A 64888-nucleotide genomic window follows, 5' to 3' on the forward strand; every position below is an offset into this window, starting at 1 on the left:
GAGCGTCTTAAGCGTTCTCGTCACATGGCCAATCCATCCCGAACAGAAGTAATTTATATTTAATCTAAATTACCAGACATTTTTCACACAAATCTGTTGTATTTACGCGGTAAAAACATGTCATGTGATCGACGTAGACGCACAATCTTGACATCAAATGAAAGCATACATCTTCAGCTATCCTTAGATGCAAAACTTTGCAATAAAATTTAAAACATTCTATGTACAACTAGCAACTTTCCAAAAGGTATTTTTTCTAATTTCTAAAAAAATTAAAAATTGGCAGAAAAGTGTACTTCATTATAATTTTTACTACCCAAGCATGATACAATAATATGAAAATATATGTAGTTTAATCGAATGCCAAAACAATTCTGCACATTAGAAAACATTTACTTCGTTTCTGCGCGCAATGCTTTAGGAGGTACAGCAGAATGATTATGGAGAAATTTGGAAAATTTTAAGCAAAAAGTTTACGTAATTTAGCCTACAGTCTTTTTGATCGAGAAACTCCAAAGTAAGGGGTTGCCTAGCCAGTTTTGACTGCCAATTCCAATGAGTAAAAGAAAAAAAATCCACTGCAGGCCTCGAAACAACTTTTTTTTTCCGGCGGCCAAACGTGTCCGACTGAAGCAAGCTGTTCGGCGGCCAATCACAAGCACATGGCGGTCATCGGAACGTCGACACGCATCAACATACAGTCTTCAAAATTAGCACATTTTTACTTCGAACGGCAGAAACGTTGCCGAGGCCAAACGACAAAAGTTGAAATTGCCTCGGCAATTGCTGTGAACGTTTATTACGAAACATTTGTACCAAAACATGTAAAACGAGAAGCGAAAAACATACTAGAGTAGTCTACCACGACCGCATTGTTTGATTTGTTGTGATGTAATAATCCCAAAAGTAGCGATAAAGCGAGCAACAAGATACTCACGTCGCACGCTGTTACAGTAATTCACGTTAAATAACTCACGGGCGGAAAAGTAAGTTAATTTTGGGTTGATTCAACGTTCGAGTCAGCACAGATCGATTTAATTTCCGGCGGGTTATACTGCGTAACGACAATGCCCAATAAGAAATTTACATTTGTTTTACATTAATTCGACATCTAGCAACGTTGAATTATCATAAAATAACGTTAATTGCACAACCAGGCAGATCGGTAACAAATTAATAGCTCCCTGCGAGAAGATTGCCTCGATTTATGTACACTAACATAATTTCGGCACAATTGGGATACTGCGAACAACACAAAGTCTGTTTGATAAAGAACTAGCTGTCAGAATCAGAATCATCAGATGCTGTATCGGAGCACGAGGTTGTCACGTCATCACTGGAATCAGACACATCAAGAGGCTCATCGGCCGCTTGGCTGTAAATCTACGGACGTCTTAGCCGTTCGCAATGAAGCGTCCACGACCACGTTTTGCGGCTTTCGGGCTTTGATACCAATTCACACGCTTCTTTCTTTTTCGTAGAGCTCCATCAGGGTGTTGACTAAGGAACAAATCCATGGCTGTGCCATAACGACTGGGAGGAATGTCTAACCCTAACCTTACAAGCGCTCGTGTGGCCTCGGCATTTTTATTGCCGACGCTAATTTCGAAGACTGAATATACCGCATCAATAAAGAGTATTGTGATGCCACTTGCATCCTGCTTATCGTCTGACATCAGCTGCTTGGTCAATCAATAATGTTAACAATTTAAGCATAGACAGTGTGTACCGTATTGTGATTTATCGGGTGCTTTGACTGCTTTCTAATCCTTTGTGATTATAAGTGGCAAAGTACTTTATTCACAAGGCCGCTTGCGTAAAATTTTCTCTGAACTTCATGGCGGACAAATGCGGCCGACGGAAGGGCGAGACCCGGCGGACAAAACGTCGGTTTTTGTAGGTTAATGGCGGCCATGGCCGCGATGGCCGCCTTCAGTTTCGAGGCCTGCACTGTGTCCCCATCTTTAAGAAGTCCTCATCTGATAACTGCATCGCCAAAATATTTTTTTTTAATTAGCCAAAAAAGGACAGGCAAAGACTATGGATCTGCCATCATTTACATTATTTTTTTGCTTGAAATAGGCTACCTTTTAACCTTGGACGTAGGGATACTTCCTTGGTCATCATGGCAAAAATCCCAAGACGTGTGTATACGTCCGTGGTCGCGAAAGAGTTAACTAAAAATGAACTCAATAATGTTCGGAAGCTTCAATAATTTATTGATAAAGTTTTCACCAAAGCAAACCTGGACTAACAACAAATAAAACAATAATAAATCAATAAAACAACAATATATTTTTCTGTTCAATGTAACATTTTGTGTGAAAAGCATTGCCGGTTTTAGCAGTTCACTCACTGAAGCCATGATATAATTTTCTGGCAAGCTGCCAAGCTGATACAATCTACAGACTTTACTAGGAATAGCACCTAAATGACCGGGCGCCACAGTGCTCCGCACCTAAATATCCAGACGCCACAGTGTGCGCGCCTATTAGACCAGCGCCTAACTGTCAGCACCTAAAAGACTTGCTCCCTTTAATTGTTTGTGGAATTTCCATGTTGGTTTGTATTCTGGATAGTACATCTTTGTTTGTGATTTTATCCTTCCATGAAATTTTAAGCATTTTTCTATAAATCCACATTTCGAATGCCTCAAGTCGTTTAACCATTTGTGATGATGACAGTGTCCATGTTTCTGCATTGTAAAGTAACGTAGTCCAGATATAACATTTCATAATTCGTTTTCGAGTGTTGATGTTAATTTTGCGTGTTGTTAATGTCTTTTTCATTTTTACGAAGTTGTTTCTTGCTATTTCTATTCGTCTCAATATTTCCGTGTCGCATCTGCCATTTTCAGTTATTGTGTGTCCCAGGTAGATAAAGCTTTTGACTTGATCGGCCAGCATTCCATCAATAGTAATATTTACACTTGGTACATTTTCTTTTCTTGTAATAATCATTGTTTTCGTCTTGTTTGTGTTGATTTTCATGTTATATTCCTTTCCAATATTATTTACTTTTTCTATTATTGTTTGGAGAGCTTCTGCTGATTCCGCCAATAAAACAGTATCATCTGCATACCGTAGGTTGGATGTATTCATACCTCCTATGTCGTTTGAGACAATGCTGCAGTTTTTACACCGATTTAACATCTGGCGATGATAAGACGATGTAAAAGCAGTGGAAATTGCGGTCAGACTTTTGAAGCGAATGAAGTTCCTCACAGGTTTACGCAATTTACTTGATTTATAGCACTGGGCAACTAGTGGCAGAATGGAGACAAACGGTGCGGCTGGACACTTTTGCTTGATTAACGGCGAATCAACGTTGTTTAACGTTGCATGAATGTAACAATGGCAATAATTGACAAAAACTAATCGCTTAATCGAATAATTTACCACCAACAGTCATAAGTGCCAGGGGCGCAACTAGGGGGGCTGTCTAGTCGGCATGACAGCCCCCTTTAAGATTTGCAACTTCAAGAAGAGGGACGACTAACTAGACTGAGACTTACATACTACTTAACGTGTGTCCGTTCAAGCTACATCCTATGCATACCAAACTTGTTTCACGCTCAAACTTGTTTCACGCAACTAAACCGCAATACAAAATATTAAGAGACCGTCATTTATTCACGCAATATGATGTCATAAAAACAAAATGGCTTGGGAAACCGGCTCAGCTTTACGCTTACAACGGCATGAAAAAGAAGCTTTGCAAAGCCATCATTTTAACAAGTTCTCATTCTCAGGTTCAATCGTTTTCTTCTTCTTGCCTTTGTTCTCTCAAAACAACACACGCGCGCACACACGCGTAAGGGACCTCTGTTAATCACATGCAGAAACGGATTGGCATGCACGACGCACGTGACTTGCAGGCGTTTTGCGGACGGCGGAGCATTTTTTCAATTTTTTTTTTAATTTTTTTCCTTTCTCCGTATTATTTCCGAATCCAATTACCCAATAAAAAGCGGTTTTTAGATTCGATTCTGGATGGATTCGAATCTTAAGGATTTGAAATTCTACTTTGGGCATCCCTACTTAGGATGCAACCTTATTAACCCACAAAACGAAACTGCAGCTGGCTTTAGGCTAGTCTGATTTGTAATCTTCGTATGGTGCCAACTTCACACATTCTTAAACCAATTTTATAATTTTGGTATCAAAAAGACGGCAATTAAATTTTCTTTACAATCTTGACGTGTATCCAGGCCCTAAGCTTGCGTGGACTACTTTTTAAAATGTGGGCTTGGAGAGCAAACAATTTGCTGCCTACTTTCGAAAGCGCAGGAAACTTTTTTGAGAGAGTAGCAAGCGCGGACAGAGCGAAAACGGTCGCTTCGCACGTCACAGAATTGGATCATTGCGCTGTCAAATTACACTAGGCTAATATTCTAACAATCCAACTGATATATCCACTTCTACAAACAATTGTTAGTTTTCTCTCTCGTTGCCGACCCCCTTTGATTTTTTCTAGTTGCGCCGCTGATAAGTGCACTTAACTTGAATGCATTCAAGGCAAGGCTTGACAAGCACTGGAGCAGCAATCCATTGAAATTTACCTTGAAATCATCTTATGATGTTATGTATTAAGTGACAGTACTATTGTGTATGTATTTTTCATGTATATATCACCGTATTATTTTCTGGTCCCACTAATATGTCTTCTAAAAGTTTATATATGTTATCAGATGTTAATGTTATTGACGGTTAGAGTTTTTAGTTATTAAACTAGCTGTTAACCTAATTAACAGCAAATGCGTTAAGTATATCAGAATGATAAAAAAGCACCTTGGTGCTTACAACATCACATATTTATTATTATTATTATTAATTAGTACGGTAGGTCTAGTAGGGCCTATCATATGGCGACAAAACCCTGCGAATAAGGTAAGTAGGCTAGTATCAGAAGGTGGCAGATGGTTACAGAAATTTTAGGACTTAAAAGTGCGTTAAATTTTTTTTTAATTCCTGAAATGTCCGGCGGGCGCGGAGGGACTCGGCGCCGGAGCTTTCAAGTAGCTGATACAAACCAAAATTTGCACTTCCTGACTAGCTATAACATTAAGTTTCGCTGAGAAACGTTGTGTTTTTCGAACATTTTGACCGAATTGACTATTTTTTTTCCGGACATTTTGCTAAAAAATCGGTCAATGACCGATTAATGACCGGAAAAAAAAAAACAGATCCTCGGACTAGGAAAGCTTCTTGCAGAGCTTAATCCTGGCAGTTTCGCATACTTGTAGAGGCTTTAAATCACTGACGCAGGCCCAGTCACCGAGATTGACAGAGTGAAGTTTCCGATTGTTGAAGTCATGTTGCCGGGGAATTATTCCATCCATTAGATGCCGCTGAATGGAGAGCAGTCCTTAACGTGCGTTGCTCAAGCGCACACCCCGAGAATTAAACCAGCGCAGCTTGATCTTGAAGCTTCTTCGTTCCAGAAGTGTCGCGCTAACCAACTGTGCTATCGGGGCGGACAATATTGTAATAATAGCCTCAATAGTGTTGCCAGATGAGGAATTCTCTCCTAATTTAAGAAAAGTTTAACGCTGTTGAAAACAAAAACTTGTATTTTGGAAATTTTTTTTAGTCCTGTCTTATTCCTAACTGTAATCCTTACCTTAACCCTTCTTAACTTTAATCCTAACTCTGGCAACACCTGATTGTAACCATGGCATTAAGTGTGGAAAAGTAGCCACTTCCATGAAAAATCTGGATTGTGGTTTATGTTTTGCATTTGGAGTCGGATTGGAGTTTGGAGTTAATATTCCCAAAACGTTTGGAGCAAGAGTGGATTTGAAGTCGCTGACGTGGGAGTGGAGTAAGAGTACAGGAAACCTAACTTTGTGCACCTCTAAAGCTACGCTGAACACCACTGGTGGTGGGCTCATAGGCAGGGCTTCTTCCACTTCTCAGGAAATTTTCTCGTTTAAAAAATCTGACGTCAATTTTGATGTACCTGTAAGAAGATACTAGAAAACATGAGGAAATCAGGAGGAAATGACCAAAATTGAAGAATTAAAGAAAACAAAGAGAATATGCAACTAAAAACAAAGTTCTTGCTAGAAATACAGGCATTGTATGATATAATCTTTTTTATCTATTTTTAAACGAAAAACTTTATATTTTGCATTCTTGCTTAATCTAAAAGAATTTTATGGATATGTCTGTCAATATTCAATATCAATGTCAATATAATAAAAATGTCAAATATTATATACCGGTAAATGTCAATATTCAGTATCAATGTCAAGCAAGACCACCCATCGTCATCAAGGTAGCTTTTGGACTAAGATAGTTTGTTGCATGGATGGCTAAAGCTTGAAAGTTGAAATGTTGGCTTGTAGGCTACAAGTCGTATATTATAGTATGAAGAAACAAAAAAAAAAACAACCAAAAAGCAATTGGTATCAACTAGACAACTACCTTAGCTAGTATAGCTAGGCAAGTTAAGAAACTTCACATTAACCATAAGCTCATCATTTTTGGCTGTTAAGTGCAGAACTCTTTAAAAATCTGACTGTTACACCCTAAAATCAAGTTATTTTGCCTAAGTTATTTAAACAAATTGTTTTCTTCAATTCAATTTTATTTCTTGTTGCTGGTGCAAACCTGTAGAGAACGATAAGTAAACACACGCTTGTAATGAATTGATTTTGCATTTCTGTGCTTTGTAGTCTCATAAGTTTGGGCAACCTAGTATAATAATTGGCAAGTTACACTAAAAACTTGTTTTTTGCTAGTTTGAAATGTAGGTATATAACATTCCAAATTTTGCATTGAAACAAACTGTTTCAAAACATTTTTGTGCTGAACTGAATTCTAAGCAGCTGCATAAGGCTAGCTTAATGTAGACTTGTTAATCTATTATACTATGTGATAATAACTGGACTAGTCGAGCAAAAACAAAACAGACTAGTGAAGTAGATATGTAATGCTCAGTCTTCGAAATTAGCATACTTTTACTTCGACAAAAACGTTGCCGAGGCCAAACGGCAAAAGTTGAAATTGCCTCGGCAGTTGCTGTGAACGTTTATTACGAACAAAATTGTACCAAAACATGTGAAACTAGAAGCGAAAAATAGAGTAGTGTATTACAACCGCGCTGTTTGATTTGTTGTGATGTAGGCTAATCAGGCCTCGAAACAACTTTTTTTTTCCGGCGGCCAAACGTGTCCGACTGAAGCAAGCTGTTCGGCGGCCAATCACAAGCACATGGCGGCCATCGCAACTTCGACACGCATCAACACACAGTCTTCGAAATTAGCACATTTTTTCTTCGGCGAAAAATATACTAGAGTAGTCTATCATGACCGCACTGTTTGATTTGTTGTGATGTAATAATGCCAAAAGTAGCGATAAAGCGAGCTACAAGATACGCATGTCGCACGCTGTTACAGTAATTCACGTTAAATAACTCACGGAATGAAAGTAAGTTAATTTTGGGTTGATTCAACGTTCGAGTCAGCACAAATCGATTTAATTTTCCCGGCGGGTTATATTGCGTAACAACAATGCCCAATAAGAAAGTTACGTTTGTTTTACAATAATTCGACATCTAGCAACGTTGAATTATCATAAAATAACGTCAATTGCTCAACTAGGTAACGATAACAAATTAATAGCTCCCTGCGAGAAGATTGCCTCGATTTACGTATACACTATTATTACACTAACATAACTTCGGCACAACTGGGATACTGCGAACAACACAAAGTCTGTTTGATAAAGAACTAGTTGTCAGAATTGGAATCATCAGATGCTGCATCGGAGCACGAGGTTGTCGCGTCATCACTGGAATCAGACACTTCAAGAAGCTCATCGCTTGGCTGTAAATCTACACTGTCTTTGCCGTTCGCAATGAAGCGTCCACGTTTTGCGGCTTTCGGGCTTTGATACCAATCCGCACGCCTCTTTCTTTTTCATAGAGATCCATCAGGGTGTTGACTGAGGAACAAATCTATGGCTGTGCCATAACGACTGGGAGGAATGTCTAACCCTAACCTTACAAGCGCTCGTGTGGCCTCTGCATTTTTATTGCCGACGCTAATGCGCCATTTGCCGACGCTAATTTCAAAGACTGAATATACCGCATCAATAAAGTGTATTGTGATGTCACTTGCATCCTGCTTATCGTCAGACATCAGCTGCTTGGTCAATCAATAATGTTAACAATTCAAGCATAGACATTAGATAGGGTGTATTTTGATTTAGGGAACGTTCAAATATTACGTAACGCTTTTTTTCCGAATTTTTGACCCCCCCCCTCCCCCATGTAACGCTTTTTCACTACAAATTCAGAACAAAAAACTACCATTCCGTACTCCAAAGCGTTACGTAACGTTTTGCTTGAACCCCCTCCCCCCCGATGTGACGCTAACGTAACGCTTTGCATAAACCCCTTCTCCCCCTCGAACGTAATATTTGAACGTTCCCTTATCGGATACTTTGACTGCTTTCTAATCCTTTGTGATTATAAGTGGCAAAGTACTTTATTCACAAGACCGTTTGCATAAAAAAATTTCGGAACTTCATGGCGGACAAATGCGGCCGACGGAAGAGCGAGACCCGGCGGACAAAATGTCGGTTTTTGTAGGTTCATCGCGGCCATGGCCGCGATGGCCGCCTTCAGTTTCGAGGCCTGCTAATAATACCAAAAGTAGCGATAAAGCGAGCAACGCGATAGGCATGCTGTTACGGTAATTCACATTATTATATAACTCACGGGGGAAAGTAAGTTAATTTTGGGTTGATTCAACGTTCGAGTCCGCACAAATCGATTTCAATTTTCCGGCGGGTTATATTGTGTAACAATGCCCAATAAGAAATTTACGTTTGTTTTACATTAATTCGACATCTAGCGACGTTGAATTATCACAAAATAACATTAATAGCTCAACCAAGTACTGGTAACAAATTAATAGCTCCCTGCCAGAAGATTGCTCGATTGACGTAGGCTATTATACGCCTACACTAACATAATTTCGGCACAATTAGGATACTGCGAGCAGCACAAAGTCTGTTTGATAAAGAACTAGCTGTCAAAATCGGAATCATCAGATGCAGTGTTCCCTCTAAGAAAATTTTACGCTGAGCAAATATTTGATTTAGTGAGCATGAGCATTTTAATGCTGAGTTAAAATGAATTACCAACTTTGTGAAAATAGGCTATCTTTTGCAAGCTAAGTAATAAAGTTAGTTGCATCTACGAGTGTAGAGTGTTTGTGAAGCAAAGACAAAGGATTGTGATCTAACAAAAGGGTACTGTATGCTCATGTGCATCAGCACACGGTATAAGTGCGATAAGCGCAGAAGCGTTCTGTCCAAAAATCAAAAATAATGTTGAAGATCATTTTACTTTTAAATTTGGAAATTGCAAGTGCGCAAGAATGAGATTTTACTGCGCAAATAGTCTGGTGGTACTGCGCATTTGCTCAGTTGCGCACCTTAGAGGGAACACTGATCAGATGCTATATCGGAGGATGAGATTGTCACATTATCACTGGAATCAAACACATCAAGAGGCTTATCGCTTGGCTGTAAATCTACATTGTCTTCGCTGTTCGCAATAAAGCGTCCACGTTTTGCGGCTTTCTTGCTTTGATACCCATCCACACGTCTCTTTCGCAGAGCTCCATCAGGGTGTTGACTAAGGAACAAATCTATGGCTGTGGCATAACGTCTGGGGGAATGTCTAACCCTAACCTTACAAGTGCTCGTGTGGCCTCGGCATTTTTATTGCCGATGCTAATGCGCCATTCATGCATCTGCGTCGGCAATCACCTCGGCAATTGTCGATTGCCGACGCTAATTTTGAAGACTGAATGCTGGATCTGTAGTAGTGTAGTATACCAGCCAGTAGGCATACCACCATTCTAATGACCATTCTTTCTTTTTTTTGTGCAGTTCATCAGTTTTTTGTACAAACTACAAAGTAATTTTTTCTTTTTAATTTTTATAGCAGCATTTTATCAGCACGTTTATTGATTAATTTTAGAACTTGGAATATAATATACAGCCTACATTTGTGTGTTCAGTATTTTAAAAGTTTTTCAAAAAATATCCTATTTCTTTAGTCAATAGCTACCGGTCTATATTGTTTGAGGGGAAATTTGAAAGGAAATTAGTTATCAAAATGATGAAATAGTTACTTAATGATAAGGAAATAAAAGATAAAATTGTGGAAGCATTGCTTGTAGTCGTAGGGTGTCTGGAAAATGATGATGGCCTGTGTTGTGATTTATTATTCATTCACTACTCAAGAATTTGAGTATATATATTTGATAATGTAGTATTATTTATTATTTTTAGGTTTGTTTTTTTTTCTTAACTTTATTTTTAGATTTATATGTTTGTTGTTTGATAATACTATCTTTGAAAAAATCATCAACAAGTTTGCGCTTACGCTACTGCTAACAGAAAGTCGTTTTGTCACTAAGTAGTAACTCTATAATCTTGTCGAAAATGTCAGTAGTTGAAGTTGATGATAAGCTTCATGATGAATGTGGAGTGCTTGGCTGTGTTGCTAGTGGTTCTTGGCCGAGTGAGCTTGATTTAGCTAACATGATGTCATTAGGACTGTTTGGGTTACAACATCGTGGGCAGGAGAGTGCAGGAATTGTTACCAGTACTGGAAATGTGGAAGATAGATTACGAATTCATAAAGGAATGGGTCTTGTGAACTCCATATTCACTTCTAATATATTATCTCAATTGGATGGAAATCTTGGAATTGGTCACACAAGATATTCAACACATGGGTCTTCAGAATTGTCAAACTGCCAACCCTTTGTTGTAGACACAAAATTTGGTCGGATAGCCGTAGCTCATAATGGAGAACTTGTTAACAAAAAGTCTATTCGAAAAGAAATGTTGAATCGAGGTGTCGGTTTATCTACAGGATCTGATAGTGAGTTGATTACTCAGCTGTTGTGCATGCCTTTGTCTTCAGGAGAAGAAGATTTTGCAGATTGGCCTGGAAGATTAAAGAATTTGATGAAATATACATCTTCTGCCTTTTCATTAGTTCTTCTACACGGAGACACTGTTTATGCGGCAAGAGATCCGTATGGAACTAGGCCCCTCAGCGTTGGTCGGCTATTCACTCACACTGTTGTTGAACACAGTTCAGGTCATCATGATGTTAGCTGTGTTACCGAAGCTTTTGTTGTTACTTCTGAATCTTGTGTCTTTGAATCTATGGGAGGTGAGTTTACGAGAGAGGTTTCTCCTGGAGAGATTGTTAAAGTGACCAAAGACGGAATTGCTTCTGTGACAATTGTACCAAGGCCGAAAAGGGGTTCAGCGTATCCTGCATTTTGTGTATTTGAGTATGTGTATTTTGCAAGACCTGACTCAATATTTGAAGGTCAGATGGTTTATAATGTACGACAACGTTGTGGAATTCAGTTAGCCAAAGAAGCACCCATTGAAGCAGATGTAATTAGCACTGTTCCAGAAAGTGCCACTCCTGCAGCTTATGGTTATTCCAAAGAGACAGGCATTCCATACAATGATGTGCTTGCAAAAAATAGATATATCGGTCGTACCTTTATACAACCCACCACTAAGCTTCGTAAGCTTGCAGTTTCCAAAAAATTTGGTGTCTTGAAAGAAAATGTGACAGGAAAAAGAATCGTTGTTGTTGACGACTCAATTGTGAGAGGAAACACAATGGCTGCTATAATAACGATGCTAAAAGAAGGTGGTGCTGCTGAAGTTCATATTAGAATTGCCTCTCCTCCAGTGCGTAGTCCATGTTTTATGGGCATCAACATTCCAACTAGCAAAGAATTGCTGGCTAATAAAATGACTGTAGAAGAGATGGCAACTTTTCTTAAAGCTGATTCTGTCGCATATTTGTCCATTGACGGCCTTTTGAAATCCATTCGGCAAGGAATTCCTTCAAATAACTGTGATGTAGAAATAAAAAATAGCTGTGATTGCGATATGAAAAATGGGTATGCTGATTCAGTAGTCAAATGTTCGTCTAAAATCAAACCAAGTTTAACTAAAGAAAAAGTAGAAAATCGTATCACTCATCCAGGGGAATACAACGATAAAATAGGACACTGTGTGGCTTGTTTAACTGGTGCCTATCCCATGGAATTAGACTGGTGACGTGCAGAGCTGTTTATTGTATGAACTGATACACCTTCCACAAAAATGAAAATTTATGGTTTTCATGAAAGTTGTATTCAGGCATGTGTTCCAAACTATTCAAACTATGTTTGTAAAGAGTTAAACACGATTAACGTTAACTAGTTTTGGAGAAAAGCTAGACTGTCATATGGTTTCCAAATTAACACACATTAGGCTACCTCTTTCCTCACTCACTGAAAGAGCACTGTTTAGATAGGATGTAGAGCATAAAGGTTAAACATGTGCCAAAATTGTACCATTTCTGTTCTTCTATCTGTGTCTTTGATAATTATGTTCAAACCTATTATTAAGGTACGGTAGTGTTCTGTTGTATATAATTTCTTGTCTTGAAACTGTTTTGCCATGCACAGCCCTTTGATTTGCTTAGTTTTTTTTAATCTGTTGTAAAACATGTACCTCAGTTAGAAACTGTGATGTGTGTTGCAAATTTTTTTACTACGGTTTATTGTTTGTCAGTAGTTTGGATTGTATTTGTAATAAATTTACTGGCATAATTCATAAGAAGAACAATAAATTTTATATTAAAATCATCCCATTACTTTGTCTTTGCATTATGTAATTTTTTTGTACAGTTTTGCTACAGTATTTCGAGTTTCTCCTGAACACTGCTTTGTGCCTTAGTTTGATGATTTTTTCATTGTTTAGACTGTGCATTTGAGTGACCAAGTCATGTTATGGAATGGCCAAAATATTTTGGTGCATTTAGTTGACGGAATGGCCCGTTTCGGCTAGTCCGATTCGGCTATTACCCTTTTCAGCTACAGCCCGATTCGGCTAGTCCGATTTGGCTAGTCCGATTGGGCTAGTTCCCTATTTAACTGCAGTCTATATCGGTTAGTTCGTATTCAGCAATTTTTTGAAAATCAAACGATAATCCTTCTGTAATCCAACAAAATCCTTCTGTAAATCCAATGACGTCTTCTGTTTATTTAGAGAATTTTGTATTTACAAGAAAAACAAATTGAAATAAAATTTAGCAAAAAATGGTTGAACTATTAAATTGAACTGTTTGCTCAATTTATTTTTGAACTGTTAATGTTTGCTCAGATAAAATTGACATGCATCCTGCGTCGCCGTCTGCATGTAAACTTTGAACAGTGGTTCTCAACCGGAGGTCCGCGGACCCCAAGGGGTCCGTGAAGCGATTTCCGGGGGTCCGCGAAAGTTTCCGAGTTTTCAACATGACGGATAAATTAAGAAATTTAAAAATTGTTTGTGCTTTGTTTATGTATTAGCCTACAGTGATTCTTAAACTGTAAGTCGCAACGCATTGGTGCGTCGTTTGAAATTGCAAAGGACATTGCACAAAGGTTTGGTTTCTTAACTAAAATATCATATAAATTACTTAAACCTTTTAATAAGGCTATGTTGGCTATGTTCAACTAAATTCTTTTAAGACAACAGGTTGTTGATCAATGATTAATTTAGAAATACAAACGTTAGTCAGCAGTCTATCACCACTCACGGTTTTGCAATGACTGTGATTATAACGAATTAATATTGATTTCAAATGAAAAAAGGGAGAAATTCTTTGTAACAGTCGCAAGTATTCTATTAACTTTTGATAAAAGTTATAGAAAAACATCAAATGAACATATAGCTTACCGATGTTTGATCCTGTGTGCCAACATATAGCTCATAAGTCATAACATAATTTCGTCAATCTCATCAATCGTCAAGTGCGTTGCGAATTCAGCAAATTCTTTTAAGTGTGTTGCTTTGAAACTTATGTAACATATGATTCCATAAGGAAACGCGATATACCAAAATTTCAAATTGAAATTTTTAGGGGTCCGCGACTGCTTCGAAGACACCAAAAGGGGTCCACCAAGACAAAAAGGTTGAGAACCACTGACTTAGAATATATTAGAATCCTCAACTATTACAAAATTCTAAACCCAACGACGCCTTTTGTTTATTTAGAGATTTTCAGTCTTCGAAATTAGCCTCGGCAATCGGCAACTGCCGAGGTGATTGCCGAGGCAGATGCATGAATGGCACATTAGCCTCGGCAATAAAAATGCCGAGGCCACACGAGCGCTTGTAAGGACCACAAGATTACAAAAATGACCATAATTTTCTTAGACCACACCAGACTAGGAGGTTGATTCAATCTTACTATTGCTTGATGTTTTTATTTGGGTTACTTTCTACTTCGCCGGCGCTTAGACACGTGCCCAGCTGGGAGAATTGAATATTTTATAGAAATACCACCCTAATTGCATTGATTCAACGCCAGTAGACGTCAAATTATTGTAAGCATTTACTCCTTATCGCGCTTCGCTTTCCGTTATTTCGTCCAGCTGTATCAGAAACGATAGCGCCGCTTTCACAACGAACCACACAACATCAACAGACGTCGAATACATGTAAGTAATAGGTTAACGCGTTAACCTTTAGAGTGAGCTTTGTTAATTGCGGTTTGTGATAGATGTCTGGTTGCGTAACAACAACAAGTGCAATTTTATGCGCTGACAATGCTCACGTGAACTATAAAAAAAGTTTGCAACCTTATAAATACTGGCTTACTTGTTACGCAAAAGTTATTCTTTCATCGAATGCTTGTTCTTTACCAGTGTCATTGCCAATATAAATCATGGTAAAGGAAGATACAGTTAAACAGTGGAATTTACCTGCTATAGGTTATGAAACAGAGGGGACAGAAGGAAAAGTTAGTGTAGTATTTCGCTAAATTTGTAAAGAATTTTATGACGGAAACAAATCGGAATTAGAAAAGCTACGGGGCCCAGTTAAAAAAGTAGTACAAAATTGCATAAATGGTACTTCGGCAGTAAAGAAAAGTAATGGTTCCGATCATATGACATCGCGCGTTCATGAACGGGCAGTTTTGCGTCTTAAGAAATGACGTCGTCGTCGTCATTTCTTATTGGGCATTGTTGTTACGCAATACAACCGGTCGGGAAAATTAAATCGATTTGTGCTGACTCGAACGTTGAATCAACCCAAAATTAACATACTTCCCCCCCCCCGTGAGTTATTTAACATGAATTATCGTAACAGCGTGCGTGTCGTGTTGCTCGCTTTATCGCTACTTTTGATATTATTACATCACAACAAATCAAACAATGCGGTCTTGATAGACTACTCGAGTATATATATTTTTCGCTTCTCGTTTTACATGTTGTGGTAGCCTACAATTTTTTCGTAATAAACATTCACAGCAATTGCCGAGGCAATTTCAACTTTTGCCGTTTGGCCTCAGCAACGTTTTTGCCGAAGTAAAAATATGCTAATTTCGAAGACTGGATTTTGTATTTTATTCCACAATTTATCGTTTCTTTTGCCTTTGAGTGCCTTCCCAGACGGCAAAATTCGTCATTTATACAACGATTCAACGTCTGCAGACGTTAAATCAATGTAAAAATGGCGGATCTTACTGTCTGGGTGAGCTGTGCGATAAATTAAAGCCTTTGGTTGCGTCATAATGAATTGCGCAATTACCACTCCTAATTACGCGCGCCGGTATTTAAAAGAGAATAGCGGAGAAAAAAGTGGAAAGTTGTTTACCACAGAAATGCATGTCACCGCACAATAACGAAATTCTGGAAAACCTTTTCGAATGCGTTGATTAATGATTTTAATTGGGAAAGAAAGCCAGAAAGTAGAAATTTTTTATTCAGGTTAAATTGAAACCACTCTACGACCTACGTTGGACTAAAGCGCAAAGTAACTATCAAGTTGCCTTGCAAAGCGGAAGATCAAAGTTCGCAATACCGGTCGTAAAGGTGATTTTTTCCCAAAAATTAGGTCGTTGAAAATGAAATCAATGCTTAATTACTCGTAACTTTCACGTGATATAGGCCTAATTTTTTTTTGTAGTCAGAGTGTAAAGATGGAGGTTTGATATTATCGAATTGAATCGCCGGTTAATACTTACCGCCGGTTAGTACTCTAAATTGATGGACCGCGTATTATCATAAAAAACTGTCGTCCGCTCATTTGCCAGTTTGACTATTCTATGACTTTGTTTTAGAGCATCAAATTTATGCTATTTCCGTAATTAATAACTCGTATGTAAGTTTTTACATGTATTTTGAACAATAACACATTCGAACAACTAACAAAACACTTCAATTTATATATCTCATTAACCTCTATTGTTAATAATGAAAAATGTTGTTTTGATGTAAAAAACATATTTTGAACTAACCCAGACAACAAAATTCGTCATTTTTAATTTTTAAATATGACGGATTTTGCCGTCTGGGAAGGCACTCAAAGGTAAACACTGGATAAAATGCAAGAATGCATAAGAAACGATATTGTAGAATAAAATACAAAATTCTCTAAATACACAGAAGAATCGGACATACTCTGTTATCATTTTTAATGTAAAAATTCCTTTTGTGGTCCCTTTGTTTTGAACAATTCCAAACTGTGCTGTTAAAATTTCCGATTTTAGTTTTGGTCTCAATCTCATCATCATGATTCGGAATAAGATCTTTGTTAAATGATTCACAAGGCTAATTGTTCTGTGGAGTGAGCATTCTGTTGCTCCGGTTTTCTTTGGTAAAGTTATGAATATGGAACGTACCATATCACTAGAGATGTTTCCGGTGTCATAAAAAAGATCTCAGTGGTTAGGTGTAAACCCCACTCATTTAAAGCTTCGATTATTTCAAATATAAAAGAAAATATATTGTGGAATAAAATACAACATTCTCTAAATAAACAGAAAGCATCGTTGTCGATTTTATGTGAGCAAACAGTTCAATTTAATAGTTCAAACATTTTTCGCTAAATTTCATTTCAATTTGTTTTTCTTTGTCGGAATGCAAAAGAAACCATATTGTGGAATAAAATACAAAATTCTCTAAATAAACAGAAGGCGTCGTTGGATTTAGAGAAGGATTTTGTTGGATTACAGAAGGATTATCTTTTGATTTTCAAAAAATTGCCGAATAGGGAACTAACTGATAAAGACTGTAGCCAAATAGGGAACTAGCCCAATCGGACTAGCCGAATCGGACTAGCCAAATCGGACTAGCCGAATCGGGCTGTAGCCGAAAAGGGAAATAGCCGAATCGGACTAGCCCAATCGCACTAGCCCAATTGGACTAGCCCAATCGGACTAGCCGAATCGGACTAGCCCAATCGGACTAGCCGAATAGTAGCAGACCCTTTAGTTGAAGTGTAGATAATCTTTTCAAACCAATTGCTGCTAAAATATGAATCATCAGCATTCCTTTTTATGTGCTTTTTACCTTTTTTCTATTTTTTTTTCTTTGTTTGATTGACTTCGCTGTAAGCAAATATGAACATCATCATTGCAATTATTTAAATTGCTTTTTTTTGCAATATTGTAACGTTCCGTTTCACAATTTTTTTACAAAACAGACATCAAACAATTCAAATCAGAAACTTGCCCTTGGTCATTAGTGTCTCTTTTAATTGTGTTTTGTGATGCTTTGTATAGTTTCCTTGATAGGTTCCTGATATTAACATCTCCTATATAGTGTTGCAATATAAGCTACAGTGCACCTTGCTGCTCATACTACTTGATGAAGTAAAGCTATCTATTTCCACTGATGGCTGCCGGAGTTCTACCATTTGTTCGAGGGATAGACCTCACTAAATATGATTTTAAGGTTGGCATGTTATGATTTTAGTTTGCATTTTAAGGTTAATGGTAGACTGTCATTAACTGTGTTCAATAATTAAGAGGTGATGAACTACCTAATGAATAAATATTGTTAACATTCCAGTTATTTACCCGTGCTCTCAGATTAGTATGATATCAAAACATAGAAACAAGAAAATACTATCAAAATATACCTTTCCACAACAGCTAGCGTAAATATGCATCTTTCCTTTTTAATTGCATTTTCCACTGCTGCATTGTTTATTGCTGTATTTCAGGGTGGCCTTTTTCCTGACAAGACTCGTAACATGACTGGTTTGCGCTGGTTAAATCTAGATGGAACCAGACTGTGCTACTTGCCAGAGGAACTGGCGACTTTGAAGAAACTTGAAGAACTGTCGGTTTCAAGAAACGAGTTGACTGCACTGCATGGTGACCTTGGCTCACTTCCTGGATTGAAAGCGATCAAGGCCGGCCACAACCGACTAAAGGATGCTTCCATTCCATCTGATATTTTTTCTTTGGAGGACTTATCTACTTTGGTAGGCAACAAAAGGGTTTTAATGTTTGATGGACGTAGATTCGTTTTGTAATAGATTTTATTTAACAATAATCTTCTCATGAAAATTCTTATTCCTGCGCGTGATTTTTGTATCAATAAATTTACAGGTGTTTACTAAACCTAAAAATCATTACAAAAAGAAAACAATCAAACTATAGCAATGTAATTTATAATATACCATAATCACCATTTTGTTTGAAACCACTTACATAGGTGTCATCTTCCTTGGTAGAAACAATCTTGATTTGTTGAAATTTTTGTACTAACAATATTTCGAAAGTTTTTATGTGCTTGATGAATGTTTGTTGAAATGTTTCTTCTTGAAATGATTATTGTTAAAATGTCTACCTTAAACGTGAAAAAAGTCTTCTCAATCATCTTGGCACAAACAAATCCATTTTAACTTTATTATGAATAAGGTTTAAGGGCATCTAATCATGAGATATGCATTAAGTTGTGTTTTCTCAATGCTCACATGAATGGGTTTTACAACAATGCTAATAGAATACAGTGGTAATGTTAGCTTTTCCAAATTGATTTAGACTTTTGTTTAGGACTTGAGTCACAACTTGTTAACAACGATTCCATCTGATTTGGAAAACTCGAGAAATGTACTTGTCTTGAACCTTGGCTACAATCAGTAAGTTATGAAAGTTTATAATTTGTATTTCTTGCATTAAATCGCTTCTAAGACAGCAAAAGCTTGGCTAAAATAAAGGCTTATCATTAAAATCTGTGTATAACTTCCACGTTCTTTCTGTGTTCAGAATCGAATCTATTCCACCCCAGCTGTTCATCAATCTAACCGATCTCATGCACTTGGATCTGAGCAACAACAAACTTGAGTCGCTGCCACCACAAATGAGGAGATTGGTTCATTTAAAAACTCTTATTTTAAACGACAATCCTTTGCTCCATGCACAGCTGAGGTATTGTAGTGTTATTTGTGGCCACACATAGTGCTTATAACCCATGTTGATGCGCAATCTGATGCAAGGGGAGATGGCGACTGGTGACGATGCTGCATTGTTGTTTGGAAATAACGTTTTTAATGACTCACTTCTTTTATTTTTTAATGTATATTAGGATCGGTGATATATCTTTCACAAAGGCTCGTTGTTTGGGTGGTGACCATAATAAGCATTTGCTTGTATATTAGAATTCTTTCCCATAAGAACGTTTTCGTTTTCCGCATCTCTTGCGGGCTAGATTCCCAGCATTCGCATGTTTTTTAACATTTATTGACACAGTTGTATATCACTTTCAGGCAGCTTCCTTCGATGCAATCGGTGACTACCTTGCATCTTCGGAATACCCAGCGTACCATCAACAATTTCCCAACCAATCTGAACATGCTCTCAAATTTGGTTGACGTTGACTTGTCATACAACGAGTTGACTCAAGTACCCAACGCACTGTACACGTTATCAATGTTGGAACGACTCAACCTGTCAAATAATGAAATAGAGGAATTGTCACTCATCATAGGTAGATGGTTTAATTTTTTATTTTTCGAGCTATACAAATAATGTTTCTCATTTTTTAGCTTTAAATTGTCATCCCCCTTTTCAAGCATTAAATTGTTGTTTTAGTCATTTTAAGCGGCCAAAGATTTAGATTAAGTGGCGGGAAAGAAACCGATCCTTGTGTCAAACTTGATGCATGTTATTTAATGCGTTGCCAAGTGCCGAGACGCAGCTGCATGCTCTCAATGGATGTTGAACTCACTTTGAACATTGCTTGGATGCTTTCATCACTCAACCACGCATCCTATTTAGTCATTGGCAATATTAGTTGACTAGGTGGTCATGGAAGATTTTAATTAGCTTTTATTTTCAATTTTATTTTCTCTGTCAGCTGGCACAATTGACTTTTGCATATTTACTCCACTGCAGACTTATTTGTATTTCTAACGCACTCCTTTTGAAACAGGTATATTTCAAAAATATACCTGTTTCAAAAGGAGTGCGTTAGAAATATGTTTGCTGCCTGGTTATTTTATTGTAAATATTTTTCAATGCATTTTCGCGATCTGTCACTGCTGTTACAGATACATGGACCAAGATGCAGACGCTAAACCTGTCCAACAATCAGCTGACCTCGCTGCCTGTAAGTAAACAATCAGTTTTTCGTGCCACAATCACAAATTCTGAGCCTAATTTCAATTTTTTGTTGTTTGACCACTCGGGGAAGCTGGCTTTTCTTAAAATGCACCGAGTGGCGTAACGGTTCATTGAAGGGCTGCAACTTCAATGCCCAATCTTCAAAACTCTTTGGCACTGAGAAGCGTCTCTTAAATGTGCAGTTGGGACTGGGCCTATGTTCAAAAGCTGGAGGTTTATTAACATAGAGTATGCAATTTCACATTTGCATTTAAAAAAATCTCAAGAATAATTTTGATAATATTTTGTTTTTGTGCAGCCAAAGCTAAAGTGCACACGCAGTTTTGATCACTACGAAGCTGATTCGTGCGAATCAAGGACTGCGGTACTTGATTGAGTGGGTATATTCCCCTTATGGCTGCTTTGGTCATGACGATTTTACCTACTTGTGTTTTTCATCCAATCACTATCTTGAGAAACGAACCACCGACAATGGACATGCTTCTGCATACAGAGCACGACTTTACTTTACAATTTTTGTACCACAGACGTCTCTGTGCAAGATGCAGTGTCTCCGCCGCCTCTTCATTAACGACAACAAGCTTGATTTCGAAGGTATTCCTGCCAGCATTGGGAAGCTGGTCTCGCTTGAGTGCTTTTGCGCGGCAAACAACAACCTCGAGTTGGTGCCAGAGAGTTTATGCAGGTGACTGACTGAATTTGTTATTGTGTAAAGTTGATTAAAGTTTCCTGCTATTCTATGGAGTTGTTTGCTTTGAAGAACTTTATCTGAAGCATAACGGGGTTAATTTCATAATGCAGCAATTCTGTCTTTATTTTATTAAAACAATTACTTTTGATGAATAGACAGTAACTAACTGGTGGATGAAACACTTTTCAATCTCGTTAAAGTAAAATCGTTTGATTTGTGTTTTGGGTGTATGATGTTTTCAAATAGATTCTGTGCTATTTTTTCTTCATTCTGAAAATGTGAATCAAGATACGCCAAATCAAAAGAAACGAAAATTTTGCCATTAATTTTTGAATTCTCACAAAATGTTAAATATAAGGTCTGACCTCGCCTGAATATTTCGTATCTTTTTTAATTTAAAGAATGGACAATATCTTTATTGCTGTTGAAAGAACACAAATTTACTCTATTGTTTACCACGTGTCATTGCAGGTGCATCCGTTTGAAGAAGTTGGTTCTGACAAACAACAGACTGGTGACAATGCCCGACGCGGTCCATCTGCTCACTGATCTGAAGCTCCTTGATGTGAGGAACAATCCCAACCTGGTGATGCCTCCCAAGCCCGCTCCAAGTAAATCAACGGTTCTTGATCCAGATTCCTTAATAGCAAAACTACATTCAAGCGTGTCTTTAAATGTTTTTCTCAAAACACATACACGTGGGCCTCGAACCAGAGACCTTACGATTTCCATCTTGGTAGTCTACTAGGATGTGTGGTTGACGGTTGAACACTCGATGCCAGTTGAGAACGAGGCTATTAACTTTAATTCTTCGTGTTATAAAAAAGTTTCTACGACTTCAGGAGACATTTTCCTGTTGTTATAAATTTTGTTTTGTGTCAAAAGAATATTTTTAAAAGGGAAGACTTCAATTCTTTTAGCTTTAATTTCACGATGTTCTATCGTCAGCGTGGACTTTCGTCCTCCACAGTAGGCTACCATAAGCAGTGACGTACACAAGGGAGGGCGGGATTGGGCCACCCCCCTTTCTCATAAAAAAAATAACAGGCTATACTCATTATAGTATAAGATGTTAAAGTGTTATTCTTTGTAAAAAATGTCAAATTGAATTAAATGCCCCCCCCACCGGTTACCAAACCTTGTGTACGCCACTGGTAATTCAGTGTCAAGAGCATCCTGTTCATTCAACTCCACAGCTTCTACATCCTTCCTTGTGCAGTACTTGAGCAACTCAATCGAATCTTTAAATGACTAATTTGCTTTCAGTCAATGAAGACAACGACAAAGTCTACAACATCGACTTCTCTCTTCAAAACCAGCTTCGTTTGATTGGCGTAGTGGCGCCGGGCTCCTCTCAGCAGGCTTCAAGTATGTTGATCAGGAATGAGCTAACACTCAGCTAACTGAATCGGTTCTTTTTACATTGATTCAAAGTTTGCAGACATTGAATCGATTCAAACAGGACGGATTCTGTCAGCGGGTACTGCTTGTAGTAGAGCTACTGTTGGCCCAAAAACATAACATTTTTTTTAAACATGTCCATTTTTCCTGTGTTATATAAAATGTTAACAGAGTTTCGAAAACAGTGACATCGAAACAGTGACAGACTTCTGTTATCTGGGTGATCGGATAAATGAAAGTGGTGGATGTGAAGCAGCGGTGACAACAAGGGCAAGATTGGGCTGGGCAAAGTTCAGGGAATGTGGGGAAATGTTGCATGGCAGAAAATTTTCACTAAGGATGAAAGGAAAAGTATATCGGAGCTGTGTGCGGCCTGTAATGCTATATGGTAGCGAGACATGGGTATTGAGAGAGAGTGAACTGGCAGTCCTGAGAAGAACGGAAAGGTCAATGGTGAGAGCAATGTGTGGGGTGAAAACGAGAAGGGAAAAAGGGACTGAAGAATTGTTGGATATGCTAGAGATGAGAGAGACCATAGACCAACTGGCAAGGGCAAATGGAGTAAGATTGTAATGGACATGTGATAAGGAGGGAGGAAGGAAGTTTTCTTAGAAAGGCACTAGATCTAAAGGTGGATGGGAAGAGGAAACGCGGTCGTCCAAGAAGAACGTGGAAACAATAAGTGAAGGATGAATTTAAAAAAGTCGGACTGAAGGAGGAAGATGCAAGGGACAGGGTGAAATGGAGAAAAGGGATTAAAACAATTGCTGCGCGGAAACAATCGGCCATCCCCACTAGTGGGGAACAAACCGACGATGGATTATGATGATGATGATGAGTTTGCGTGTTGCCTGCAATAGCTTGTTTGCTGTTTTTCTTGCGCTCTTTTTACAGAATGCAAACTCGTGTGCCAATTTGATGCTTTTTCATTGACTTAACCTCTCTTGACGTTGAATCAACACGAATGTGAAAGAGTGCAGCGCTGCGATTGTTGCAACGGAACATGGCAACCTTTGAAAAAAACGTCATAATTGTTGATCGAAGCCTGAATCACGATAACATTATTATGTTATAAAATGCCTCTCTTCCATACTTTATACTTACCCGGTCAGCAAGCGTTATATTTGTTAACATATACTTCATTGTATCACTAAAGATTGAGTTAAGAAAGTGCAACTGTAAGTATTTGGAAATTCCCGAGAGGTTTGTGCGTCGTTGTAAAGACAGAAAAGTTTTGAAAAAAGTTGAGCGTTTAGTTGAGCAGAAGGTCATAGCTTGATACATTATAACTTAAAAGTGGTTACATTTTGACGAAGTGTTGCTTTTAAAAGAGTGTTTTTGATAAATATGACTGAAAAACTGAATTAATATAAGTTTTGATACAATTCAATATACAACTCCGTCGCACAAGAATGTGTCCGATCTGTGATGTATCAACCAAATCTAGAAGATTCGATAGAAGAATATAAGCTTAAAAAAGTTTGTTATTACAATGCTTTATTATGAGAGTTTTCTTCGGATGCAGCTTGACTCACACTGATAGCAACATATAGTATCGAAAATATCATCTATGCTTATTGTTGTTTGTCCGTTGTTGTTAAGAAACCACCATCTGACGTCTCCGTGCATCTGACACAGGTCATCCAAAGGACGCAGCAATGGCACGCAAATTGCGTAACTTACGTCGACGTCGTGAAGCAGCCGACTCGCAGGCGCAGAAAGTGTTGCGTGGGATGACGGAAGTGGCGCAAGATAAAAACGCAATGACAGAAGACGCTGAGGTTTAAACTTGAATTACAAAACTATTTTTTACATTGATCCAACGTGTTGTTCCATTAACTAGGTTTGGTTAAACCCACTTCCACGGAGGGAATTATTGTATGACCAACAAACGTTGACGCAATTTTCGAAACTGTTATGCAACTAAACAGCATTATAACTATAAAAATACATCGAAATGTTGGACTTTGTGCTAATTTCAGTTTATACACATCTTCTACCCATGCAGCAGATCAGTCGCTTTTTACATCGATTTAACCGCTGCAGACGTTGAATCAATGTAATGAGTGATTTGCTGTCAAGGTATGTGTTTGAAAAACATATCTTATATTGTGGATAAACTAAATGGATATTTATGTTTTTCAATATATTGACTTTCTCTTTTCGTTTGCATCTTATTTCCCGTTCAGGATACAAGCGCAGAAATGACGAAGGCAGGGAAGAAGTGGGACGAATCGTTGCATAAACCTGACCTAGACTACAGTGAGGTCTTCACTGATGAGGTTTGTATCACCTGGCGTTGTCTGTTTTGAGCAATATCGTGTGTCTATTCAATCCATGTCTGAAGGATATTATATAATGCTTTGAACATTACAAACTGCGACTTATGGGTCAGGGGAGTGCTTTTCGTGCAAAGATTTTGTACTTTGAAAATACAGTAGCTCCGTTTCATGCAGCCAAAAAACCTGTTGAACGTTTTTGGGTAGAAAATACATTAAAATATATATATAGATCTTAAGTTTTGGCATTCTTGGACAGATCGGCCAGTTTCCCGGCCTGACCATTTGGCAGATCGAGAACTTCTATCCGGTGATTTTGGAAGACTCTGCTTACTACGGGAAGTTCTACGTCGCTGACTGCTACATCGTGCTCAGTGTAAGTCATTAGACAAAGTTTGTGACAAAATAATTCGACCACAGTGCCTATTCAATATCCATTCTTCCTCCAATTTCCTGTATTTTAGCAAGCATTGCTTGGTGCAAAAATCTCATCTCATCTGTTTCATCTGTTCTCCAACACCTTGTTTAAATGGTCTTTCAGGCAATGGCCTCTTTGTAAAGTTTGAACACTGTACAATGTGCCGGCTGGACTACTTTTCGTAGTCCAGCTTGAGTTGATAGTTATCACTGGTAGACCATTATTTCACCTCTAGCTCAGGGACCGTAGTTTCGTTCAGTTTGTTTTATCAAGTTCTTATCAAAACAAAATTTAAATATTTAACTGATGTAGCAGACGCTGGTGTCTCTTAACCTCTGTTCCAGTTTCTCAATGTTATTGAGAAGGAAAAGTTGCATAATAATAATGGGGGGGGGGGGTTAATTTTAATTTCAACTTTAGCCCTGATTTTAGGATACAACAGGACATTTTAAGACCTCTGGAAAAAAATTGAAATTTCCCTCCAAACCTCCTCCTCCCTTGAAAATTACTTTTTGCGTCAAATTGCCTTGGATTGCATTGAGGTCAATTTTTGTTTGTGACATTTAAAGTTCAAATATTATTTGCTACTGCACTAAAACACGTTAATAATGTTGCAAGACAGCTGCAAACAGTTTTTCTGGTTTTGGTTTCATCATAAAACACGGAAAGGTGGTCATTTCGGTTTGTGCGCATGACTACGCGCATGCGCAAAAAAGCCGACCACCCCTAATAATAATATGCAAATTGCATTTTGTTTCCACTTACTGAGCATTTGCATGAGCGACGAATTTCTTTGTTGATTGTTACCAGACCACAATGGACGAAGCTGGGAACTTGAATTGGGAGATTTATTACTGGATAGGTCAAGAGACATCCCTTGATAAGAAAGCCTGCGCCGCCATCCATTCAGTCAACCTCCGGAACATGCTGGGAGCAGGAGGAAGGACACATAGGGAAGAGATGGGAGACGAATCCGAAGAATTTCTGGAGGTATAATGTTAAAGTGAAAGATTGTATCGAAATCAAAGAAAATAAGATAAAAGTTTATGTAAAATGTACACTGTGTTGATTATTGGTAGAATTGCAAACAAACTATACATAAACTCAGTTGTCATTGGAAACAGTCATTGGTTTGTTCTTTATGACTATGAGTAAGATAGTATATGGAATGCGCATGTCTGCACACCACATTGTTACATTTTCATGCGCATCAATCTTATCTCAAAAGCAATAAACTTATATTCTAAATGCAAGGTGTGTTTAACGATTTTTGACCTTAATCTTCACCAGCTCTTCCACAACGACATTGCCTACATTGCTGGAGGAAACATGAGCGGCTTCTACTCAGTGGAGCCTACCACTTACACGGCCAGGTGCGATCACTCTGTCTTTTGCCTTTATAGTTCAAGGTTACAGCCACCAAAATTTATAATGTTGCTACTAACAAAAGCTAAATACGTTTCATCGTTTCAAGCCCATTCTTTAGTATATTCATAACGTGGTTATTACTGGTTAATGCCATGAATTGTTCGTATGTAGGTTTTCTGTAATAGTACAGAAACAAAACGTAGATACTATGCTCATTGCTCATGTTCAGGGGACGTTTTATAAATCAAACTGTTTTTATCTTCAGTTCTGTTTGTTTTTATTTAATAGTTCTGAAGATGAAAACAGTCTAGTTTTCGAAACGTTTACTGAACCTAAATTATGTATCCCTGGACTTTTTTTGATTAGGTTGACCCAGGATTGACCAGGTGTTCCAATAATTTTTCTCTTTCCGAAGTAAAGAAACGATTGTCTGTTCTATGAGAGCTGAAAGCAATCTCATCGCCGTGGTTTCATTGCCATTTGTTTCAACTATAGCGACTTTTAGGGATTGATCTATAGTTTCAAACAAACTAACCTACGTAGAAAAATATGTTTTGTTCACATTGATTGAATCGGTCTAAAGAGGATGGATTTTGCCAGCCGGAAGCATGGCGTACGTGATGATAATGTATTTTCGATCCAGGTTGTATGGTTTGTACGGGAAGCGTACCATTACCCCATTCCCAATCCCCCTGGATGTGTCGTCACTCAATCCCCACGAGGTTCTTATCCTCGACAACGGAATGACCATCTTCGTCTGGGTCGGTGGACTGGCAAAGGGGGTCAAAAGGTCAAAGGCCAGGTCAGATTTCCTTTAGTTATTCAGTTATTTTCTCTGACAGTTTAAGTCGGATTCTATTTAAAATTTGCTAGCTTTGAAAGCATAACAGACAATAAGGAGTAGCTGCATGTAGAAATATAAAAGCACGTGTCTTTATTTGTATCATACACGGTTTGCGTCACACCTCCTTTGCTTTTTATGTTAAATCTTAAGCCTAAGACCTAAAGGTTCTACCATAACACAAACCACTGGTTGTGCTTAGTAGTTGTAGCGTTGGTCAGTTTTTAACTGAATTTAAAGCAGGCTAGGCACGTAATGCTCATCCACGGTGGAGTAAAAAGAGAATTTTTTTTATCATATTAAAAAATCAGACGTCCTAAAAGTGGCTTGTAGGCCTAGAAAACGACTCAAAGTGATTTTGGCCACCTGCATCCAGGTGGGTAAATGCCCCGAAAGTTCATGTGACCTCCTAAAACACAAACAAACACCTGAACAAGCAACAATTATTATTTTTTCATATTTGAGTTGATATCTCAGGCAAATTGTGTTTTTGCCAATTTGTCGTCGATGTGATACCTTTAGAAGTCGATGTTGCATAAAAGCAGATATAAACATGGACCTTCTGAGCATTTTATACCAGCAACTTTCTAGCTTGATCGGTTTGAAAGTTATGAGATTTTGCCTATTTAGGAGGTCACATGACCTTTGGAGGAATTTAGCCACCTGAGTGCAGGTGGTAGATGACCAAAATCACTAAAAGTTGTTTTTACGCCTTAACGCCACGTTTAAGACATCTGGATTTTTGATACAAAAATTTTTTTTTTTTTACTCCAACCTAAATTGTTTGCAAACAATTGATAAACTCAACAGGCTGATCGCTGAGAAGATAAACAAAGACGAACGCAAGAACCAGGCAGAGATAGTAATGGCTTACCAAGGCGACGAGGAGTACGACTTCTGGCACCTGTTCGGGGGAATCCCTGACGAGATTGAACCAATTGACGTCACCAAGTTCAAGGGAGGCAAACCGATTCTCTACAAGGTACTTTTGCGACAGTGTTGCCCAACCTTTGCATTTTTTTTTCTCTTAAGAAAACTCCCTTCGCCCAGCATGCTCACTCTTTGTTAGCGAGATTATCGTTTAATAGTTAAGAAGATAAGGTTTTCATTATACTCGGCAGTAACGAGAGTAGGGTGGCTTTGATTAGTTCCTTTTACTCGGCCGCCTTTCCTTCAGCAACTACGCCCAAACAATTTGCTACACTCTAGAGTCTAGATAGAAGTGAGCGATGTGTTTTAACAACCAGTTAAGCCGAGAGTCGAACTCGAATCGCATGATTGGAAATCAAACGCCTCATCCACCTCACCATAATGTTGAAAGATGGGTAGGTCATTAAGCGTTGAAGAGTCGGGAGCTCACTATGACACACCAATTGGAGATATGACCACACAATGTCATCTGGTCGGTCGGATGTGCTTTGTCCGGATGCCACCGTTTGTAGAAAGAACCACTATGTCCCATTGTCCCTCTTTTTCAGGTTAATTTGGGAATGGGTTATCTGGAGCTTCCCCAGGTCAGGTACCAGCTACTCACCGAACACAAGGTGAAGCCCAGCCCCGAGATAGTTCCCAGCAAACGCCTCCTGAACACATTACTCGACACCAAGCAAGTTTACGTCCTAGATTCCCACACGGGTGCGTTTACAATGCGCGTTTGTTGTTTTATTTCAAATTTTTGTATCGTAACATACCTTAGTGCGACAAAAGGTTTCTTTACCGTAAATAGATGATAGCCAGCACATTAGTTTGAGAAAGTTTTGTGATATTCGTGTTTCTTCACAATAACATGTTAGTATAACTTTGAACAAAAAAAGAACAGAGTTGAATAAGATTCTAACATTTTCGTTTATCATGCAATAACAAGGCCAACCAATAGAACTAATTACAGTGTTTTCTGAGCAACGTTGTAGCCTCGTTAGAAAACGATACAGTTATACATTTGTTGGATGCCGAGACCGAGTGAGGGGCAACAAGTTTTTGGCTTAATCCTGCTGGTCGGGTTAAACGCTTTTTTGAAAAATTGGCGTTGAATGAATGGAGTTTGGGTAATAAACAAACGCCTTTGCTCAAATCTAAGAAGCTGTGTTAAAATTAAATCTGTTAGTATTGCGTATGCAATGCATACACTGTTGTCCATTATGTACAACTTCTCTGTTTGTCCACAGATATATTTGTGTGGATTGGTCGCAAGTCCCCCAGACTGGTTCGGGCCGCTGCCATGAAGCTGGCCCATGAGTTAGCGGCCATGATACACAGGCCCTCTTTTGCAATCGTCTCAAAACAACTCGAAGGAACGGAGTCTGTGGTAAGGATTATCTTCTAGTTGGACGTCCTGCAATCTCAAAGATTGTCAGAATCAATCGAGATTCAGTGGTTCTGCTTGTTATTAACTTACTTGTTGCGGCAAACGAGAACTTTTACAAGAACGTTTGTGAAACTAATGTTGGTTTACTTTTTGGTGATTATCCGCCACAAAAGGACTTTTAAATGCACTTCAGTCTTTTTAACAATAAAATCGCAAAATTTATTTAATTGCCACCACTTAAACAATGTTGAACTGCACTTGAAGATTAAGAATCTCTCAAAATATAATTTTAATCGTATCAAATTGGTTTATTAATTTGAACAGTCGAACGTTTTCGTCTTAACCTTTGAAGAAAATGTTCGGCTGTTCAAACCATTTGTAAATATGCGTGATATATTCTTATAATGTTCAACCCTGTTGTGTTGTTGTGCCTTGTCTGTGTGTGGTACAAGTAAGCCAACTCTCCCAAGACTGTATGCTTGATTAATATTGAATTCATGTTCAGCTTTTCAAGTCCCGATTCAAGAACTGGACGGGGGTATTGAAAGTCGACTACACAAAGACACCAGAAGGCGCCAAAGGGACTGTGGTGAAGCAAGACGCAAAGGAAAACAAGATCGACCTCTCAGCGATCTTCCTCCCTCGACAGCCCCCCATGGCCGACAATGAGGTCGACCATTGTTTTAGATAAAGAATGTCCCCTTTTAATATTTTAAATAGTTTCTATTCTAACGAGTATACCTCATTTCTTTGCTTTTTTGTAGTTGCATTATGTATAAGATGTTGTATATTTATTGTACAATATTAAAAAGAGAAGCATCAAGATAGGTAATCCAACCTGTTCCCGGTTGAACTACTGACCGAGACCATACAATTACGCCGCATGACAAAGGTGGTGTGAATCTGGGTAAAAGTTAAATTTAAAAACGCACAAAATTTGGTTTTGCTACTTTGTCTTTTTCGATCCCTTACATAAGATTTTCATAATGTTAAAGGGCTACAGAACTGGCGGACCTCTGCTAGCGGGGACAAACGCCAGGTCTTATCTACCAAAGAAGTGGGAAAGTATGATGATGAGATCATGTTAAATTGTGCATTCTCAACTCTACAACGTTTCTGAGCGTTCTTTTATGTAAAAACACTTTGAGTTTGTTGTTGAACTTCACGTTCAAAAGCATCCGAGATTGGCAACTTAGGTTTACATCGTGATCTATAAAGATAGTTTAAAATTTGATAATACTGGGTCAGCAAGTTTTGTAAAGCGCAGCATTTCTCTTTCAGTCGCTGCAATTGATGGATGACTGGAATGAAGACTTGGATGTGATGCAAGGGTTTGTCCTTGAAGGGAAGAAGTTTGTCTCTCTACCACAGGATGAATTTGGAAGATTTTATACCAAAGACTGCTACGTCTTTTTATGCAGGTAGGCTCTTGGCTGCTCTATCATTGTACGTTGGTTTTAGAGGTTGGCCGGCTTCTCTTCTTTTTCCGTTTCTTGCATCCATCTCAGCATTTCTTCTTTCGTATGAGACATGATTGTTCAGATTTCAGGGCAGATGATGGAAAGCCAGGTGAGTGCAGCTTTGTCCAGTGCTGCCATGCATTCCATTGCATACAAATGCATTCCATTCGGTTATTTGTAGACTGGTCTGAGGCAAAAGAGAAATATTATTTGCATCCTTTGCATGACACATCGACCAGTAACAGTTCTTTATGCTGGTTCGTCGCCAAGGACTTGCATTGTGATTACTCGACTCTATGCAGTACTTTATTGCGTCATAGAGGTGTGTGTAAACAACCGATTTTAAATAAAGGTTTATTTGTCATCCCTTGTTTTGCAGGTATTGGGTTCCTCCAGAGGTTGACCCTGAAGAAACTCCAGAAGAAGGAGGCGAGGAACCGGAGGATGACATCCAATGCATCGTTTACTTCTGGCAGGTCAGGATGAATTTGTGACAGTTTGCTTCAGTTCAATTGGTTACGTAAATAGCAAGATTTTGGGATTTTTAAGGCTTCGGTTTAATTTTCACTGGCAGCTCTTAGCAGTGTGTTGAGATGACAAATGCTTGAGTATACAATTACACATAAGGTTAATATGCCTCCCCGTCCGATGGATTCTAATTTTTACTTTTCTTCTGTAGCATATGCTGTTTAGTGTTTAGCATATTTTTAGTTTTTTAAATTGGTGGCAAGTTCTGTATTAAAGCTGATATGGGCTTAATGTTTTGAAATTTATCTTTTCCTCCGTCGAAAAGTTTATCCCACCCCTATCTTAATGACAGAAATCTTCACATTTCAGGGGCGAGAAGCCACCAACATGGGGTGGCTCACTTTCACCTTCACCCTGCAGAAAAAGTTTGAAGCATTGTTCCCAGGAAAGTTGGAGGTTGTGAAGATGAAACAACAACAGGTTAGCGAAAATTACCCAGCACCTTGCTGCATTTGAAAGATGCTTCAATTTTACTTTTATAGTCTTCATAACTATACACACTACACTGTAGTTTATATTTGAGTACATGTAATAATATCGCGTTACAATTTCAGTCTAGCTTGTTTAATGTTTATACTGTATATCACAGTAGAATTCACCTAATTCTTCACCTCAAGGGAATTAGAGAAAGGTGACGAATTAGGCGAACTGACGGATTATGCAAACAGGTGAAAACTACAGGAAGTGTGCCGGGACTGATAAAATGTGACCAACAAGGCGAAGACTAATCTACTGTATTTGTTACCACCGATTTTTAGTTTTAACAGAAGTTTGTATCTGACCTGCACGCCTTATTCTCTACGAGTGGTGTAGTGTGTTTGTGAACAAATTTAATGCATTTTTTATATGATATTTTCGTTGCGTTGAATGCGAACTGTCTGTGTTGGCAAGATAAGTGTTTAGCTAAATTGCACTGGCTCTTTTATGAAGGAAAACCTCAAGTTTCTGTCTCACTTCCATCAAAAGTTTGTCATTTCCACCGGGAGCAGAAAGCAAGCCGCCTTGATCAAGGCTGGTAAAGTCGAGGTATGTATGTGAGGTACACCACGACCATAGACCTGAAACATATCCTTGACAGGTTGTCCTAGAAGAGTAGATCTACCAAAATCACATCAACAACTTTGTAATCCACTGCTTCTCAAACAGGATGCAACTATGAATTTGACGAAGCCACAAATAAAATATTTGGCGCCAAGCCTGATATCTTACGATGCAGATCTACACCGCTATTCCAAAGCCGTTAAACTGTTAGTGGAAGGCTCAAATAAAGTGCAACTTGCAAGATTTAACTTGTTGATTGTCTACATATGTATTGTACGGTCGACAATTTTATTTTGTAATGGTCGTGGGGTCGTGTAACTTCATCAATATATCTGCAAAAAAACTGGACGACTATTGGCGAAATGTGTTCCTAGCCTGCCGATTCTTACACTGCGAAAATGAAGTTTAAAACGTGTTATAATGGGTATCTTTACGTTTTCAGGATCAAACGCAATTCTACCACATCCGTTCAAACGGCGGCATCCTGACAACGCGATGCATTGAGATTGAAACAAACCCCAAGTTCTTAAACTCTGAGTTCTGCTTCATCTTGAAAGTAAGTTGGCAACTTTAACTAACAGTAGCTGGTGTGGTTCTAGACGCCCAGACCTGTTGATAGCGGTACTGGAGTTAGAAAAGTTCAAAAGCCTATACACTAGGCCATTTCGCTGTGGTCTCATATAAACGAGGCGATTGTGTGTTTCCAGGTTCCTTTCAACAGCACGGACAGTGCTGGCATTGTGTATGGTTGGATAGGCAGGGTGGCCAGTGCCAGTCAAGCAAGAATGATGGAAGACCTGATTGCTGAAGTATTCGGCGATAAGTTCAGTGTCCAGGTGGGTTTATGTGAAAACGGTTTGAAGCAATGAATCTGTGCCGTTAGTTGGCTTTCGTCTCCACTACAGTTTTATCACTTCAAATCAGTTGTGATTTTGATGAATAGTCTCCATCTGGTATTCTATGTGAGTAAGATATTGTTACTCACATAGAATTACAACTGCTGCAAAACATCGCAAAGGACAAAACAGAATGGAGATCCTATCAACCTTGTTGAAAGACTGATCGAAGCCAGCGGATGCCAAACGATTTGGCTACACTGGCGGCGGAGACAGTTACAATAATAATAATAAGATATTGTTAGGGTTCAGTGTCTTGTCGGATTATTTCATTTTTTACTTGCCATTGTGAAATCCCAACTGATGAAATGTACTCATGATAGAATATTCTGCTGCGTGTTCCGCAATATTGTAGTTCACTTTCACTGATGTTGATCCCAGTAACCTACAAAGAGGTTTTTAGTAGATTTTCTGATAGCATGGTCAATTGGTCATTGGTCAATCAAATTCAATTTTAAAATTTATTATGGTTTTGTATGGTGGTGGTAAATATAATAATTGTAAGTGAAAGTTATTAGGTGCAAATGATATTGTAAATCAGTTGTTCAAGCCATGAAGTGCCAATTAGGATAAACACAATAAACTCATCAAACTTGATTTTTCTCGTTCTGTATTTCATTCGCATTGAACCATGAAAGCCGGCATTACATTATTCATGTGTATTATTGATATGACCTATTCTAATACATGGATAACTAGTGGTAAAATAGCATATAGAACACCGTTCTGGGGGTTAACAAACAATGATGTAATAATAATAAAGATGCAACACTGAGTAAACACTAATCATGATATAGTAGGCTAGTAGGCCAGATTTTATTGGAAGAAAAACAGAACTGATTGATTCTATGCTTCAGATAATAAACGAGGGAGAAGAACCCGAGAACTTCTTCTGGTTGGGATTAGGCGGAAAATTTGTCGATTACGATGACGAGGCCAAGTATCTACACCACGCCCGCCTTTTCCGCTGTTCCAACGAGAAAGGATACTTTTCCGTGTCGGAGAAGTGTGCCGACTTTTGCCAGGATGACTTAGCCGATGACGACATAATGCTTCTAGACAATGGCGAATCGGTAGATAAGCTTGTTATGATAACTGCTATGTCGGTCAAACGCTAGTTACATGAATAGGTTATGTGAAATGCAGAAAATCGGTTGGCTCATTGTGAACATTGGCAAATTTTTCCTTAGTCTTTTCTATTTATTTTTTGTTTATCTTAGCGCACATATAGTCACGAATAACTGAATGAAAACGATGCTGGAGTCATTGCTTAGAATCTTACAACAATGTGGAGTCGTTTCGACAGGTTCTATTCTGTGGTCCTTGATGCTAATGATGAAATTTTATTTAGGTTTTTATGTGGGTCGGAGGACAGACGAGTCAAGTGGAGGTTAAATTGAGTCTGAAGACAACTTCCGTAAGTAGCTTCATTATCGTCGAATCACTATTTTATACGTCATACCACTATTATTACGTCATATCACTATTACAGTACTTTGCTTAATTGAATGATTCTTTCCAACAAACAGTTCCAGGTTATGTTGTGCAAGTGTGAGATCACGTGATCTGATTGTTAGCTGCATGGCCGAGTGGTTAAAACGTCTGCGCGACACTCAAATGGCTATCGGTCCGACAACGCTTAAAAGCACGCGGTGTGTCTTGGCAAGTCGCTCAATGCCATGCCAAAAAAGGTAGCAGCCGACTCGAAACCACATGGCCCTTTGGCAACTTTTTAAAAGGTACCATTAAAAATCCCCATTGAGCAACAAAGAAAAAAGGCAAATAAAGCTAACTTACCGTAACTCATCGGTTTGCCACTGGCTGACTTGGCGCGGAGGGTTAGGGCGGTGGTAGTCATTGCGTTGACCTGGGTTTGATTCCCATCATTGCTATTGCTCTTTTTTCTTCTGTAATTACCAAAATTCGAAGGGGATTTTTTAATGGTACATTTTCGAAACTTGCGGCCCTTTGCTGCTACCTATTGTTTTGCATCTATTCTATACTATATTTTGTCGCAATGGGCGCAAAATAAAATTTGATATCGTTGCGTTGTTGTGCCTTGACACTTGTGGGAAAGATGGCGACCAGGTGGCTAGAGCGTCCACTTCACGATCCAGAGGACGTCGGTTCGACGCCTATTTCCAGCACTCAGACAATTGTGCTAGTCTTCATTTGCATCATTTAAATCCAAAGAAGTTGAGAAGATTAATCTTCTCTTCATCCTCAGGTCTACATCCAGCACTTAAAGAGCAAAGGCATCAAGCGTCGACTGAGGTTGGTCCGAAAAGGCAACGAACCTTGGGAATTCACCCGCTGCTTTCACGGATGGGTGCCCTCGAAATGACCTTTCACCCGAGTTGAAATTCTCCAATTTCTCGTCACTGTGTGAAAGTCATGATTTCGCTCCGATCACTGTCCCTAATCCAGACAGCAAAACAACCGTTTTTTACATTTATTCAACGTCTGCAGATTTTGAATCAATGTAAAACGATTAATTTGCTGTCTGGGAATCCATCTAACTAAATCCGTCCTTTTGAATAGATTCAACATCTGCGAATGTTGAATCAACAAAAAAGGACAAAATTTACGAGCTGTTATTGCCTCCGATTAGCTGGCGGCAAGACTGACCTTTTAGAGGCTGAACCACGAAATATAGTGTATTTTCAGGGGACTCCCCCTAATCTCATTCAAACAAGTGACAGCACCGGTGTCACTTTTGCAACACATTGGCGACATCTATAGGCTATAAAATATTCTGTCTCATTGCAGTAATTTAATGTCTGCGCATTGAATCGATGTAAAGTGACTAAAGGCTGCCTTCTAATTGTGACGTTGTTCAACGTTGAATTTATGTTTTCTGCTGCTCTTCTGTTAAAAGTCGTAGCTAGCTAGCAAGATCCGTTGCCAGACGTCGAATCAATGTCATCAAAAACGAATTTTGCCGCTTGGTATTGCTCAGCCGGCAAATTAAGCTATTTTTACATTGATTCAAAGTCTGCAGACGTTGAATTAACATACAAATGAACTGATTTGATGGCTGAAGAATTGTTATATCTTCGTAAGCACCACGTGTTAGCGACATTATAATCTGCAGTTTGTCTTTCAATTCTACCCCTTAAGCGCATTGTATGGGTCTGTAGCCCTGTACTGTATATCATCGTTGTTTGTATGCTGTTATTATTATGATTTAAAATTCTAAACTTGGCTGAGCGAACATCCTGTAATCAAAATTGCACAAGTGTACTTGTTTATAACTATAGCTAAATGAATGCTCTTTAAATAAACTTGTCTATGAGATTCTATCGTTCAACAATGTTGGTCTGTTTAGAAAAGCAGATATTGTGCAATAATCAATCAAATTTAATCTCAACATTCGACAAACGTTGACGCAAATTTGAATTGCAGAAAACAGTCACAGAATAAATTAACAACATACCATAGATCATTGTAAAATAGTAAAAGAATTTCAACACGATTGCAACGTCTGGTTAGGAATTTTGTGAAGCTGGAATTCAAAGAGCGAGTTTTACTTTCTGGGGTCTTTTTTGCAGCAAACAGGAAAAGTCCGATGTTCTTAAGTAAAGACAATTTGGGAACGGAGGTTCTCTGTTTTGTCTGCTGCGTAGGACTAGAAAGTGCAATGAACATGTCACCACATAAATAGCTTGCGAAAGGAAGCAGAGTAAGACTAAAACAATTGGTATCCTTTCAGTTTGGTTCCTGACCGGGAAGCAACCGACGCGATGACTGTTTTGGTAGTCACTTAAACATGTTACGGTAATTACAGTAAGATCCCAATTGCAGCAACGACACCGTCAACCAATCAGAAGCTACGCTGTTGGTGGCGTCATCAAGGTTGCGTTTCCATGAGGAACAAAAAGAAACCGCAAACACCACGTCAACGTTTTCTCCACACTTGAGTGGCGCAGAGGGTTAGGGCGATAGTCGTCATTTCGATTCCTACCTCTGCCTTTACTCTTTCTTCTGTAAGTTCCAAACATGGTTTAAAGCAAAGAACCAACTCTCTGGCTGAGTGCTAGAACAGTTATTTATAATTGGACGGTAGCCACTTAAACATGCTCTGATTGGTGGGTGGTGTCGTTGCTGCAATTGGGATCTTGCTGGGAATTAACATGTTTAATGAATACCAAAACAGTCATCGCGCCGGCTGCTTCCCAGTCAGGAACTAAACAGAAAGGAATCATTGTACCAACGATAAAAGTTGCTAATTCATTGTTAGTGGGATTATCAAATTTGTATTATTTTCAGTCTTGCAAAGCCGTGGCATAAAACATGCCGGAAAGAAGACACGAATAAATCCCATAAGTCCTCAGAAAAAAAGACCTAATATCCCATTGGATAACAGAAATAATTTACTTTTAAAGATTGTGTATTTCAAAGCAACACTGGGGCCGCAATAGTTGTGTACATGGATATGTCTGATCACTGATTATAATATGTTACTGATCCATCTTGGGTTGATGGCAAACGTGGTCGTGAAAAATAGCAAGAAATGATGTTACATGATATTTGAACAGACCCTAACACAGTAACACAATTCTAAAATCACATGTGACATCCTTCCCTAAAGGCTAAGGATGTCATGGAATATTTTAACATTCTCATCAAACGGTGGATTGTTACCACAAGGACATCAGTACAATTAATGCACGTTTCTTATTTCTGTTACAAAACAAGTTTGGGCACATCTACAAAAAGGTTAGACCCTCAGCACAAGAGCTCAAACGAATACAACCGGTTTCAATCCACCAATCATCTCCCAGCAACCATACAGGAGTCAACTGACTCCAAGGCTGTCTAGGGTTTGCCACCACATTGTGCGTCGCAGATTAGAGATCTCATTGTATATATATAATTTGTTTTCAAAATGAGGGCAAATGAAAAGATTGTTACTTGTATTGCTTGCGACAAGTATCCACAGAATATTTCTGATTAGAGCAAACTTTACATTACTAATTTCTTGGCAACTCATCGAAAGCACAAGACAACATTTCTTTTGTTGTCAAAATTTTTTCTCTGACTTTTCCCACTTTTTCTCCCATTGCTACTTCATGTTTATCAATTGATTTCCATTGGTCCCACGTAACGTGTTTGATTCCTTTATTTTTAAGTTTTTGCAAAATTTCATTGCTTCCACCACAGTTCCCCTTGGTAGCAAGTAATGTGTTTAAGTTTGATAGAATCGAAGACCCTACAACTAAGCTGTCATTACCACTGTCAGCTAGCACACCTTTTGGGCCATGACAACACCAGCCACAGGCATAAAGACCATTTTTTATGTCAATGCAGCCATTGGTTTGAATAATTTTACCATCTTTAAATGGAATTAAATGTTCATCTATAGGTACATTTTTATAACCTATGCAAGTAATCACCAAATCGCATTCAATTTCTTCAAGTGTGTTTGTAGTTGAAATGTTTGGGTTGTAAGGATCATCACCTGACATAACAGACTTCCTAAATTTCATAGATGACACATGTTTACCATTAGATGAACATATTTCAAGGGGGTTTCTCAAAAAATCTACAAAGAAACTTTTATTTTGCAACAAAGGATTGTCATTATTATCCCGCCAACTTGCTACTTTTTGCAAATAACGAATGAGTCTTTGTTGCTTTCTACGCTTCAAATCTTTCTTTTTCAACGCTGCTTGCAAAATTTCGTTGTAATGTTCTTGCTCTATAAAGGTGGAAACATCTGGTAAATCAGTGATTTCAGAAAGTTCTTTCCTAGTGCAGACCATCTGAAGTGGGCCACGTCTTCCAACTAAATGTATAGTCTTTATCTGACAACTTGACAGTTTTTCAATAGCTTCTGTGGTTATATCAGTGTCAGCAAGTTCTTCAGTTGATTTAAACAACATTCGAACAGCATCAAGAGCAACGTTTCCTACACCGACGACCACTGCAGTTTTTCCAGATAAATCAATATTCAAATTTTGGTACTGTGGAACCCCATTATACCAACCAACAAACTCATTTGAAGTAAAAACATTATCCAGGTTTTCACCAGGAATTCCAAGTTTTTGTTCAGTTTGTGCACCATTACATAACACAACTGCATGATATGCTTTACACAACTCTGTTAGCGAAACATCTTTACCAATATTTACGTTTCCAAAAAGAGAAAACCGATTTGATTGAGCGGTTTTATTGTATCCATTAATGCAGTTTTTTACATCTTGGTGATCAGGTGAAACACCATATCTAATTAATCCAAACGGTACTGGTGTTTTCTCAAAAACATCAACTTTCAATGATGAGTGGTTTTTCAACAATGTTTGTGAAACAACAAAGCCTGATGGCCCACTACCAACAACGCAAACGCGAGGCTGTATTTCACAAGAGAACAATCTATTAGAAGCTTTTTTTAACAAAAGTTGTATCGTTAGAAACTCTCTAGATACATTCATTATTTTATATCAAATTCACCTGAAAATATCATTCACATAAATTTGGGTGTTGGACCTAACAACAAACAAAATGGTTATAATGTCTGAACAACACAGAAATAGAAACACTTTGTTTATCTAGAAATGTTTCTTTCACGCTCCATTAAAGTGGAATAACTAAAGATTAACTCTGGTTCAATTTTCAGGGTATGTATATAACTATGTGTTTCAGGACATTTCTCCATTCAACGACATGCAGTGGATGGATTAATTTACAGACAAAATTTCAACAATCGAAACCTTCACTTAACCAATCTCAGTGACTGTGTCAGTGGTTTAAAGCTTCTACAAGCATGCAAAACTGCTAAGAATAATCTACCAGGAGCTTTGTCACTCCACGGATAAAGAATCCAACCAACCAATGTTGTTTCAGGTTATTTAATCACTGTAATAATATTTTTTTTATATAGTGTAAAACTTTATCCGTTACAGATATGTGTTGGTCTAGTGCAGTGATTCTAGACCAGGGGTTCTTAACCTTTTTTCCCTTATTACCCATTTCTGTTCAGATCAAAGTCCCATTACCCAAAATCTAATTTTATCTATTTTACCATATTAAAAATATAAAACAGCGTTATTCAACAAAAACAACATTTAATGTAAAGAACGGCATCAATAGTTTCAGTGAGACTTTTGTGCTTTTTTGTGTACAATAGATGCAATATTGGGTGCGATTTTGGATACTGCACAAAGCAAGTCTGACTTCAGATCTAACAGCTTGTTTCATAATTTTGACTTCAAAGCAACAACACTTGAAAATGCTGATTCACAGAGATAATTGGAAGGGAACATAGTCAACAATGTTAGTGGTTTTGCACAACTTTTGGATATGCTTTCCCCATCATTTTCCCAAGCTTTCATCTTCAAAAGAATATAGCTCGCTCATCTCAACACTAACTCTAAATGTACACTTAGCTATATAAACTACTTCAAACAGCAACGCAGCCATCAAGCTTGCTCATAAAACAACTGTAACTGAACTGATTATACAAGAAAAATCTTACTATCATCATAATCCATCGTCGGTTTGTTCCCCACTAGTGGGGGTGGCCGATTGTTTCCGTGCAGCAATTGTCTTAATCCCTTTTCTCCATTTCACCCTGTCCCTTGCATCTTCCTCCTTCAGTCCGACTTTTTTAAACTCATCCTTCACTTGTTGTTTCCACGTTCTTCTTGGACGACCGCGTTTCCTCTTCCCATCCACCTTTAGATCTAGTGCCTTTCTAAGAAAACTTCCTTCCTCCCTCCTTATCACATGTCCATACCATCTTACTCCATTTGCCCTTGCCAGTTGGTCTATGGTCTCTCTCATCTCTAGCATATCCAACAATTCTTCAGTCCTTTTTTCCCTTCTCGTTTTTACCCCACACATTGCTCTCACCGTTGACCTTTCCGTTCTTCTCAGGATTGCCAGTTCACTCTCTCTCAATACCCATGTCTCGCTACCATATAGCATTGCAGGCCGCACACAGCTCCGATATACTTTTCCTTTCATCCTTAGTGAAAATTTTCTGCCATGCAACATTTCCCCACATTCCCTGAACTTTGCCCAGCCCAATCTTGCCCTTGTTGTCACCGCTGCTTCACATCCACCACTTTCATTTATCCGATCACCCAGATAACAGAAGTCTGTCACTGTTTCGATGCCATGGAAGAACTCATCATCATGGCCTTCCACTTCATTCCTTCCTTTACTGCATTTCCCACAAACAAAACACTTCGCCAATCTTGTTGCGGCTCTCTTGACATTAGCACATCTTGCATGTACCCCCTTTCCACATTCCTTGCATTGCATTGAATTTCTCATCACGCTCTTGCCACATATTCCACAGGGATCTACTTTGCTCTCAACAACTGTTCCTTCTGCTCCACTCACCATCACTTTTGTTTTTTCAAGATTCACCTTCATACCCTTGGTTTCAAATGCTTCTTTCCATTTCTCAAACTTTCTCTCCATTCCCTCCATACTATTACTTGTCAAGACCAGGTCGTCTGCATACAAAATTTCACTCAATAAGCCCTCCCTCACTCCTTCAGTTACAACGTCAACCACAATAGCAAATATCAGAGGTGACAAAACTGATCCCTGGTGTACACCAACCTTCACAGAAAACTCGTTTGAATAATTTGATCCAACTCTCACTTTTGTTCTTGCATCCTCATACATAGACATCACATATCACAGCTCTCACTAATACCTCCGGTATACCTCTTTTCCTCATTGCCCATTCCATCACTTTCCTTGGTACTCTGTCAAATGCCTTTTCTAAGTCGACGAAACACATATATAGTTTTCTCTGCTTCTCTCGGTATTCCTCCTGCATTCTTCTCAATATAAACAGAGCATCCACTGTACCTTTTCCTGGCATAAATCCAAACTGCATATCATTTAATTTCACCAATGTTCTTAACCTCTTTTCTAGTATTCGCTCCACAATTTTCATTCCATGCTCTAGTAGTTTTACACCTCTATATGCACTGCAACTTCTCACATCCCCTTTTCTCTTGAACAGTGGAACAACAATACTATGCTTCCACTCCTCCGGCATTCCCTCTCCATCTAATACCCTTTGGCTAAGTTGTAGCATTACTTCAATTCCCAACTCTCCACTTGCTTTTATCATCTCTACGCTCACTTCTGATGGACCAGCTGCTTTATGCAGTTTCATTTGTCCCATTGCCTCCACCACTTCATCACGAGTAACCTTTCCCACTGGACCCTCCACCAGATCAACCTCTGTCATATGATCCCATACATTCTCCTTATTCATAACATTTTCCATATGTTCCTTCCACACTTGCTTTCCCACTATCATGTCACAAATATGAAATACATAAAACCGGCAACAAAAATAATGCGAAAAATAAATCACTATGACGAAACAATTCTAAAAATGATAAAATATCACTGTGCTTGTTTGGTTGTTTTGAACGGACTCAAAACATCAAAAAAAGTATAAGTAATAAAGCAACTTTACCACTTACAGCTGTGACATTGTTTGTTACATCTATAATTTTAAATATTCTGGTTCAGCTGATTACCTACCTGCTATCCTGAAATTACCCACAGGTGGGTAATTACCCATAGGTTAAGAACCACTGTTCTAGACTGTCTTACTTGTTGGAACACACTTAAGCCACAGAGTACTCACTAATTTGGATTCGTACATTTTTCTTGAATATATAATTATCAGGCAGTGCATACTATGGATCCATAATTGGGCTTCTCTCTTGCACCAGTTTGCTGCTATATCTCCGTGGCCATACCCACTGCACTGAGGAGGCCGAAACGGTGTGCCACTGTCTGCATTCAAATATATATATACTGTATATTGTGGCCTGTGGGTTACAACTAAAAAGGGTGTTGACAAAACCTCTGTATATATTTGGTTGGTTTTGAATCTTCATCCATGGACTGACAAAGCCTCTGATAGGTTATTCCTGATAGCTTCATATATTATACTTGTAAAGGCTTTTGACGCAAGGCTGGTTACTGAGATTGACAGAGTGAAGTTTCTGATAGTTCAAATATTGTTGCCAGGGAATTATTCGACCCATTAAGTGCCGCTAAATGGAGAGCAGTTCTAAAATATGTTGCTCTGGCGCACACCCACAGAGCCAAACCAGCGCGACATGATCTTGAGTCAGGCACTTAACGACTGAGCTAACATAGCTTTCATTGACAAGACACATCTGAGTGGAGAGCAATAATCAAATGAGCTTTCATACAACGACACACAAAACTTGGACTTCATTGATTGACCTTAAGATTATTTGTAGTGTTACAAATTTCACCTGTTGGTTGACTAGCCGATATAATACACAATACACATGTTGATTGATTGATTGAATCTTTATCCTCGGACTGGGAAAGCTTCTTGCAGAGCTTAATCCTGGCAGTTTTGCATACTTGTAGAACTTCTTTCAGAAGAAAATTTAAATGCTACCTTCTTGATTTAAACGACACTGTATACATAATAACTGTTTTGTCTATATATGATTACATTATTCTATTTGCTCAATGCTCACCTCTTTGGTATATGTTACTTTTGATTTTTTACTGATTAAAATTGTCAATTGATATCTCTTAAACTCCACAATTAATTCATGCAGTAGCCTAGCACGGTAGTAAACCTGCTTAGGTTTTTAGTTTTCTTTTTTTTTTGCCTAATAAAAACATGTGTATCTATATCAGCAAATGCTTGATTTTTTGTATGATTGTTTGTGTATTTATTGTGTATCATGTTATTTAGACCTACATCACCTAGCTTGAGGTGGCTGCTGACTAGATGACCGCTTGGTCTTTTCGCAGTCTCCTCGTCATATGACACACAGCAGATTATTGCATATTTTGTATTCTTTTCATGTTTGTGTTTGTGACAAATAAATAAACTGACTGACTGACTGTAGAGGCTTTGAATCACTGACGCAGGCCCAGTCACCGAGATTGACAGAGTGAAGTTTACGATTGTTGGAGTCTTGTTGCCGGGGAATTATTCCATCCATTAGATGTCGCTGAATGGAGAGCAGTCCTCAACGTGCGTTGCTCAACCGCACGCCCTGAGAGTCGAACCAGCGCCGCTTGATCTTGAAGCTTCTTCATTCCAGAAGTGACGCGCTAACCAATTGAGCTATCTTGAGGTGTTGTGACTGTGCCATGCACGATGTAACGTCCGCGTTTTGTCGCTTACACCTTTTTCTAGACCTTGGCTATGCTTGGCATATAGCCTATTGTTTTTTGATTGTGATGGTCAAAAAACAAACTCAACTGTGGAAGTGGAATTAGCAACACCACAGATGATCTTATCTTTTTATGGCGCAACGATCATTAATACTTTTTTGTATTCTTCTCCTTCCACAACGGGAAAACCCCTTTTCAAAAACCTTATGTTTTTGAAGAATTTTCAGGTCAAGTCAACTTATTGTCAGTTGTTATTAGTTGCGAGTTGTTATTGTCGAGACGCCTTCATCTAGAATCTAGATGATCTTGCGACATCTAGATGAAGAAAAAGGCGTCTCTATAGGCGAGCAACACTTCAACAACATAACATGACAACAACATCAGCAGCAGTGACCGAAGGGTTAGCGCGTTGGGCTCGCAGTCGAGAGCCTGCATGTTCGACTCCAGCCACCCGCACTTGATATTGTTTCTCTGGGCAAGAAACTTTACGACAATTGCCTCTACCCAGTGATCGATTTCGAGTAATGGGTAGTACCAAATTTAAGTCATAAGTAGAGTAGACAACCGGAAACAGGCATTGCCGTCGGCTGCAGCGTGGGTCAGGTGTATGTCGGAAGGCGTAACCGATGCATAGCGCTCAAGTCCGCTTTCCCGCAATGCAGGATAAAAAACAAACAAATATGCAGACGACACGGTACCAGTGGCGTATATTTAGGGTGTTCAAGGTGTTCACTGAACACCCAAGAAATCCAGAAAAAAAGAAAATTTCCATCAGTTGTCGATGTTCTTTACTTTTGGTCACAGCGGTAAACCATAATCTCTTTGTGAGAAAATTGTAACATAAGATTCCCGAATCCGTTCGTCTGAATGTAATGACCGAACAAGAAACACTCCTTTGAAACGTCTATTCAAACTTGTATTTCTGTAAAATTAGCCCGCGGCAATCGAAATCGAGATGCAACGCCGTACACCTCTAAAAAACTGTCACTACAGAACAAACTACTTAGATAAAAGACGGAAAATTTGTCCAGCTAGCAAACACCAAGCAAACATTTAAATATGCGACTGACTTCCAACAAACAATTTTACGAATGACTAGAATAATTTGCGATATCTCAAATGCACGTAGACAGTAACTGTGACGCAATAATGAAAGACATTGTCACGCAATTCAAACCCGTGTTCAAAGCGGCTGATGCAATATTTCATCAGGTCTTACGAACGATGGTGCAATATTTGGACATTTTCTAGCAATTTCCGTGACGTAAGATGCCAGCTAGGTTAAGTAGACCATAACGGTTTTTATATGACGTTTGATTTGGTGAACAATTGGCTGGAACAACTTTCATGATATTCTAACATCTTGCTGCATGCTGATTGCTTTCTTTTCAATTGCAAAACTCGTTCCCTTCTAATTTTAATACTCCAACGTTTGAGGTGTTCCTTTAATTTTTTTCGGTCATTACCTTTAAGCTGGGTGTGCACTGACAGCTTGGCGAGTGCTATTTAAAATAAACAATTAGGAAAAATGACGTCACAAGGCAGCGAAAACAGCAATGGTTTTAGTTCAGCCAGGCTGTTCACTCGCTGATCTGCACACCTTGGCGCGTCATTGGGGGAATCCCAGGCAATAGCAAGTTTTAGCTGGTTGGATTAGAGTTTGAGGTGATCAGAGTTGGAAACAAGATAAGATAAAATGTTTCTTTATATGCACCAAGTGCCAGTAAATTAGGACTAGCTTGTCTGAATCTGCAACAAAGCTTATGGCAACAGCTTTATTTTCTTGTTTATTATCGAGTTGCTTTGCTATTGTTTTTTGTTTTAACTTTCACCTGTTTGTGTTTAATTCGCTTGTACATTTCTCAAGGTTTTGCCACCGTGCCTAATCCTTGCATGAAGTAAATCATTTCCATCTCGAGCACGCTTTAAATTTTGCGTTTTTTCAGACTCCTGCTGTGTTATGGCAAGTAATATTGTTCGTTTTGATGGTCGTAAAAAAAACTGAACTGAAATATGTGACTTTAGAAATGCAACTTAATGTTTGATAATATTAAGTCTTTCATTCAATAGGCGCTGTCAAAGAAATATCTATTTTGTATTCTTCTCCATTCCGACAACATTATTTTTGTCAGCTCTGTTCATGTTCAGAATTTGTGCTGAAAATGCTCTCAGAACGCACCAAATTCAATGTTAATTTTAAAAATTTTCTGGGGGAGGCCCCCCAGACCCCCCGCTGTTGCTTTGCCGTCACTGAACACCCTGTCAAAGTGGTCATGGCCGGTATGCCACTGCAACGGTATTAATCGCCACATCAAACTCCAGTTTACATAACTCACTCGACATAGTCATTAAGCAAAGTGAGAACCTTGGACTTAATTTGAATGCAACGAAAACCTTCTGCATGACTATGTCATCAAAGGAAATAACTCCAAAATGCAGAATACAACAGTCTCACAAGTAAATAGTTTCAACTATCTGGGTTCTATAGTCATTTCGAATGGTCGATGCTGGAGCGATGTAAAATCAAGAATTGCAAAATCCAAACAAGCTTTCATCAAAATGGCCAAAATACTGAAATCTAACTCAATCTCTCTAAACACTAGAATAAGAATTTTACATGTGTCAGTTCTGCTATATGGCTGTGAATCCTGGACTGTATGCCCGCAGATCAGCCGCAGATAGAAAAGAAGATCAACAGTTCTGAAATTTAGTTCATACGGAGAATGATGGGAATTAACTGGATAGATAAGATCACTAACGAAGAAGTGTGGAGACGCTCTGGGTGCACTGATCCTGGCGTCCTCATCACAACTATCAAAAAAAGGCAAATGACATTTATCGGGCATGTCTAGTTGTCTACCGCAAACGCGGAATTGTACACCTGGCAATGATGGGGCGACTTCCTGGTCAGTAGCACCGGGGGCGTCCACGTTCGGGAATCCTCAAAAACTTTTCAACATGGACAAACAAAAACTTTGAAAACCTAATAAGAACTATGGACAGTCGATCGTTGTGGAGACTCACGGTAGCCGACGCCTTGATGAGGCATGGCCGACGATGATTTATTTGCTTTGACAGCGCCATATCACAAAAAAATTTTGAAGCAACACATAATGTAATAACAAAATAAATTATGGCACAATTGTCACGTTCAAGAAACATTCTAATTTTGGTCTGTTCATCGTCGCGTATAGGCTATGAGCAGGTCTTTTCAAGCTAGATTACAGGACAGGAAGTCTTCAGCCACTCAGCAGTCTCGTCGTGCAGGACCTGCAATGTTTCACTTCTGACACCATGTAATGTTGCACAATGCACATACTTCTGACACCATGTCATGTTTCGCGGGATCCTTGACGTCTAACTATTTCGGATGAACCGTCATAAACAAACAAATAACTTTATTTGAATCTCAACGTGTACTCAAACTTCAACATAAACTAGCAACGTAAGCGTCCACATAGCTGCGGCACTAAAACGGTTGACTTAATATTGGAACTCGAGTTTTAAATGACGCAACGCTGTCAGGAAAGCGCATTTAACAGCAGCCAATCAAGAGGTCATGGAAAACGCGAAAGGAAAAATGCGAAACACAAGGTAGCCTACAAACTCAAAAGGCAAGTTCTCAACAACAAAAAATTAAAAGTTTAAAGGCACGTTTCCAATATCACAGGACCCTCGGTCCACGCGTAGCGTGTGGAGGCCGGTGGATTAGGCATTGATGAATGACATGAGAATGATCTGACATGACTGAGTTATCAGGGAAAACTGATAAGAAGACTTGTTGGTCTTGCTGCAAAAATATTTGGCTACACGTTTTTAACGCTTATTGCTTGCAATGCGTTAAGGCTTTTCGTTTCGACAAAGCAATTTTTGTTATCTTTTTAATAGGTTCAAAACATCGGAAATGTGTTGGTCATCATTTTCAACTTAAAAGAAAAAATAATGCTGACCTACTTTTAGTAAAATAGCATGAGTTTAAAAAAGAGAGCATTACAAAAAGAAAACTTAAAAGGGTGCTCTGACCAGAGCCACTCTGCTCGGACGATAGTAACATGAACCTGCTCAGTAGTAAATTTTTGCGCGCTTGAAAACAAAGAAAGTCTGGGTAAATTCAGAGATATCTTAACATCAATATATCCGTGGGTAAATTACATATAAGACCTATCCCCGTATGAAACATGTCGAGAAATCAACAATTAATTAACCACTGGTTTATTTTTTTTCAAAATATGAGGATAATGCACTGCTATTTTATGTAATGAAATGGTTCGACTCTCGGGGTGTGCGCTTGAGCAACGCACGTTAAGGACTGCTCTTCATTCAGCGGCATCTAATGGATGGAATAGTTCCCCGGCAACAAAACTTCAACAATCGGAAACTTCACTCTGTCAATCTCGGTGACCGGGCCGCGAAATTTTTTTTCCCACGAGGTTTCTGTCTCATTTACATATTTTGGTAAAAGTTTGTATTAAAGCCGTGTGAATGCAGCATTTTCTCGTTGGCACGGTTGGTTCAGTGGTTTCATTCTCTGCCTATTGATCGTGAGAACGCGGGTTCGACGCCCGTCGAAGTCAAATTCTTTTTTTTTTAATTAATTTTTGCGGTGCACAAGAGCTTTTCAAAAAAAGTAGGGTTAGGAAAAGCTTATATTTTATTATCATTGCAGAATTTCATTGGCAAATAGTTATTTCGCAATCTGAATCAACCAATCTCTCAAAACACTTTCGGAAAATCTTACTTTTAGAGTGACTAGAATCAATGAGACAGAAATCTTGTGGGAAAAAAAATTTCGCGACCGGGCCTGCGTCAGTGATCCGAAGCCTCTACAAGTATGCGAAACTGCCAGAATTAAGCTCTGCAAGAAGCTTTCCCAGTCCGAGGATAAAGATTCAATCAATCAATCAATCAATAAAGGAAGGAATTTAAAGAACTTACGAGGTCATCTAGTTAACTTTTACTCCTTCAGTATTTTGCAGAACATGTAGGCCTAACCAATGAAAATTATACTGAAAACACCGGAAAAAATTAAAGATATAAAATATAGTTTCACCGTTTTATCCACAATGTGGTGTTTATTAGCCTACACACAAGACAACTATATGTATAAGAACATAATGTAGCCTATACAACCACTATGATACAACTATGCCTAAAAACTCAAAATAGACAGTTGTTTTGTTTGTATCGGCACCTAGTCCTGTCATGGTCTTTCCGTGGTTATATATTTGTACAATGTGAAATTTTTTTTTCAAAATACACCAGGCTTTGCAAGATTTACTTAATGTTGCGATAAATTTTGTGCAAACAAGTACAAAATAATTACAATTCCACTCAACCTTTGCAACTACAATAAAAAGCATGTTAAATTTAATATTTTGAAACCATGATTGAATTTTCTCATCAGGAACATATGATAAAATTTGTATGACTAATAAGTAATAAACTTGTAATTTAGTGAAAGAACTATTTTAAAAATAAAATTGAAATAATATCATTTTAAATTTGGCGAAAATGTTCCCTTATCATTTATTTGAACAATATTTTGTAATCACGACGAAACCCTTTCGAATAGAACTGTGGAACAGAGATAAAGCATATTCCTTTTTCTATCGGAGTCGTTTGGGTATGTTCATGGTCTCTAACACTTGAAATTATATCTAGTTTGATCATTGATACGGTTTATTCAATGTATTTAAGTTAGCTTGATCAGCTACTTTAGTTTATTTGGCAAAAGATTGAAGCGTCAAGTGATCAACAGCTATGTGGTAGATTTAATGCAACTAGAATTGATTCCTGTTATCAGTATAGTTCTGTATAAGCCTACATTCTAATTTTTAGCAGACAGTTTAAGTTACAATTTTCTTTTATTTTAGCAAAATGGCGATCCGACACAATAACGTGATATGCAATAACCATTTCCACAAGAAATGGCAAACTCGAGTAAAGTGTTGGTTCAACCAACCAGCCAGGAAATATAGAAGACATCAAAAACGAGTTGCAAAAGCTCGCGCTGTTGCTCCCAGACCCGTTGCCAAGCTGAGGCCTATTGTCCGTTGCCCAACGTTTAAGTACAATACTAAACAACGATTGGGACGAGGATTTACACTCTCAGAATTGAAGGTAAGTACGATAATCAATTTTCTTTATAACTATGTACTAATATTGTTACCCTTGGGCCTGCTGTCCCTTTTTGTGCATGTAGCCTAACATCCCTTTGTTTTTGAGTTATTGGTCAAGTTAGTTAGCCTTTGTCGCAAAGTTCTGTTACAGTATATACATTAATAAGTATCGGTAACCGGTCTGCCAGTGTCCACCAGTTAAGTGAGCTTTAGAATCACTGCAATGGGTAGGCACCTACGGTCAGTTCATGCAGTTAAAGAAGTCGGTCAATGGTCTTAATTAGTAATACAAACAATCAACTATCTCTCTGCGCTGATACTACTAATTCAAGGTAGAAGTTGTGAAAGTTATATTGCAGTAGACTACCTATAGTTCCTTTATGGAAACCATACACTTGTAAAATTTCCACTTTTTTTAACTGTACCTTATTCAATCTTAATAGCATTACAATTTATCCTTTTTTGTTGTGTGCTTGTATAGGTACATGTAGCTTAGTGATTAAACACTGCCTGGTTGCATTTTTTACTTAACGATTCAAAGCAAGAGTAGTTCAATTCGTTGTACATTTTACTGCATCTACGTTCTGGCTGTTGCATCACATTTTAAATTGTGTTGTATGTTGTCACAATAGGCACCAAATAAAGTCATTATAGTTTCATTCTAAATTCCTGAATCATTTTTTTTGTGATTCATATGCATATTGCATACTTTATACAATGGGTCATAGCCTGTATGAAATTGTATCTTGAATTGTTACTAACTAGAAGCAAATTCATAAAAATGACGTTGTGTATTAGGCATAGGCGCCTAACCCGTGGGGGCCAGGCCCCCACGCATATTTATGCGTGGGAGCAACTTTTTATGCTGCATTGATACATAAAACAATAGATGAACTAGCGATCGGCAGCAGGAAAACATTTTTAAATGCAAACCGCAACAGCTTCGCGCTAAATAATCACTAGAACGAGTAGCGATGCTACAATCCCACACCAGACAAAAAAATCTGTCATTTTTACATTGATTTAACGTCTGCAGACGTTGAATCAATGTAAAATGACTGATTTTGCTGCCTGAGATATAGCAAAAATCTACCATATTGCGTCGATTCAATGTCATCAGATGTTGAATGCACCCAAAAACAACATAATTTGCTACGTTGACGCAGCGTGCGTTTAGCTTTATGCGCATGCAAACAGACTCGATGTCGCTTTCGAAAGTCGAAACCTCTGCAGAGAATTGTCGCGGCAGTGAATCGCTTGCTGTGAAGATGAACTTGAAGTCTCGGCCCGAGGTAACCACTAACCAACGTAACAAGGGCTGGTGCAAACCGCATTGCGCACACGTGGCATAATCAACACAACAATGGACACGCGCAAACTGCATGGCACACACACGACCGTTGCCATAGAAACCCGATCAAAGGCGGGGAATATGCGCATCTTTTGTTTCATCTGCAACACGAAAACGGGCGTATTACAGCGGATTGAAACTTGAACGCTGGTCAGCCATAAGTTGCGATATTGTAGTGAAAAGGGAGCAATGTCAAGTCGAAAACTTAATCAAACGTCTCTCCGTAACTATTTTTCAAGGGCTGTTTACGGATGTCAGCAACTTTTAAATTTATTCAAGGTGACGTGCTGTTGAATTGATGTAAACATGAATGATTTTGCTTGCAACAGGTATATTTTCAACAAGCGTATGATCAAGTTAGTATTTTCATTCCATTTACAGACAATATCTTTTAGTAAACCTTTTCGTCTCTTGTTTCATGCTAATAAATCTAGTTCGTTGCTAAACTTTATGTTGTGCTTAGCTTAAAGAATCGCAGTCCATCAACCGCTAGCCAACGCAGGCGCATAGCATGTGTTTTGGTCGAGTTTTGTTCATAATAATTAACGGTAGGTCGAACGTAGCGATAACTCCGAGTGTGGCAATAAAAGCAATTCTAGTGTGACGACATAATTATGTCATCCATCTGCATGACATTTCGCTGAATTTACGTTGCTGTTGGTGAAACACGCTTTCGCCCCCACGGCCAAAAAAATAGTTAGGCGCCTATGGTATTAGGGTCTGCCCGTTTTTCATATATTTTATTTTAAAAAGTAGCTATTGTACATCATGTATTTTAAAATGTATATCATGTTAAATTTTTGCTTATATTTGGCACTCTACTTAAATTTGAAATGTTAGGTAAGCAGTGATGTACACGGCGCATACAAAAAATATTGACGCCATCAGCGCAAACGTTCGAAAAATCATACGCCGTATGCATCAACATAATTTGTAAAAAAGTTGGCGGCGTCAGCGCATACTCTGGCGTAAACTCATTATGTTTACTAGGTGCCAAACATTCATACAGTATAAACCACTCGAAACAAACCAGTTTTATTTTGAATTTCCACGAAGAAACACAAGCATCTGAAATTGTTCATCTGACATTTTGCTGTGTTTTGGTTCCAATATGTTTTTGCCCATAGAAAACATTCTTTCAACAGCAGTGCTGGAAGGTATTGTCGTGTTGTAGCAAAAAAAGACATTAAAAAGTATGCATTGACGCTATGCGCTAAAAAACTGCAAAAACTTTACGGCGTGGCCTCAAGCGCAAACTATCCAAAAAATGTGGCTGTTAGCGTAAACAAAAGGTCTACGCCGCAAGTATGCGCCGTAGAATTTGCGGCGTATACGTACACTAAGTTTTTTTTTTGGTCATTTATCGGTCATTGACCGATTTTTGGCAAAATGTCCGAAAAAAATATAGTCAATTCGGTCAAAATGTCCGAAAAAAAACAACATTTCTCAGCGAAACTTAATGTTGTAGTTAGCCAGCAAGTACAAATTTTGCTTTGTATCAGCTACTTAAAAGGAAATATTTTCATCAGAAAAAATGACCAAATTTTTTCAAGTCATTTCGGACAAATGACCGAAAAGTCTCAGCGAAAAAAAAAAACCCAGTACATACATCTCTGTAGGTAAGGTAATAGACACTGCATATTTGTACTCTGAATATATTTCCTAAATGCTATGTGGTTTGCAGCAGATATGAGGCAGGTGGTGCCATTTTTGCAAAATCTTTGGTGTAGCCTAATGTGGCATTTTCAATTAGGTTATCAACATCAATATATCCACTCTTGCCACTGTGCTTGTTATAAACATCAAAAACATTGTTTACTACTTTACAAAAACTTGCAAATGTGCTGCTGTATATATTTCTTGAACTAAACTTGAGTTAAATACTGCAAATTCTATACAATTACATGTGTGACGAATTCACAATGCACAATAATTTGCTAAAAGCCTAAATAGAACTGGTTGTATTTGTAAAAATGTAAATATAGCAGCTTAATTTTATGATAAGAGTTTTATAACTTTTGAAATAAAAGTGTGACATTTGTGCTGTAAAATGAAATTTTAAAGAAGGAATAGTAGTCATAGAATTATTCCTCGTTTAAGTGGTAGTTAGCATATAGTAATTGTTAAAATATTCATTAACCTTCAGGGAGCTGGATTAAACAAGCGATTTGCCATTTCTATTGGAATTTCTGTGGACTATAGAAGACGTAATAAGTCGACAGAGGGCCTACAACAAAATATCCAACGTTTAAAAGAATATCGATCTAAGTTGATTCTTTTCCCCAAGAATCCTAAGAAGCCAGAAAAGGGTGATAGTACAGTAAGTCTTTGACCAAACTCATACTCATTCAGAAAAATCTTAATATAAATGTGTATTTAAGGACCAGAATGAGATTACTGAACTTTTAACATAGAATAAGCAACAACATAGAACTTTCTATTGCTGGTGCTGAAAACTTTATCAGGCCTCGAAATTCACGGGCAGATATGTCCACCGTCACAGCATGTGATGTCCGCGGGAAGTACCACCTAGATCAGTTATATTTGTCCGCCGAGAAGTACCACCTAGATCACTAGATCAGTTATATTTGTCCGCCGATAAATAACACGGGAACTAGCGATACAAATCGTCATTGCATAGCACGAACAATTGTTGCGAGAATATAATTTCCCGCGCATTCTAGCACGCATCTAGAAAATGTGAATACTGTATCGTATCCCTTAGTTTCCATTCAAGCAGAAAAACTTTCGATTTTTACGTTGCTTCAATTGATGACATTGAATCAGCGTAACAAAGGTGAATTTTTCGCTAAGAATCGATGGGAGTACGGTACTTCTACACTATTCACGCACAACTTAGTTCAAGTCTTACGTCACAATGTCTGGCTTTGATCTCCGAGTAATATTGATAACTGATAAGGCAAGGTTGGTTACAAAATTTGTTAAGCTTTGGTATTACAGTAAGAAGAAAAGGCCCAGGGAAAATTCACTTTCGCTTACATGACACCCAAAAATAAACCTAAAGAAAAAAGCCTAGTGAAACTTTGCACAGCAGAAAATAGTAGCGCAAGTGTAAAAGTTTTCCGACTCGTGCCCAGAGCATTGTGACGCAAGAAGCCACACGTCCTCGTTCGGTGGAAGTTAATGTGAAAGCCTTTCAGAGTGACTTCACTGCAATTTTAACAAGCCTTCTAAACCGTAGCTATAGTTCTCAAATGGCGAAGAATTAAAAGTGATTAAGCATGACGATCGACTCTAAAACTGGTGTGTCCGCTGTGAGACTTAATTTGTCCGCCGGGATAGCTGCTCAGACCGGACACGTTTGTCCGCCGTCAACAAAAATGAATTTTGAGGCCTGCTTTATAGCTTTTTTTGTTCACGTATTGTGGCCTTGTGCCCATATATGAAAGTGGGAAAGCGACTGCAGCGGCCTGCTCTAGCAAGAGTTAACGGTGGTAGAAAAGTACATGATTTCATGTGCTTGTTACATTTATAAATTTCACACTAAATTTCAAATTAAAAATTACACCATTCATAAATTTTCAATGTGAAACTGGTTATTTTTTTACATTGAGCACTGTATCAATAGTTTTAGTTTTAATATTTATTGTCTGAATAATATAATATGACAACTATAAACTAATTTGTAACACCTAATATTTTTGCAGCCTGAAGAAATTGCAATGGCCACGCAATATATTGGAACAGTGATGCCCTACAAAGAGGTATGTAGTATCTCTTGTCTTAAATATGTATTGGGTTTTCTTTCAAGTTTGAAATCATAATTTATGATAAAAAAAACAATCAAATGACCAAGATCAGACTTGCATGCTTTATCTCACAAGTTAGTGTTTTGGTAGAGCGACCAGACTGGTTAGGATTAATACCTTTTTGCTAAATAGGCTATGGTTCATCTTCTCTTAATGTGAGATGCTGTCACCAGGTTTGTGCTATGTTTGTAAACAGGGCCGGATTTAGCTGATGGGGGGCCCGGGGCACTTTTAGATCGGTGGGCCCTCGTGCAAAAAATTTTTTTGCGCCTACGGCGCGAAAAACCACCTCTACGTCGTCAGTAGCATTAATCCAGCACAGCATTTTGCAGAAACTTCAAAAGCTGAAAGAGAAAGAATAACACAAAATCACATTTTCTCCACGTAGGGGGGGGCTTTAAACGTCGAGAGGCACCTGCACCCTCTGCCCCCTCCCCTAATCCGGGTCTGTTTGTAAGTCAGCTCCAAATTGGCCAGGAAGCCGCTGTTAGCGCTTTTGCGATTCTAATAGAAACCATGGCCCCGGTTTAGTTTGACGTGTGTGATGACGTCATCAACATGTTAGGTTAATGAACTTGTTGATGTGCATCCATACTCGTGACATCGTTTGAGCAGATGCGTCCAATCTCCTTGTATAATTCAATCGGTGGATCGTCGTATCCATGCTAACCCTTGGTTGAAGGTTTGTATAAAGTGTTTTGCCAAAAACACAGCCGCATGCTCGAACCGGCGCCATTTCGAGTGTCGTACAAGGGGTCCACGTCTTTTAGGCGCCGGTCAAATAGGCGCGCACACTGTGGCGTCTGGATATTTAGGGGCGGAGCACTGTGGCGCCCGTTCGTTTAGGTGCTATTCCTAGTAAAGTCTGCAGATTGTATCAGCTTTGCAGGTAGGGCAATGCTTTTCACACAAAATGTTATATTGGACAGAAAATATGTTCTGTTAATGCGCGTGTGGAGATGAGGTGCGAGACAACGCTCTACTACTCTTGATATTAGCACATCTCCACAGGACATTTGCTATGCATCCTGAACACAGGTTGCAGCCAGATGGAACCTTACTTAATCTGTTATCTTTCGCAATTGCTTCTACTCGGGATGGATTGGTCGTGTGGCGAGCACGTATGAAACAACGCTCTACTACATGAATACATTTCTATAGGGCATAGAACCCTGGCTACACGTAGCAAGCATAATGGTGCGACTTTGCTCGTTTTAAACTTAGTCGGGGTTTTGACGGAAAACTAAGTTACTCTTCACTCAAGCCTACCGCCCGCTTGAATATAGGCTACACGGTATATTTTTACTGATGTTTAGTGTAGTTATTATTTGACTCACTAAAAGTGAACCCAGTCATGTTCGGAAACTTGAGCTCTCGCCGACGCAAACCTGGACTAACAACAAATAAATGCCTGGTCACAGCGGTAAACCACAATCTCTTGGACAAAACGCTGGGACAAGCGAGCTAACGACATTTCTATCCTGTCTTCCTCTGACAAGCCAGGGGTGTCAGAAACCAAATTAGCAATCGTTTGCGCAGCTGTCCTAACACAAGCTGCTTGTAACAAAGTCAAACGAGTCCCCTTAAAGGGCGAAGCTGCCATTAAGGCCGTAACACGATTTTTAAAGAAGATAAATGGCATATTATTACCATCGTAACCAATCAAGGCCGCCTTATCGAAAAACGTCCTACTATTTTGGTATTCAAAAAAGCAATCCTGCTGTTGAGAACTCGATTTAGCGGGAGAAGACAAGCTATATCCCTTAAGGGGCTGAGTGGGCTCAGTCACATCCACAGCCCGATCACGATCCTCACACACGTTAAAATCAGGAGACGCGATACGCCTCTCACAACCACCCAAATTACGTGTAGCTGGGCGATCAAAACCTAGCGGCGCAGAAAACTGTGAAGGGGGCAAAGCATTACTACTAATGGCGGCCCCGTGACCTGTACGCTCTGGGGGAGGAGTTCGGTTGTAATTCGCAGACCTTGGCTCTACAGCATTCGGAAGACCCTTAGCCGCGGCCCCGAGACCTCCTGAAACAGCTGGAAAACGTGTGGATTGCCCTGGTCCACTCACAGGTTGAACGGGCGTTTGGAAAAGGTTATGTAAATTAAACTGCGATTGATGTTCATTTCTGGAATGCCTAGAAGAGCCCTTCTTAGAGCTACGCCGAGAGCCCACCTCTGATCGATATTCAGCTAAAACTACCTCTTTACGTTGTTCAGCCCTCAACTGAGCGTCTTTGAGTGCGAACTCAGCAGCTCTCGCGGCGGCCTCAGCAGCTCTCGCTTCGGCCTCAGCTCTCGCGGCAGCTTACATTTGAGGCGCTAGGGCACATTTGAGGCTCTCGCGGCAGCTTACATCCTAGTGCTTACATTTGAGGCGCTATCCTCAGGATGTATGTCAGCATCCAACATATCTGAGAACTCACTTTCTTTTTGTTCAAAGTTATTTTTTAACGAGTTAAATTCGGGATCTACCCTATCACGAAGTTCTGCCAAGATTGCAGAGTTAAAGATTTTAGTCAAAAGAGCATGGAAATGCCGTAATTCCTCTTCTAAAGTAGATAACTTAGATCTAAAAATTAACAGTTCCTGCTTATCACTCAAAGAACCTAGGGCTACAGAAAGTTCCCCAATTTGAGTCAAAATATCCCGTCTAAGATGCCGGGCCTCTCGAACTGACTTAGCCTCATCGTTACTGGATCCCTCCCCAGAATGGCCTGCCCGACCGCAAAGAACATCATCAGGCTTAAACTCAGTCGAGTCTACGGCGGTCGAGTCCCTGTCGCCACCGAGTGTAGACATATTAAATGTTGGGGCTAAATTTAACAATTAAAAAAAATTAAGTTACACAAACACACAAAATTATTAGGCTACAGTAGTTATAAAAAACTTAACTGCAAAGACCGTAAAAATACAAAAAAGAATTTAAATGCACGATACCGTAGCTGTACGGGTATGAAGTCCTAAAGTCCACAAAACTTGCTTGGATTCTTCCACTTGAATCTACAAGCACAGATGGATTGTCTTTTAATCTTCTTTCTTGCCAATGAATGTCAAAGTTATTTTTCTTCAGTACCAAACTGAGAAGAAATGTCTTTACTTTTCTTTGCTTCTGTAAGAGTGTAGACTACCAACCAACAAATCTTCTTTTATTATTTCTTGTACTTCTAAGTAGTTCTTCTGCACTAGCTGACAACAAACACGTCGTTTATTTTTATGCCTTCAAGTGCTTCTTGGCCTACCCGCTAACAAAAATCGGCTTTTATTTTTTGTGCTTCTAGTGCTTCTTGGCCTACCAGCTAACAAGAACTCGTCTTTTATTTTTTATGGTCACAGCGGTAAACCATAATCTCTTCGTGGGAAAATTTTAACATAAAGTTCCCGAATCCGTTCGTCTGTATATAATGACCGAAGAAACACACACTTGAACTTCTTTTCAAACAGTGTATTTCTGTAAAATTAGCCCGCGACTATCGAAATGGGGTGCAACGCGATACACCTCTAAAACTGTCACTACGATACAGATTACTTGGATAAAAGACGGAGAATTTGTCCAGCTAGAAAGCACCAAATATAAACCAGTTAAATGTGCGACCGACTTCCAACAAACAACTTCGAGAATGAATCAGAAAAATTTGTGATAACTCAAAGGCACGCCAGCAGTAGCGCGACGCAACATTTCATGTTTAAACCGGTTTCAACAGGTTTGACACAGGTCTTACGGACGATGGTGCAATTTTGGCTCATGTTTTAGGAATTTCCATGACGTAATATTCAGTAGACCCGAACGGTTTCTACATGACGTTTGACCAGGCGAACAACCGTCTGGAACAATGCCGAACACGCGCATTAAAATACAATATATTTTTCTGTTCAATACAACATTTAGTGTGAAAAGCATTGCCGATTTAAGCAGCTTCACTCACGGAAGCCATGACATATTTTTCTGTTCAATACAAGAAATACAACATTTTGTGTGAAAAGCATTGCCCTACCTGCCAAGCTGAAACAATCTGCAGACTTTACTAGGAATAGCACCTAAATGAACGGGCGCCACAGTGCTCCGCACCTAAATAACCAGACGCCACAGTGTGCGCGCCTATTTGACCGGCGCCTAACTGTCTGCGCCTAAAAGACGACTTGCTCCCCGTACAAGGCCTTTCGCCACTTGGCTGCACACCAGACGGTGGATGTGAGACCAATTAAAAAAAAAATACCAATTTTTATTATCAAATTAGGATTTGCATGATAGAAACTTGTTAGCACACTGTGTTCTTAACAGTGACAAGACTCGAACTCATTTTTACGTTGCAGACTCATGTTCTTGAAGAGCCCCGTCCAATCACCGACACCGAGCGCACCCACCGGGTGTTCCAGGCCCTCCGAATGGCACGAGCTGACAAGAGGTTGGCTGGGAAGCGCGCCAAGCGAAAGCGAGAGAAGGAAGAAGCTGAACAAACCGCGAAACCCAAAAAGGGAAAATAAGCTTCATGAAATAAAATCCGTTGTCTTGTTCATCGACTGCTCATCATGTAGACAGAATATTAGAGAGTACGAAGGGTAAGAGTCGCCACTTAAGTATTTTTAAAGTCTCCCAGAAACGGCTCTGTAAATTTGACAACTAAGATTCCACTTTTTGTAGTCTAATACAGGGGTCACCAAACTTCTTTCTCTGAGGGCCGGATTGCTGCAAGATTAACAGCTGCGGGCCGGATGAAAATTGCGAAAAGATATACATTACAACTACAGTAGAATTCGCCTATAACGGCACCTCTAGGGGATTTGCAAAAACTGACGTTATAGCCGAATTGCCGTTATAGACGAACTACCGCAAACTATTTCCAAAACTGTCTTTTGATTAAAGAAAGAGGTGTTGAAGAAAGAGATTGTTTGCAATGATGACCTCGGAATTTCATATTCTTTTGCAAGCTCTGTTACGCTTGTAGCCTTACCGCTGATGAATCGGCTAACAATTTCATATTTTTTCCAAAAGAGGGAAATGTCTCCGTTTGTTTGTCATTTTGCTTCAGAGATCTCTACTGTAGGCTACTGTGTAACACTGCGGCTTCTAGTTTATACAGTACTGCACGTACAACTGTTGCTTTGAGTTGTTTAAAGGTCAGCTGTAGAGCTGCTTTTTACACGTGATAGTTTTTCACGCGGGAAAAAAGTTAATTAAAGTCGCCGCTGCGAACGACGTAGTAAAATAAAGGGAAGACATTTTGCAAGCAGCAGCGCTAACTGGATTAAAAGACTGACCGTTCGTGGTGAAGGTGATGGCTTAAAGCAGTAGTTCTCAAACTGTGCGTCGCGACGCCCTGGTGCGTCGTTTCACTTTTCCAAGGGCGTCGCAGAATAGTTCCGTTTCATGGCTGAACTTAGTTTAAGATTCTAAAAATGAGGTTAACCCTTTGAGGACCGCTGGGACACATGTGTCCCATGCACTTAGCCGATTACACCACAATTAACTAAAAAATTTGCCACTGCTGATACCCTAGCGTAGTATTGGATGTCTATCCTTAAAAAAATGGAAACTCTGAAACATTTTTCTTGGTGTTATTTCAGTTTGAAAACAGTGAAGAGTTGAGGTTACAAGTGCGTTTTTTTCCTTCAAATTTGCGAAGCATATTTAGTTACATTTGTCCAAGCTCGAGTCGAAATTTGCAAAATACTTCCCGGAAAATTTTTCAAACTACGAATGGATTCGTGATCCTTTCGTAGTAGGAAATTCGGCAAATTTTTGGATTCAATGAATGACGGTTATCCAGGTTTGGTGAAAGAAAGCACTGCAAATTATTATCCCATTCGCCACGTCGTATTTACGTGAAGCAAAATTTTCTGGCTTGACAGTGATAAAACCAAATATCGATCACGAATAAACAGTGAAACAGAAATGCGGGTGGCAGTTTTAAAAATTTTCCCAAGATTCAATGAACTTTGTGCAAACAAACAAGCCCACACGTCACATTAAATAATATGCATTGCTTTTTGTTGTTGTATCAATAAACAAAACTTTAATCATAAGTTTCTTCATTTACTTTTATTTGCTGGTGCGTCGCAAGTCCAGAAAACTTTTCCAGAGGCGTCGCAACAAAAAAAAATTTGAGAATCACTGGCTTAAAGTGACGTTATAAACGAACAAAAGACGTCTGGGGACCAATAAAGGGTGCTGTTACATGCGATTTGACGTTATAGGCGATGCTGTTGTAGCCGAAATACAATGTACGTAAAAGATAGGAATTCTGACGGGACCGAGCGAAATGTGATGTAATAGGCGAATTGACGTTATAAACGAAGCCGTTGTAGGCGAATTCTACTGTATTTAGAATCTCCATTGACTTGAATTGAGCACAATAAATACCAAGGTTAGCGGTGGAAGCAAAGTTGTGATGAAAATCGAAAGATTGCTGGAAAAGTTATCCCCTGCTGTGATACACTACAGGGCATCGTGTTCTTGAAAAATCATTACAGTACATCTTCCAAATTTGGCCTAGACTGTCCCCCTTTGTGGTGGCCTAATGATAAAAACCCAACACCAACCTGTAGGCTGCCTGGTAACTTTTTTCCTTAACAGTTGTAGTGCAGCTGTTATTTCCGATGAAATCAGTTCGCGGCCGTAGTTTGGTGACCCCTGGTGTAATACAACAGGCAGTTCGCTTTATATTCGATAATCTTAAAGACCTCGTTCGCGCGAATAAGCTTTCTCCCATAAACGACATACAGGACTGGTTTAGGATAAAACGTGTCGTCGTTTTCGCCATGTTCGCGCTATAACTCTGTTGGGGTGGCGCGTCCATGTATTCGATGTACAATTGTACATCGCCATGCTAAGAATTACCAAACTAACCGTTGCTCACAGAAAACAAATTCTTCAGTAGCCCGGTGTATTCAATAGCAAATTTGAGTGTTCTCGAAGAATGAATCACGACAAGCATTGAGTCACTTCTTCTAAACCCAACTCAGGTTTTGCTAGAATGTAGTAGGTTACGAATGCCAGATCAGCGAATCTTTCAAAGGTGAGCAAACCTTTACTCACAATTGCGAGAAAAACGCTCTATATCCAACGAATACGTGGTGGTTGCTTAAATTTCCGGGTCTAAAAGTACTCCTTCAACGTTACTGATCACGCGCGTTATAACGTGGCCTACGCGTTTTGTCTCTTCTACCTTTTTACTAGAACTCTGCTATGTTTGGTGAATACTGGTTTTCGTTGTGATGGTCAGAAATCAAAACAAACCGATTTGAACAATCTGCTCTCTAAAAAGATTTGAACAATCTGCTCGCTAAAAAGATTTGAACAATCTGCTCTCTAAAAAGATTTGAACAATCTGCTCTCTAAAAACATTTGAACAATCTGCTTTCTAAAAAGATTCCAACTTAACTTTCCATGTCCGCCCGGTTAGCTCAGTGGTTACGCGCCCGGCTCAAGATCACGCGGAGCTGATTCGACTCTCGAGGTGTGCGCTTGAGCAACGCATTTCAGGACTGCTCTTCATTCAGCGGCACCTAGTGAATGGAATAATTCCCCGGCAACAAGACTTCAACAATAAGAAAACTTCACTGTCAATCTCGGTGACCGGCCCTGCTTCAAAAGCCTCTACAAGTATGCGAGACAAGGCTTTGTCAGTCCGAGGACAAAGATTCCAAACCAAGCTACCCATGGACTTTTTAGCCATTTAAAAGAGAGAGAAAACTTTTATTTCGTCTGTTGCGAGAATAGTACGGTACAATTATAAACAACACGAATAAGATAGTAAGTTACCATAACAATCTAGATTCCACAACAGACAAGAAGCAACGAAAGTCCACATCAGTCAGCTGCTTCCCTTGTCCTTAATAATGTAACAAATGGCAAGCATCGGCAAATTAAGCCAAGATATCAAAATTATTATTTTACTGTTAGTTGTTTTTACATTTTTCATCTCTCATCCAAAGATATGATTGATTGAATCTTTATCCTCGGACTGGGAAGGCTTCTTGGAGAGCTTAATCCTGGCAGTTTCGCATACTTGTAGAAGCTTTAAATCACTGACGCAGGCAGAGGTGGGCAGTAGCGCGCTACTAGCGGCGCTACTTTTTTGGTAAAAGTAGCGGTAGCGGCGCTACTTTTTAGTTGGAGTAGCGGCGCTATTTTTATTCCAAAGTAGCGGTAGCGGGAGAGGCGCTACTTTTTTTCAGTCGCACTCCCGCTACCCGCTACTTTTTAATTTAAATTGAAAGAAATGCTTGTTTTTTTGCAATACTGGCGTGGTCAAGCAGCTATATAATCGGCTTGGTTGCAAAGTTTCGGTCTTTTCTAGCTGACGTGAACTTCTTCGGCGAATATCTCCGTGTGATGAAGCCTATCTGCCAGGCTTTAGACATTCTCCAGGGCGAGTCCAAGGCATATTACGGAGTCTTGCTTCCAACCATCACAATTTGCGGGAAGAAGTTGACCGAGATCAGTGATCTTGTGACCTGTGAGGAGTTGAAAGTGAAAGTCTTTGAAGGGGTGAAGAAACGATTCAACAAGTGCTTCAACAACATGAAATGCGTTATGGCATCATGTCTTCATCCCTCCTTCAAGACGTCGTGGCTACAATTTCTGCACTACGTTTCCACGGATGATGCTGACGCACTGCGAGAAAAAGTCAAGACAGATGTAATTTGACTGTTGCGGGAGACATCAAGCCAGGTTGATACCGAGAAGAGTGACACCAACACCAGTCATGACTCCGAGGATGTATTTTTTGGAGTGTTTGTGCCATTCCGTGAAACGTCGGTGCAGAAGGAAGCAACAATTGTGGACGCCTTTTTTTCAGACAAG

The 64888-nt window shown here is 39.0% G+C and overlaps 4 protein-coding genes across 4 annotated transcripts; 3 read left to right on the forward strand and 1 right to left on the reverse strand.

Moving 5' to 3' along the window:
- Positions 1-10403: 10403 nt before the first annotated feature.
- On the forward strand, positions 10404-12122 carry LOC145772663 (amidophosphoribosyltransferase-like). The gene is made up of 2 exons (XM_082584533.1): positions 10404-11914; positions 12011-12122. The coding sequence occupies exons 1-2, from the start codon at positions 10467-10469 to the stop codon at positions 12120-12122; spliced, it is 1560 nt and encodes a 519-aa protein (XP_082440659.1). The 5' UTR covers positions 10404-10466.
- Positions 12123-17607: 5485 nt separating this feature from the next.
- Positions 17608-36961, forward strand: LOC145771508 (protein flightless-1 homolog). The gene is made up of 28 exons (XM_082583203.1): positions 17608-17773; positions 18045-18308; positions 18883-18968; positions 19096-19257; positions 19596-19816; positions 20379-20437; positions 20979-21136; positions 21614-21753; positions 22409-22510; positions 24182-24324; positions 24733-24825; positions 25082-25198; positions 26051-26230; positions 26531-26613; positions 27252-27410; positions 28260-28431; positions 28928-29084; positions 29615-29754; positions 30260-30424; positions 31036-31175; positions 31594-31690; positions 32052-32162; positions 32673-32768; positions 33226-33339; positions 33491-33619; positions 34537-34752; positions 35031-35096; positions 35907-36961. Exons 1-28 carry the CDS (start codon positions 17714-17716, stop codon positions 36021-36023), a joined length of 3747 nt encoding a protein of 1248 aa, XP_082439329.1. The 5' UTR covers positions 17608-17713; the 3' UTR covers positions 36024-36961.
- A 221-nt stretch (positions 36962-37182) lies between these two features.
- LOC145771823 (NADPH:adrenodoxin oxidoreductase, mitochondrial-like) lies at positions 37183-40113 on the reverse strand. The gene has a single exon (XM_082583555.1). The coding sequence runs from the start codon at positions 40111-40113 to the stop codon at positions 38653-38655; it is 1461 nt and encodes a 486-aa protein (XP_082439681.1). The 3' UTR covers positions 37183-38652.
- A 10203-nt stretch (positions 40114-50316) lies between these two features.
- Positions 50317-60599, forward strand: LOC145771645 (large ribosomal subunit protein eL13-like). The gene is made up of 5 exons (XM_082583370.1): positions 50317-50456; positions 50707-50953; positions 54450-54623; positions 55972-56028; positions 60397-60599. Exons 2-5 carry the CDS (start codon positions 50711-50713, stop codon positions 60565-60567), a joined length of 645 nt encoding a protein of 214 aa, XP_082439496.1. The 5' UTR covers positions 50317-50456; positions 50707-50710; the 3' UTR covers positions 60568-60599.
- The last annotated feature ends 4289 nt before the right edge of the window (positions 60600-64888 follow it).

The sequence above is a fragment of the Aplidium turbinatum genome, chromosome 6 (assembly GCF_918807975.1).
Source record: "Aplidium turbinatum chromosome 6, kaAplTurb1.1, whole genome shotgun sequence".
Taxonomy (NCBI): Eukaryota; Metazoa; Chordata; class Ascidiacea; order Aplousobranchia; family Polyclinidae; genus Aplidium; species Aplidium turbinatum.

Excerpts from the sequence above, each read along its gene's own strand:
- LOC145772663 (XM_082584533.1), top strand. The coding sequence starts at position 10,467 with ATGTCAGTAGTTGAAGTTGATGATAAGCTTCATGATGAATGTGGAGTG. Across the intron at positions 11,915-12,010 it reads CAAGGAATTCCTTCAAATAA|AACTAAAGAAAAAGTAGAAA; the intron begins CTGTGATGTAGA and ends CAAACCAAGTTT.
- LOC145771508 (XM_082583203.1), top strand. The coding sequence starts at position 17,714 with ATGGCTGCCGGAGTTCTACCATTTGTTCGAGGGATAGACCTCACTAAA. Across the intron at positions 19,258-19,595 it reads TTGCTCCATGCACAGCTGAG|GCAGCTTCCTTCGATGCAAT; the intron begins GTATTGTAGTGT and ends TATCACTTTCAG. Across the intron at positions 32,769-33,225 it reads TCAAGGCTGGTAAAGTCGAG|GATCAAACGCAATTCTACCA; the intron begins GTATGTATGTGA and ends TTACGTTTTCAG.
- LOC145771823 (XM_082583555.1), bottom strand. The coding sequence starts at position 40,113 with ATGAATGTATCTAGAGAGTTTCTAACGATACAACTTTTGTTAAAAAAA.
- LOC145771645 (XM_082583370.1), top strand. The coding sequence starts at position 50,711 with ATGGCGATCCGACACAATAACGTGATATGCAATAACCATTTCCACAAG. Across the intron at positions 50,954-54,449 it reads TTACACTCTCAGAATTGAAG|GGAGCTGGATTAAACAAGCG; the intron begins GTAAGTACGATA and ends ATTAACCTTCAG. Across the intron at positions 54,624-55,971 it reads CAGAAAAGGGTGATAGTACA|CCTGAAGAAATTGCAATGGC; the intron begins GTAAGTCTTTGA and ends ATATTTTTGCAG.